Raw genomic sequence first — 72,089 nt, forward strand, 5'->3', positions numbered from 1 at the left:
GTAATTTCCAGGTTGACAAGGAGGTAGAGGGAAAGGTAATTATGATAGCAGGTAAACCCACACTTAAGAGAGCAAGGCCCTTTTTTCTGATTTATATATGCTGAAATTATTTATACTCAGTAGTGAAGCATTAGGAAACTAAAATAAAGAATAAATTTTCATAAAGACAGGCTCTGTGCAAAACAGTATTGCCACATAGAGTGAATAACAATATAAAGTGCTAACTAAATTTGAATCTCAGATAATGCATATTTTTATCTCTTTTTTTGAGGGGGCATCTCTCATATTTATTGATCAAATGCTTGTTAATAACAATAAAATTCTGTATAGGGGACTCAATGCACAATCATTAATCAACCCCAAGCCTAATTCTCAACAGTCTCCAATCTTCTGAAGCATAACGAACAAGTTCTTCCATAGTGATCAACCCACTGTTTAAAGTACAAATTTAATCTCCCGTATTTTGTGCAGTCACTTATCTGCAATTAGTGAGATAACGATTTTTCCAGATTGGGAAGATGTTAAACCCAACTTGGCCATAATTGGGTCTATCTTATGCCAATCAAATTTTACCGACCAATGAGAATAGCCTAGGACGAGAAACGAGCTGAAGGGGCATTTCTATCAGGCTCTTAACAGCCAAAAGGCAGTTCTGTCACTGGTAAGAGGGAAAGTAAAAATATTATAATTTATTGGTTTAATACAAAAATCCTTCCTCTCTTGGCAATAGTTGATGATATCGGGAGAAAGAACTGATACTTAATAAAGACTTAGAATGATTTTCACCACCTGCCTGATGTAAGTCCTAGTAGGTCGGCGAAAACGAAGCTGCTGATCCACACTTAAGTTTCTGAGGAGACCAACGGGTGTAAAGATTTTTTTTTTTTGGAGAGGGCATCTCTTATATTTATTGATAAAATGGTTGTTAACAACAATAACATTCTGTATAGGGGACTCAAAGCACAATCATTAATCAACCCCAAGCCTAATTTTCGTCAGTCTCCAATCTTCTGAAGCATAACGAACAAGTTCTTACATGGTGAACAAATTCTTACACGGTGAATAAGTTCTTACATGGTGAACAGTGCAAGGGGCAGTCATCACAGAAACTTTCGGTTGGTTTGATCACGCATCATGAACTATAAACAATCAGGTCAGATATGATTATTCGTTTGATTTTTATACTTGATTTATATGTGAATCCAGCATTTCTCCACTATTATTATTATTATTTTTTTTAATAAAATTCTGAAGTGGTAGGTAGCTGCAAGATAAAGGTAGAAAACATAATTTAGTGCTGTAAGAGGGCAAATGTAGATGATCAGGTCTGTGCCTATAGACTAAGTATCATTCCAAGCTAGACAAGGGCAACAAAACATCCACGGATGAAGAAGATTTCTCTCAAAACAGGGGGGGGTGAGGTTCTAAGCCTCACCTCTGTTGATCCCCATTTTCTCACCTGATGGCCCCCCTGTGACTGTGCCTGTCTTAGGTTGTTCCTCCCTTGAGGAATCTTACCCATCTCTGGCTAACCAGTCATCTTCCGGGCCGTACAGGGAAATGTAAAGTAGGTAAGTGAGAGAGAAGCAATATTCTTTAAAAAAGTTAGCTTTTTACTTCTTTGCAGATTTATGCCCTGTGGCTTTTATGCCCAGCACCTGTCTTGAGGTATCTTTACCACTTGGAAGAATTAATGATACTCGGTAATTTTCTATATGAGGCACGAATTCTACTAAAGGGTTGTAATTAGGAAGGAAGAATAAAAGCTATAGAAGCAGCAGATGGAAGAAAATATGGGAAGATTGATGATTTCTTTGACATATCTTCTTGTAGAGTAACATAAGCATGTATAGGTTTTAAACTACTAATTAAACTGTGTACACACATTAACATAATAGGAATACAGCTACATAACAAAAGAAGACCTACAATTACCAGCCATATTCAGTGAAACCAAGAAAACCAATTAGGCACCCTAGGCATTTGTGAAAACTTATCAATGATATGATGGATACTGTCTAACTGAATTTGAATAGTTTGAGAAAAATCAGACAAATTAAAACAACACATTCCTGGGAACTGTTCACATCCCATATGTTCTTTGAACAGTAGATTGTCTATAGTTGCACGATTTTGGAGCGTTGCAACTTGCACATCTCCTAATTCTTGGTTGAGGTCCAACAGTATAGATCCAGTCAAATTTGTTGTTTTACTGTATGCATAGGCCAGCTTAGATATCTCCTTCTTCATTCCAATGGCAAGTAGGAACCAGTGGGATGAATGCAGCTCCAAGTGCAACAGCACCAGGATCTTTGTTGAGGTTTTTGATGATCGTCTTCTGGAATGACTCTTCCAGAGGATGCTGAGGTTGGAAGTTCTTCTTTGTATCGTATCTTAATTCGTTTTCTGGGTAGCCAAATTAGGCTTTGATCCTCTGTATAAACACAAACAAACCTTTTGCCCACACGTTGATATGACCTTTATACCATTGTGAAGAACTTATTGGAGATTGTCACACAGGAACTGCTTTTTTTTTAGAGAAAGGAATATTATCAGAAAAATGTACTTCCATAGCTGATCATCTGACACCCTTTAAATGATCAAAATTAAGGATTTGTAAAGCATATATTAGTCGTTGATTTGCAGTTAGTTTTATCCTATCAGGGAGTAATCCCCTTTTTCTTTCTCTTTTTCTTTTCTTTTTCTTTTCTTTTTGCTATCATTAACCTACAATCACATGAAGAATATTATGTTTACTATGTTCTCCACTATACCAGGTCCCCCCCATGAACCCCATTACAGTCACTGTCCATCAGCATAGCAAAATGTTGTAGATTCACTACTTGTCTTCTCTGTGTTGTACAGCCCTCCCCTTTCTCCAACACCCCCCTTTATGCCTGCTAATTATAATAACCCCTTTCTTCTTCCACCCCGCTTATCCCTCCCTACCCAACCGTCCTCCCCAGTCCCTTTCCCTTTGGTACCTGTTTGACCATTCTTGGGTTCTGTGATTCTGCTGCTGTTTTGTTCCTTCACATTTCCTTTGTTCTTATACTGCACAGATGAGTAAAATCAAATGGTATTTCTCTTTCTCCACATGACTTATTTCACTGAGCATAATACCCTTTAGCTCCATCCAAGTTGTTGCAAATGGTAGGATTTGTTTTCTTGTTATGGCTGAATAATATTCCATTGTGCATATGTACCACATATTCTTTATTCATTCATCTACTGATGGACACTTAGGTTGCTTCCAATTCTTGGCTATTGTAAACAGTGCTGCGATAAACATAGGGGTGTATCTGTCTTTTTCAATCTTGAGTGCTGCATACTTAGGGTAAATTCCTAGGAGTGGAATTCCTGGGTCAAATGGTAAGTCTATTTTGAGCATTTTGAGGAACCTCCATACTGCTTTCCACAACGGTTGAACTAATTTACATTCCCACCAGCAGTAGGAGGGTTCCCCTTTCTCCACAACCTCGCCAAGATTTGTTGTTGTTTGTCTTTTGGATGGTATGCATTCTTACTCATGTAAGGTGATACCTCATTGTGGTTTAATTTGCATTTCTCTGATAATTAGCGATGTGGAGTATCTTTTCATGTGTCTGTTGGCCTTCTGAATTTCTTTTTTGGAGAACTGTCTGTTCAGTTCCTCTGCCCTTTTTAAAATTCGATTATTTACTTTTTGTTTGTTGAGGTGTGTGAGCTCTTTATAAATTTTGGATGTCATACCTTTATCGGATGTGTCATTTACAAATATATTCTCCCATACTGTAGGGTACCTTTTTGTTCTATTGATGGTGTCTTTTGCTGTGCAGAATCTTTTCAGCTTAATATAGGCCAACTTGGTCATTTTTGCTTTTGTTTTCCTTGCCCGGGGAGATATGTTCAAGAAGAGGTCACTCATGTTTATGTCTAAGAGATTTTTGCCTATGTTTTTTTCTAAGAGTTTTATGTTTTCATAACTTACATTCAGGTCTTTGATCCATTTCAAATTTACTTTTGTGTATGGGGTTAGATAATGGTCCAGTTTAATTCTCTTACATGTAGCTGTCCAGTTCTGCCAGCACCATCTGATGAAGAGACTGTCATTTCCCCATTGCATGTCCATGGCTCCTTTATCAAATATTAATTGACCATATATGTTTGGGTTAATGTCTGGAGTCTCTAATCTGTTCCACTGGTCTGTGGCTCTATTCCTGTGCCAGTACCAAATTGTCTTGTTTTCTATGGCTTTGTATTAGAGCTTGAAGTTGGGGAGTGAGATCCCTCCCCACTTTATTCTTCTTTCTCAGGATTGCTTTGACTATTCGGGGTCTTTGGTGTTTCCATATGAATTTTTGAACTATTTGTTCCAGTTCGTTGAGGAATGTTGCTGATAATTTTGTAGGGATTGCATGAAATGTGTATATTGCTTTGGGTAGGATGGCCATTTTGATGATATTAATTCTTCCTAGCCTCGAGCATGGGATGAAATTCCATTTGTTAGTGTCCCCTTTAATTTATTCTTAAGGGTGACTTGTAGTTTTCAGGGTATAGGTCTTTCACTTTTGTGTTTAGGTTTATTCCAAGGTATTTTACTCTTATTGATGCAATTGTGAATGGAATTGTTTTCCTGTTTTCTCTTTCTATTGGTTCATTGTTAGTGTATAGGAAAGCCACAGATTTCTGTGTGTTAATTTTGTGTCCTGCAACTTTGCTGTGTTCAGATATCAGTTCTAGTAGTTTTGCAGTGGAGTCTTTAGGGTTTTGTATGTACAATATCATGTCATCAGCAAATAGTGACAGTTTAACTTCTCCTTTACCAATCTGGATTCCTTGTATTTCTTTGTTTTGTCTGATTGCTGTGATTAGGACCCCCAGTACTATGTTAAATAACAGTGGGGAGAGTGGGCATACCTGTCTTGTTCCCGATCTCAGAGGAAAGTTTTTCACCTTTTTGCTGTTCAGTATGATGTCAGCGGTGGGTTTACCTTATATGGCCTTTATTATGTTTAGGTACTTGCCCTCTATACCCACTTTGCTGAGAGTTTTTATCATGAATAGATGTTGAATTTTGTTTAATGCTTTTTCAGCACCTATGGAGATGATCATGTGGTTTTTGTCCTTTTTGTTGATGTGGTGGATGATGTTGATGGATTTTCGAATGTTGTACCATTCTTGCTTCCCTCGGATGAATTCCTCTTGGACATGGTGTATGATCCTTTTGATATATTTTTGAATTCTGTTTGCTAGTATTTTGGGTATTTTTGCATCTACATTCATCAGGGATACTGGTCTGTAATTTTCTTTTTTGGTGGGGTCTCTGCATGATTTTGGTATTAGGGTGACATTGGCTTCATAGAATGAGTTTGGGCGTATTCCCTCCTCTTCTATTTTTTGTAAAACTTTAAAGAGAATGGGTATTATGTCTTTTCTGTATGTCTGATAAAATTCCATCTGGCCAGGGCGTTTTGATCTTGGGTTGTTTTTTGATTACCGTCTCAATTTCTTTGCTCATAATTGGTTTACCTTTTGGGTTTCTTCCTTGGTTAGTCTTGGAAGGTTGTATTTTTCTTCGAAGTTGTCCATTTATTCTAGGTTTTCCAGCTTTTTAGCATATACGTTTTCATAGTAGTCTTTAATAATTCTTTGCATTTCTGTGGAGTCTGTTGTGATTTTTCCGTTCTCTTTTCTGATTCTGTTGATGTGTATTGATTCTATTTTTGTTTTAATAAGTTTAGCTAGAGGCTTAATCTATTTTCTTTATTTTCTCAAAGAACCAGCTCTCGGTTTCAGTCATTTTTTCTATTGTTTTATTCTTCTCAATTTTGTTTATTTTTTTCTCTGATCTTTATTATATCCCTCCTGCTGACTTTAGCCCTCATTTGTTCTTCTTATTCCAGTTTCGATAATTGTGATGTTAGACTATTCATTTGGGATTGTTCTTCCTTCTTGACATATGCCTGGATCACTATATACTTTCCTCTTAATACTGCTTTTGCTGCGCCCCACAGAAGTTGGGGCTTTGTGTTGTTGTTGTCATTTGTTTCCATATATTCCTTGATCTCTATTTTAATTTGTTCGATAATTCATTGATTATTTAGGAGCATGTTGTTAAGCCTCCATGTGTTTGTGAGCCTTTTTGTTTTCATTGTAGAATTTATTTCTAGTTTTATACCTTTGTTGTCTGAAAAGTTGGTTTGTAGAATTTTAATATTTTGGAATTTACTGAGGCTCTTTTTGTGAGCTAGTATGTGGTCTATTCTGGAGAATATTCCATCTGCACTTGAGGATAATGTATATCCTGTTGCTTTTGCATGTAGAGTTCTATAGCTGTCTATTAGGTCTATCTGTTCTAGTGTGTTACTCAGTGCCTCCTTGTCCTTACTTATTTTCTGCCCAGTGGATCTATCCTTTGGGGTGAGTGGATTGTTGAAGTGTCCTAAAATGAATGCATTGCATTCTATTTCCCCCTTTTGTTCTGTTAGTATTTGTTTCACATATGCTGGTGGTCCTGTGTTGGGTGCATATATATTTAGAATGGTTATATTCTCTTGTTGGACTGAGCCCTTTATTATTATGTAATGTCCTTCTTTATCTCTTGTTACTTTCTTTGTTTTGAAGTCTATTTTGTCTTATACTAGTAGTGCAACCCCAGCTTTCTTCTCTCTGTTGTTTGCCTGAAACATGTTTTTACGTCCCTTGACTTTTAGTCTGTGCATGTCTTTCGGTTTGAGGTGAGTTTTTGTAAGCATTATATAGATGGCTCTTGCTTTTTTATCCATTCTATTACTCTGTGATTTGATTGGTACATTCAGTCCATTTACATTTAGGGTGACTATTGAAAGATATGTTCTTATTGCCATTGCAGGATTTAGATTCGTCGTTACCAAATTTTCAAGGTTAGCCTCTTTAGTACCTTACTGGTTAACTTAGCTTGCTTATTGAGCTGTTACATACGCTGTCTGCAGATTCTTTTCTTCTCTCTCTTCTTATTCCTCTTTCTCCATTCTTTATATGTTGGTTGTTTTATTCTATGCTCTTTCGTGTTTCCTTTAACTGCTTTTAGTGAGGAGTTGATTTTATTTTTTGCCTTTAGTTGGTATTTGGTTGGTCTGCTTTCTTTGCTGTGATTTTATTTTCTCTGGTGACACCTGTTTAGTCTTAGGAGTGCTCCCGTCTATAACAGTCCCTCTAAAATACCCTGTAGAGGTGGTTTGTGGGCGGCCAATTACCTCAACTTTTGCTTCTCTGGGAATTGTTAAATCCCTCCTTCATATTAAATGATAACCGTGCTGGATACAGTATTGTTGGTTCAAGGCCCTTCTGTTTCTTTGCATTAAATATATCATGCCATTCTCTTCTGGCCTGAAGGTTTCTGTTGAGAAGTCTGACGATAGCCTGATGGGTTTTCCTTTATAGGTGACCTTTTTCTCTCTAGCTGCCTTTAAAACTCTGTCATTGTCCTTGATCTTTGGCATTTTAATTATTATGTGTCTTGTTATTGTACCCCTTGGGTCTTTTCTGTTGGGATTACTGTGTATTTCCATGGTCTGTTTGATTATTTCCTCCCCCTGTTTGGGGAAGTTTTCAGCAATTATTTCTTCAAAGACACTTTCTATCTCTTTTTCTCTCCCTTCTTCTTCTGGTTCCCCTATAATACGGATATTGTTCCTTTTGGATTGGTCACACATTTCTCTTAATGTTGTTTCATTCCTGGAGATCCTTTTGTCTCTCTGTGTGTCAGCTTGTATTCATTACTGTTCTCTGGTTTCTATTCCATCAATAGCCTCTTGCATCTTATCCATCCTGCTTATAAATCCTTTCAGAGTTTGTTTCACTTCTGTAATCTCCTTCCAGACATCTGTGATCTCCCTTCAGACTTCATCCCTTAGCTCTTGTATATTTCTCTTCATCTCCGTCAGCATGTTTATGATTTTCATTTTGAATTCTTCAGGAAGACTGGTTAGGTCTGTCTCCTTCTCAGGTGTTGACTCTGTTATCTTGGTCTGCCTGAAATTTTGCCTTTTGATGGCGATAATGATATTTTGCAGAGCTGGCATGAGTGACGGCTAGAAGAACTTCCCTTCTTGTTGGTTTGTGGCCCTCCTCTACTGGGAGAACAGCGACCTCTAGTGGCTCGTGCTGGGCAGCGGCGTGGAGACTGGGTTTCTGATTCCTCCCCAGCTGCTATGGAATTTATCTCCCCTGTTCCTGTGGACATGGCGTGCTTCAGGCCGCTTCTCTGATATGGTGGAGTCGTGTTGGAGGGGGAGCGGCCAGGAGGCTCTTTATCTCCGTGACGTGCCTCAATGCTTCCTGCTGCCCGGAGGGTTAGTGTGCCCAAAGTTACCCAGATTCCCTGCTGCTGGACTAAGTGTCCCAGGATGATTCCTTCCGGCTGTTGGGTCACTGTCCCTATAAGACTTCCAAACAGCACTCACTTTTCTTTGTCCCCAGAGTGCCATCCTCAGGTACCCACTCACAGGTCGTACTGCCCTGTTTCCCTAGTATTCAGGACCCCACGCATGCACTGTGTCTGTGCTCTGGCCTCAATGGCTGGACCTGGGTGTTCAGCAGTCCTGGGATCCCTCCCCCTCCTTCTCCGTCTCCTCTTCTCCCGCCGGTAATTGGGGATTGGGGATCTCGGGTACCACCGGGCTAAGGCTTGTATCTTACCCCCTTCATGAGGCGCTGGGTTCTCGCAGGTGTGGATGTGGTCTGGATGTTGTCCTGTGTCCTCTGGTCTCTATTCTAGGAAGAGTTGTCTTTGTTATATTTTCATAAATCTATGTGGTTTTGGGAGATTTCCGCTGCTCTACTCACGCCGCAATCTTGGCTCCACCCCATAAAGCTTTTTGTAGAGGGTTACAGCAGTACACACAAAACCTGTTTGGGACATTCGTGGTTACGGTGAAATCTTGAGACAAATTTTTTTAAATTCACATAAGGTACACCTGGACAAGACAGACACCAAAGTCTGAGGAGAATTTCCCCAAAACTGAACCTAGAAGATGGGGAATTCATTACAGATAAAATTAAAACTCCTTGAGGCCAAAAAACTGCCTGTCTTGGTATATAAAATTAAAAGCACTTGAAGATGAAAAACTATATCAAGCAAGAAATATGTAATTAAAGTTTATTACCAGTAATAAATATTAATACATATCCTTCTGTTTTTGTTTTAGGTTTTTCAAATCAACATTTCGTATTTTTTCTTTGACTGGGTCAGTGGTTTTAATGTCCTTCAGTCACATAAACATATATTTTTCTTGGTTATTTGTGTTTACACTTACCTTTAAAACTAAGTTTCAGTAGGTGGGTAATTCAAATATTTTTCAAAAGTTCATATTCTATTTAATTTACTAGCTCTGCAGGTATTCCCCAAAGAGAAAAATAAATGTCACAAATGTGTGACTGGGTTTTTGCTTCTTTGTTTTCTTTTATTTACCTTTACTTTTTGTGTGGTTTCTTAGAAAAATTTCCCCAGAAAAATACTGATCTTAAGAATTTCTCGAAATCTCTAAAGTTAGCTTTTTAATGCCTGTAATAATTCCAGCAGGAAAAAATGAGACCAGGAAGCAAATTACTTTGTTCTACCCTGAATCTCTTTATATATAGGATGATTTTGTATACCCAAAACTCCTTGGCCAAGATTATATTCTTAAAAATATTTTTACACATATTGCTGTAAGTGGTGTCTGTGGGTGAATGATTGCCTTTACTGTTCCCATAAATGTAGAAAATTAAATCTCTATTTGTATAAGATGAAATATATGCATGAGTCACATTATAATGTTCATAATTGTTTGGTTTGTCTAAAGGTTTCCTTCACTTCAGTTAAAACACTTATAATTAAAATTCTCAACTGCAGATGTAAGTAAGCCTCTACAGCTGCTTGTGAGGTGTTTGCTTCTCTTTTTAACATCTATATAGTTAAGGTATTTGTGTTTCTTTTTAGATCATGAGATATTTTAATAACTTTCATATTTCTCCTGAGGCATTTTACTCTATACCATAATAAACAGAAGTGCAAATAACACGTCTCTGGCATGACCTTCAGAAGAACTGGGAGAAATTTGATTCCTTGACCCTGAAATAATGTCTTATTTTCTGTGCACAAGCTTGGCCTCAGTACAAACTCTGTGATTAGAGAGGCTTGGTCCCTGAAACAAGTATGCAATATAATATGGTTATGCAGCTAAATATATTTTGCCACAAAGAAGGAAAACAGTCAAAATTCCCATGAACAACTACAATACAGGCCTAATTTTATTAAAATTTAAGGTTAATTGTAAACTCAATAAGTAGAATAGATTTTTACTAAAAAAATTCTGAATTTTAAACCAGACTCCCTGAGATGAAAGAAATTTATCTTCTGCAATATAGCCTGGCTTTAAATAACTGGTGCTAGAATTGTACCTGCATTTCCTTTCTGCCCCCTAGAAACACACAGTTCTTATCAGTACAGAGCCTTCATCAACCCTGTTCATCTGGGGCTGTCTAAACCTTAACCCAATTATAAAAACTGCTTGCCCTTAGAGGGCACTCTTGAAAACTTTGATACTTTTAACCAAATAAGCTAAAAAGAAGGGAATTAGATACTCGTAACTCAAATATTTATCAGTTTATGTGTCTGTATGTTTTTATGAAAAGTACTGCTAATTGTAGTCATTACATCTCAATCTGTATGTTTGTGTGTCTAATTGTGTAAATGAAAGATTTTTCTACCTCCAGATGGTATTAATAAAAATTGACTTAAAGACAAGCACTTGTGAAAGTTGAGCATTCTAAAAGTTCCAGAAAACTCCAATAAAAATATAAAGAATTAATGCTAATTTAATTTGAACTGAAATGGACATGTACTTATGGTTATCAGCTGCCTGGTTACCTAAAGTCATTTAAGTTGATGTTACCTGTTAAATCTTTTAAGAAAAAATGTTTAGGATTGACTTTGTCTAGTGTTTGGTAAAAGTTTTGTGAGTGATCTAGCATAGTTGTTAAAAATGAGTAAACTAAATAAGTGTAGCAAGTGAACATCTTAATTGTGTGTTACAGTGTGTATACCTACAAACCACCTGAGAATCTTTGTAGTAATCTAAAACCTTAAACTATTGCTAAGTAGACATATTATATGCTTAGAGATTTTGCTATAAAGCACACACTTCCAGAAATTATGAAAGGTGACTATAAATTTGTTAATCTAAGTATGCTAGTGTAATAGTTTACAATAGCCACTTATCAGTGTTCACTGAAAATAAACGTTCCTAATGGTTTTAAGTTCTAAATAAAACTACTTAAAATAATAAAGAAAACATCTCTGCTTGCTAGAAAAGATGTGTGTTTTAATAAGAGAAGGTGTAAGGAATGGGAATTCATTTTGTTGTTGATAAAAGAAGGTAACTGTTCTAAAGTCCAGCTGTTTATTTTAAGGGGGAAACTCTGAATATGAAAAGAAAGTTGCAGAAAGTTTGTGAAAGAATTGACATAGTCATGCTGTGTGCAACTAAAGCAAATGAGTCTTGATATCAAGTACAAAGCAAAATTAGAATTTTGTTCTCAGTTAAAAAGACAAAGTTTTCTTAAACTGTTAGTCTGCTCTTAATGTTGAAAGATTGCAAAGAGCTTTCTAGGTGCTTTATGAAAGCAGTTTCCCATGCTTAAAGTCTCAATGAGTTGTCTGAGTATTTCAGAAAATTAGACCCTACTATTAAAAGGACCAAAAGCTAAGGTTTGCTAACAACTGTGTAGCCTTCTATACTTGCTTTTAAAATATTTTATTGTCATTCTGGTTAAGTAGATAAGTATTATTTCATAGTGACTTACTATTCTATTTAGACTATTTAGGCAAGTGCCTTAAAAACTTTCTGCCAGCTTCCCAAAATCAAATTCAAAAAAGGTGCTTTTACCTCTAATTAACCAATATTTTCCAGAGGGCCCCTGGAACATGTCAGAGGAATTTTTCCTCTACATCGGTGAAAATATTTGGCTAAATCGACTTACTTATCTGATATATATTTACCTGGAAAGCACTGTCAAAGATAATGAAGATAAACTTTGTTACTGAATGTTTTATGTTACAAAAATATCCAAATTTCGTATGTCAATCATCCTATAGTAAGCGTCCATCAGCATTTTAAGCATTTCCATTTGTAAGTCTTGTCACTGTTTGATTACTCCTAAACTAGTAAAGAACGAGACTCTAACAGAGCAAGTATTAGTTACATAAGATTAAGTAAGCTAAGGAAAATAATTTTATGACTTTATTTCAAATGATGCTGTCAAAGTGTTGTAAGTTTTTTCTCTTTAAGCTGACAACAATTTAGTAAATGACAATACCTTTAGAAGCAAAATTGAAACAATTGTATTTCTACATAATCCCTCCAGAATTTAAAAACTCTCGGTGAACATTTTTTTATTTTATGGCAGTATGTTTATTTGCATAAGCTGAATAAGAATCTACTTTCCTTGTAACAAGACCAACTAAAAACACTGGGTATATTACAAAGGCTTTGACTGGAATGTCACACCTGAGAGACACATGCTCAAACTCAGATATGAACACACAGCTGTAAGGAATTAAGGTTGACGTTCTAAAGCCAACAAAGCTCCTCGGAAGAACTGGCCTGGTACCTTGTTTACAGGGTTCCCAGCAGCCTTACCAGGTGAGTAAGTAAGGCCACTTCCTGGCAGGTGCAGGATCCTCAAAATGTCTTGGGGACCTCAAGAAGAGAGGATTTCATGAAAATCTACAGGTACTGCAGGCAAGACCTGATAGCAAGTGTCTCTGGCCCTGAGAGGCCTTTAAAAGTCCAATCTGAAATTCCTTACCAAAATTTCCAGCAGAGCACATTTAAAAGAGCATTTGTAATCAATTGCTCTTCTTGTACACTTAAGCAAATAATCAAGTCAAGTGTTAAGTATTTTCTTAATCTGGTTATTTCTAATAAAATTGAGGGTAATTTTGGAGAAAAGAGTTGTTTCACTAAAGCAGCCTTATTTATACTGAGTCCCAATATGAATCATTGGGACATAGACTAGATCTAGAGTATTTTAGTTTCCCCAAGATAACTGGCTATGATGTTCAATTACAGCTTCCCTATTTCTAATTCTCATATTCAGCCATGCATTCTTAAACTCCTTGTCTAGTCTGTTCTTCCAGAATGGAAAATTCAACTTCAGATGTTGCTACTAAACCTAATAACATGATCTGTTCTGTCTTGCCTAAGAAGCCATAAGACTGCAAATAGTGATGGAAATGGAATGCAGGATGGAAGTGCCCATTTTCCAAAGCCCTCTTGACTGACCACTGGTGGAGACCTAACTGCACCCCTTCTCAGAATGAAGCAGCTATTGTGATAGTTGCCCCCTTTCCTCTAGAAGAAGCTATGGTCTCCAGCTGCTGAGGGGTAATGAGACCGGATTCATGGGCTTACACAGAGTAGGGTGAGGGCCTCTGGAAAAAAACAAAAGCAAGATAATCCATGTGACATTTGCTTTGGCCTCCTACACTTATTTTACCCAGGTGCTGCTTTTCTTCCTCCAGCCCCAAACAAATAATTTGTTGCAACTTAAGTAATGTAGCTAGCAAGCCCAAAACAACAGAGTAAAAACAGGAAGGATTCTGTATTAAAACCCAATTAGTTAAAAAAGTTTCTTAGCCAGCATCACTCTAATACCAAAAGCAGGCAAAGACCCCATCAAAAAAGAAAATTACAGGCCAGTAACCCTGATGGACATAGATGCAAAAATAATTAACAAAATATTATCAAACTGAATTCAAAAATACATTAAAAAATCATCCAACATGATCAAGTGGAATTCATCCCAGGGATGCAAGGATGGTGCAACATTCGCAAATACAGCAACATCATCCACCACATTAACAATAGGACAAAAAACCACATGATCATCTCCATTGATGCTGAAAAAGCATTTGAAAAAATTCAATATCCACTCATGATAAAAACTCTCAATAAAATGGGTATACAGGGCAAGTATGTTGTCAACATAATAAAGGGCATAGATGACAAGCCCACAGCCAACATCATGCTTAATGGCAAGAAGCTAAAGCTTTTCAGCTAAGATCGGGAACAATACAGGGATGCCCACTCTCCCCACTGTTATTCAACATAGTACTGGAGGCCCTGGCTGTGGCAATCAGACAACACAAAAAATAAAAGGCATCCACTATGGTAAAGAGGAAGTCAAACTCTCCCTGTTTTCAGATGACATGATATTGTACATAAAAAACCCTAAAGACTCCTCTCCAAAACTACTAGAACTAATATCTGAACTCAGCAAAGTTGCAGGATACAAAATTAATACACACAAATCTGTGGCATTCCTATACACTAACAATGAACTAGCAGAAAGAGAAATCAGGAACACAATTCCATAAACAACTGGATTAAAAAGAATAAAATACCTGAAAACAAACCTGACCAAGGAAGTGAAAGACATCTATATCCTGAAAACTGCAAGACACTTTTAAGAGAAATTAAGGAGGACACTAACAAATGGAAATTCATTCCATGCTCTTGGCTAGGAAGAATTAATATTGTCAAAATGGTCATCCTGCCTAATGCCTTCTACAGATTCAATGCAAACACTATCAAAATACCAACAACATTCTTCAATGAACTGGAATAACTAGTTCTAAAATTCATATGGAACAAGAAAGGACCCTGAATAGCCAAATAATCCTGAGAATGAAGAATAAAGCAGGGGGGATCTCGCTTCCCCACTTCAAACTCTACTACAAAGCAACCGTACTCAAGACAATCTGGTACTGCACAAGAATAGACCCGTAGACCAGTGGAACACAATAGGGACTCCAGATATTAACCCAAACATATATGGTCAAATAATATACAATAAAGGAGCCACTGACATACAATGGGGAAATGACAGCCTCTTCAACAGCTGGTGTTGGCAAAACTGGACAGCTACATGTAAGAGAATGAAACTGGATCACTGTCTAACCCCATACACAAAAGGAAATTCAAACTGGATCAAAGGCCTGAATGTAAGTCATGAAACCATAAAACTACTTGAAAAAAACATAGGCAAAAATCTCTAGGACATAGACAGGAGTGATCCCTTCATGAACATATCTCCCTGGGCAAGGGAAACAAAAGTAAAAATGAACAAGTGGTATTATATCAAACTGAAAAGCTTCTGTACAGCAAAGGACACAATCAATAGGACAAAAAGGCATCCTACAGTATATATTCATATATACATATTCATAAATGACATATCCAATAACGGGTTGACATCCAAAATATATAAAGAGCTAACCCACCTCAACAAACAAAAAGCAAATAATCCAATTAAAAAATGGGTGCAGGATCTGAACAGACGATTCTCCAAAGAAGAAATTCAGATGGCCAACAGACACACGAAAAGATCCTCCACTTAGCTGGTCATCAGAGAAATGCAAATTAATACCACAATCCTGAGATATCACCTCACACCAGTAAGGATGGCTACCATCTAAAAGACAGCCAACAACAAATGTTGGCGAAGATGTGGAAAATGGGGAACACTCCTACCCTTCTTGTGGGAATGTAAATTAATTCAACCATTGTGGAAAGCAGTATGGAGGTTCCTCAAAAAACTCAAAGTGGAAATACCATTTGACCCAGGAATTCCAATCCTAGGAATTTACCCTACGAATGCAGCAGCCCAGCACTATTCATAAGAGCCAAGAAAAGGAAGCAACCTAAGTGTACATTAGTAGATGAATGGGTAAAGAAGATGTGGTACATATACACAATGGAATATTATTTAGCCATAAGAAGAAAACACATCCTACCATTTGCAAAAACATGGATGGAGCTAGAGGGTATTATACTCACTGAAATAAGCCAGGTGGAGAAAGACAAGTATCAAATGATTTCACTCATATGTGCAGTATAAGAACAAAGCAAAATCTTAAGGAGCAAAACAGCAGCAGAATCACAGAACTCAAGAATGGACTAACAGTTACCAAAGGGAAAGGGACTCGGGAGGAGGGGTAGGAAGGGAGGTATAATCGGGGGAAGAAAGGGGGCATTATTATTAGCATGTATAATGTTGGGGGTGCTGTACAACACAGAGAAGACTAGTAGTGGCTGTACAACATCTTGCTAGGCTGATGGACAGTGACTGCAATGGGCTATGTGGTGGGAGCTTGGTGATGGGGGGAGTCTAGTAAACATAATGTTTCTCATATGATTCGAGATTAATGATACCAAAACAAAAGTCATTACCATGTCCAATTTCATATACGTTTTATTCTATGTTATCATCTAGGAGTTTTACAGTTTTGCACTTAAAAAAAAAAAAAGAAACACAAGTTGCTTCGAGGAAATGGAGCAAGAAGAATATCTTGCCAAACAGAAGTGCAGGGGTAGCCTTTTCCCTTTTTGAACTAAAGTGTGTGAACTTTAGTGCACATTATCCATTGGGCAGGTAGAGTGAACGCTGTTGAAGTATTGGCTTTTATAGGCAATTGGTGTGCATGTGAACCGTGTGGTGTCACAAAAGTTAGGTGTACACTTTCCATCGAAGACTCTCTTAGAAATTTCCTCTAGTCACATTACTTTGCTCATTCATTTCAGTTCTTGGTCCTCACCTCATATTCAATCGTTTTTACATGAAGATATCAAATAGTACCATTTAACATTTGTTCATACATATTTCTGTTAAGCTCCATAAAAGGAGATTTCCAATAGTCAATGGTATTAGTTTTCATGGTCTGGTAAGTTAGCTCTTAGGAGGAAAGGCCCAGAGGCCATCTAGCTATTAGTAGACTGGGTTTGGAATTTCCCAGCAAACTCATTGTGCCTTCAAAAATTAAAGTCACTAGTGTTCAAATGCTCTTTCATTTGAAAGCAATGTGAAATGAATAAAAATAATCACCATTAACTGTTTGTTGCTGAACTAGCCTATGATGGGGCTAATTAAAGAGGCTGGACAAGAAAGGGGTTACAAATTACTTTTGCTGGGGCACTCTGGTGGAGATGAGTGTCTTGGAGGATAAACACTCAGTTTTTCACTGGGCTGTGAACTTAACTGGAGTGTATCAAGCTCAATTTATTAACCCAAAATTTGTACCCTGTAAGTTAACTGGGCAATATGGGGCCCGGACATCATAGCTCACTGCCAATTTCCATAAAGTCTATTTAGTTTGGTTGGTATTCTAAAGGAAAAAATTATGTGTGTGTATACACATACCTCAGAGATAACTGTTAAGTTCAGTTCCAGACCATTCAATAAAGTATCTCAGTAGAGTGAATCAAATGAATGTTTTGGTTTCCCAGTGCACATAAATGTTGTTCACACTACACTCTACTGTTAAGCCTGCAATGAAATTTATGTATAAAAATACAATGTACAGACTTAATTAAAATTACTTTATTGCTAAAAAATGCCAACCATCATCTGAGCTTTCAGAGAGTCATAATCACTGATCACAGATCATCATAACTAATATAATAACGAAAAAGATTGAAACGTTACAAGCATTACTAAAACCTGACACAGAGACACACTGTGAGTAAATGCTGTTGAAGAAACTGTGTAAGGTTGCCATAAACCTTCAATTTGTAAAAACGCATTATCTTCAAAGTGAAATAAAACGAGGTAAGCCTATATATACACTCCAACACACATACACATGTGACAGATAATATGTATTACACTGGCTTTGTTGTTCATACCGATGCTCAGTGAAACGTGTTCTGGAATCAACTGTCCCTCCTCAGGGAGGTCAACCAGAGGCAGAAGAAAGAACGAGGTCTCCTGTGCAGTTTAGACGTGAGCAGCCTCACTAACCGGAACGATGGACGGATCCGCTGCTCCACCGGCCTCTTTATGCCGATACACACATCCTGTTCCTCTGGGGGACGGCCTAGGTCCGGCGGGGGGGGGGTTGCGGAAGTACCCGGAACTGTTTGCAAGGTTCCGGCAGCCCGGCAGCTGAGAGCTCCTTCGGTTCCCTAAGCGCCCGTTTCTCCTGCTGTTTCGGAGAAAGAGCGGCAGTGATGGCTCCGGTGTCTGGTTCGCGCAGCCCGGAGCGGGAGGCCGCAGGCTTCGGGTGGGGAACGCCGCAGTTCGTTGAAGAGCCCCAAGCCCAATAAAGCCACCCGCTCCCTGCGGCGCCGCCGCTCGCGCTCGCGTTCTTGCTCTCGGTCGGGAGACCGGAATAGCCACAGCCAAGGCTCCCGAAACCAGTCCTGTCGCTCCCTCTCGCGGTCACGCTCTCGAGAGCGGCCCTCTGCGCCACCGGGCACCCCCTTCGCTTCTGCCTCCTCGTCCGCCTATTACGGCGGCTACTCGCGCCCCTACGGGGGCGACAAGCCGTGGCCTAGCCTTCTGGACAAGGAGAGGGAGGAGAGCCTGCGGCGGAAGTGAGTGACACGGGCGCACCTTCGCTGTGAGGAGCCCACCTGCCTTCGGAGTCCGCCTCGTCTTTCATCTTTCTAACTGTTGGCATTTCGTGCTCGCTGCCTGCCTGTGTCCATTTTCTTCCCTTCCTTCAGTCTACCCGCGACAACACCTTATTCGCCCTTTTCTTCCCTTAGACTTTCACCCACCCGAGGGCTGCATCATTCAGTGCCCTGGTCTCTCCCTCCTCTCTTGTCCCCCCCCCCCTTATTGTAGCAGACATGGCCGAGAGCCAGACCTACGGGAATTGAAGCGTTTGCTTGGTTTTGCCATAATTCGCGATCATGTTTTTATGCCCCACAAGTTCATGGAAAGGAGGAGCACTACTTAATTGATCATAAAATTAGCAGTGCCAGGCAACTTGTTGAATGATCAGACAGGTTTTAGATACCATGATATGTAAGTGGCAATATTTTTTTAGTGAGATGGGGAAGACTGAGATAAGGGGTTTAAATTGGAGGGTAGAAAAGCCTCTGAGAGAAGATGACTGAATGTAGAAAAACTGATCTTCTAAACTGTAGGTTAGCCTAAATTGAGAAAGGTCTTGTTGAGATCAGCCTTCATTGACAAAGACCTTGTCAGTCTTGACTATGAAAAGTGAGGTCAGGGTGTTCAGGTCTCCTATAAGGAGAGTGAGTACTGGAGTGGTAGAACGGATAAATTAAGAAGCAGAAAGGAAAAGGGTTATAACTTTCGCTGTGTAAGTGTTAATATCTAAAGCTTACATGAGTGTTAAATTATCAGGCACTGTAGTAAGTGCTTTTACATGTACTGTGTTTAAGAAAAAACAAGAAATATAAAAGTATTACAGGCATTGAGGGTCAGGTTAATGTCCAGTAGCTGGGAGATGTCTTCTTGAATCTTTTCCCTCCAGAAGTGGGAAGTAATAAGGCATAGTGATGAAGAGGAAAGGCTTCAGAATTAGATCGCCCAAGTTGATGGGAGAAGCAAAGTACGGTTGATAGCAGAACACATTTCACTGAGCATCAGTGCTTTACTAGGTAATAGTGTTAAGTTACTTAACCCCTGTGGGCTTAATTGCTTAACAACTTAAAAAGGGATAAAATTAGCACAAAGTCTCTCAGAGCTATGTGATGATTTAGGGCCTGGAACATAATAAATAGTCCTTAATTGTTAACTGTTAGGGTTTGGTGCATGGGGGCAGAAAAAGGAAAAAGAGGCCTGAGTTAAGTTTGGAGACAAAACTCTCCAAATAACATTTTTCAGGAAGTTACCCCCACACTGTGTCAATCACAAAGCAACCAGCTTCTTAAGGGACAATCCTCACCAAAGGATGTTCGGAACCTCTCACATGAAATTCGCATTTGTACATTTAATACATATAAGATAAATAATTTATCTAAGAGTACAGATAAAGCCAGGTGGCAGCAGGGATGAGACCTTGACTGCATACTCTTTCCTGCCTGTCAGGCATTCTTTCCCCGGTATGCATGTCCCAGTTTCAGGTTTTTAAGTGTGTCCCCTTATAGACTGTTTCCTCAAGGGGGTAACCTGAGTCTAACTGTGTGATTATACCACGTTTTCCCATGAATAAAGAAGTAAAAACTGGTTTATTCAATCAAACCAAAATAAATTACATTGACTTTGTAAAGGTGTTTTTTTAAAAAGAGTCACAAGCAGCTAAACTTTGTGGAATTGAGCCCTAGTTTTTTGTGTTTGTTTATTACGAGAGAGAGCAAAAATTAAGAGAAGAAATAAAAAATAAATGAGAAAAATTTCCCATGTCCTCCAAGAGCAGATAGAGAATATATTCCTTTTCTAAAAAGGAACTAGGGAAAACAGAGAAAACTAGCCTTGTATGCCACTGAGTACAATTTTTATTAAAAAGTTTGTTTCATTTTCAGTGCTCCTTTAATTTTCTACTTGTAATGCTTTATTTTTTAGCTATCTTCTTTAATTCCTGAGTTTCTTTGAATGGAATGTTTGACCAAATCACAAGAAGAGACTTCTCTTTGCTCTCAAGAATGTGTATAAGCAAATGAAGTTACTTCCAAATGTAAAACTGTTTTCTGTCACATATTGCAGAAGATGAAATGGGCAATTAGGAGCTCTGCCGTCTTTCAGCAGAAGGGACACACTTGACAGCCTCCTAGCCTCTTTGTAGTCTATACCATTTGATAATACTATCAAAACATCAAATTCTCTGAGTTTACATTTACACAAAGTTTTCATTAATTTAAAGTTTAAAATGTAAAGGGAAAATAGGACTTAACTGGACTTCTTTGAATTTGATGATATATTTAGTAAACAGAACTTAGGCCATGGAGTTATAATTTACACACCTATATTTCTAGGAGATTAAGTGAGAAAGAGGGGATTGGAGAATTGGGAGCTCCTGAAGTATGGGAACTTTCTCCAAAGAATCCAGAACCAGAGTAAGTGATTGAAAGCTTTTTGTAATAAATTCCACTTAGTGATGATAAATGATCTTTTCAATGTATTTTTAAATTCAGTTTTCTGATATTTCTTGTTGAGGATTTTTGCATCTATGTTCACAAGGGATACTGGTCTGTCACTTTTTTGTAGTGTCTTTGTCTGGTTTTGGTATTAAGTTGGTGTTGGCATCATAGGATGAATGTGGAAGCTTTCCTTCCTCAGTTTTTGCAATACTTTGAGGATAGGTATTAACTCTCTAATGTTTGGTAGAATTCTCCTATAAAGCCATCTGGTTCTTGAATTTGTTTCTTGGGAGTGTTTGATTACCAATTCAATTTTGTTACTAGTAATTGGTCTGTTCAGATTTTCTTTTTCAGACTTGGAAGATTGCATGTTTCTAGGATTTATCCATTCCTTCTTGACTGTCCAATTTGTTGGCATATAATTTTATAGTGATCTCTTATAAGCATTTGTACTTTTGTGGTGTCAGTTGTAACTTCTCTTCCTTCATTTCTGAATTTGAGTCCTCCTCTTTTCTTGATGAGCCTAACTAAAAGTTTACCCATTTTGTTTATCTTTTCAAAGAACCAGCTCTTCGTTTCATTAATTTTTTGGTGTTGTTTTCTTGTCTCTATTTCAATTATTTCTACTTTAATCTTTTTTTTTTTCTTCCCATTACTCACTTTGGGTCATCTTTTTCTTTCTAATTCAGTTAGGTGTAAGGTTAGATTATTTATTTGAGATTTTTCTTGTTTCTTTAGGTAGGACTATATTGCTATTCCCTCTTAGAACTGTTATTTTTGCATCCTCCAAAATTTTGAACCATTGTGTTTCTATCTTCATTATTCTACAAGTATTTTTAAATTTCCTGTGATTTTTCTTTGACCTATTGGTTGTTTAGTAACATGCTGTTTAACTTCCATCTGTTGGTTTTTTTTCCAATTTTTTCCTTGTAATTGATTTCTAGTTTCATATCATCATGGTCAGAAAATTTTCAGTCTTCCTAAGTTTATTTAAGTGATTTCTATTTTTTAAAATTTATTGAGACTGGTTTTGTGGCCTAACATGTGATTTGTCCTGGAGACTGTTCCATGTGCATTTGAAAAGAATGTGTGTTCTGCTGGTTTTGGATGTAATGTTCTGTATAGGTTAAGTTCATTTGGTCTAATGTGTTGTTCAAAGCCAGTGTTTCCGTACTGATTTTCTTTCTGGATGCTCTATCTATTGATGTAAATGGGGTATTAAAGTCCCCTACTATTACTGTATTACTGTCAAATTCACCCTTTATGCCTGTCAATATTTATATATTTAGCTAGCCCTATGTTGGATTCCTAGGTATTTACAGTTATTATAACCTCTTCTTAGATTATCCCCCTTATTGTTATGTAATGCCCTTCTTTGTCTATTGTTACAGTCTTTGTTTCAAAGTCTATTTTGTCTGATGTAAGTATTGCTACCCCGGCTTTGCACATTCAGATAGAAAGTTCTACCACTTAAGCACCTTCACATTTAGTCTGTTTGTGTCTTTAGGTTTGAAGTGAGTCTCTTGTAAGGAGCATATAGAGGGGTCTTGCTTTTTATCCATTCAGTCACCCAGTGTCTTTTGCTTGGAGCATGTAGCCCATTTACATTGGAAGTAATTACTTGTAGATGTGTACTAATTGTCATTTGATTCTTTGTTTTCTGGTTATTTTTGTAGTTCTTCTTTCTTGTTTTCTTCTCTTGCTCTCTTCCCTTGTGATTTCATGGCTTTCTTTAGTGTTATGTTTGTTTTCCTCCTCTTCATTTTTGTTTATTTATTATAGGTATTTGGTTTGTTTTTACCATGAGGTTCATATATAACATCATATGTATAGAGTTGTCTTTTATAAGGTGATGGTCACTTAAGTTCCAACACATTCTAAATGCACTACATATTTACTTTCCTCACCCCACCCATGTTTTCTGTATTTGGTGTCATATTTTACATCTTATTATTTTGTGTATCTCTTAAGTAATTACTGTAGATATAATTAACTTAACTACTTTTGTCTTTTCACCTTCATACTAGCTTTGTAGGTCGTTGGTCCACTATTTTTACTACATGTTTACCTTTGCCATTGTGATTTTCCTTTCATGATTTTTCTTTTTCTCGGTATGGCCTTTTCTTTTCCATTACATACGTCCCTTTAACATTTTTTAAAGGGCTGGTTTGGTGTTGATCAGCTCCTTTAGCTTTTGCTTTTCTGGGAAATTCCCTGTTTCTCCTTCAATACTGATTTAGAACCTTGCTGGGTAGAATAGTGTTGGTTGTAAATTTTTTTCAGTGCATCGAATGTATCATGCCACTACTTTCTGGCCTGTAAAGTTTCTGCTGAAAATTCAGCTCATTCAAGAAATAACAATTATTGTGAGGATGTAGAGAAATGGGAAACCTCCTACACTGCTGGTGGGACTATAAATTGGTGCAGCCATTGTGGAAAGCAGTATGGAGGTTCCTAAAAAGACTAAAAATAGAAATACCTTATGACTCAGTAATTCCACTTCTAGGAATTTACCTGAAAAATCACAATCTCTGATTCAAAAAGATATATGCGCCCCATGTTTGTTTCATGGATTCCAAATATGGATTCCAAATTTCATGGATTCCAAATAATCCAAATATGGATTATTTACAATAGCCAAGATATGGAATTAACCAAAGTGTCTGTCAATAGTTGAATGAATAAAGAAGATATGGTACATATATACAATGAAATATTACTCCAAGCATAAAAAAGAAAGAAATTATTCCATTTGCCACAACAAGGATGGAATTAGAGGGTATTATGCTAAGTGAAATAAGCCAGGCAGAAAAAGATGCCATATGATTTCACTTGTATGTGGACTCTAAAAACCAAACAAACAAAACAATCAACTCTGAGACACTGAGCAGCGACTTGTGGTTACCATGGGGGAAAGTTTGGGGTGGGCGGATGAAATATGTGGTGTGGGATAAAGAGGCCCAAAATCAGGGATGAAAGTGTAGCATAGAGAATACAGTCAATTCTGTAACATTTCTGTGTTGACAGATAGTAATCACACTAGTTGGGGAGAGGATTTAATAATGTGTATAACTGTTGAATCACTGTATTGTATGCTTGAAACCATTGTGATATTGTATATCAACTATACAACAAAGTACTTCAATTTTTTAAAAATTAGTTCATAGTATTTTGGGGTACACTTACATGTAACTAGTTGTTTTTCTCTTACTGCTTTTAAGATTCTCTGTCTTCAAATATTTACATGTTGTTGATTATAGTGTGTGGTGTGTGAATCACTTTTGGTTCATCTTATTTAGGACTCTCTTTGCTTCCTGGACTTGGATATCTCCTTCATCAAGTTTGGAAATCTTTTAGACATTATTTCTTCCAATCGGTTTTCTGTTTCTTTCATTCTTCTCCTGAAACTCTGATAATATGAATGTTAGTATGTTTGACATTCCACAGGTCCCTTAAGCTTAATATCCTCATTTATATTTTTTTGTCTTTTCCTGGTTCACTACTGTACCTTTCAGATCACTTCTGCATCATTTAATCTGCTGTTGATAACCCTATTACCCTCTTAATTTAAAAAATCTTTTTTATTGACATATAGTCAACATATTAGTTTCAGGTGTACAGAATAGTGATTTGACATTTATATACATTACAAAATGCTCACCATGGTAAGTGTTGTTACCTTCTGTCACCATAAAAATATATTACAATATTATTGGCTATATTCCCCATGATTTATTTATTTTTAACTGGAAATTTGTACTTCTTAATCCCCTTCATTTATTTCACTTTCCCCTTTCCCCACCCCTCTGACAGCCACCAGTTTGTTCTCTGTATGAGTCTGTTTCTAGGTTTGTTGTTTGCTTGTTTTTTAGATCCTGCATGTAAGAGAAATCATATGGTATTTGTGTTTCTGTGTCTGACTTATTCCACCTAGCATAATACCCTCTAGGTCCATCCATCATGTCACAGATAGCAAGATTTCATTCTTTTTTATGGCTGAGTTATATTCCTTTGTGTGCATGTACCACATCTTCATTCATTCATCTATCGATGGACACTTAGGTGGGTTCCATATCTTGTCCATTGTAAATCATGTTGCAATAACCATATAGGCTCATGTACATTTTCAAATTAATATTTTCATTTTCCTCAGGTAAATACAGAAGTGGAATTACTGGATTGTATGATATTGCTGTTTTTAATTTTTTGAGTAATCTCCATATTGTTTTTCACAGTGGCTACACCATTTTGCATTCCCACCAACAGTGCACAAGAGTTCCCTTTCTTCCGCATCCTTGCCAACAGTTGCTGTTTCCTGTCTTTTGGATAGTGGCCATTCTGACAGGTGTGAGGTGATAGCTCAGTGTAGTTTTGATTTGCATTTCCCTGATGACTACTGATGTGGAGCATCTTTTCATGTTTTGTTGGCCAACTAAATAGACAGATAAATGTGTATTCAGTTCCACCAATACATTGGATATTCACCCCTTAATGGATATATCAGTTGCAAATGTATTTTCCCATACAGCATTTATATGTGCTCTAATATAAATATCCTCTCTAATGTGTTTTCCATTTTAGTTACTTTTTAGCTCTGAATGTTTTTTTAAAATATTTTTTTATCTCTTCTTTAAAGTTCTCACTGTGTCCATCCATTCTCCTCCTGAGTTTGGTGAGCTTCTTTATGACCACTACTTTGAACTCTTTATCTGGTGGATTGCTTATCCTCTGTTTCATTCAGCTCTTTTTCTGATGTCTTTGGCTTACCTTCCTTTTGGAGTATACTGATTTCCTCATTTTGTCTGATTCTCTGTCTTTGTTTCTATGTATTAGGTAGATTAGGTATATTTCCTGGTCTTAAAGGAGTGGCTTAATGCAGAAGATGTTCTATGGGGCCTCCTAGTGCAGACCTCCATGATCACTTGAGTCAGGTAACACAGGGGAGTCCTCTGTGTCAGCTGCATACACCCTCCTGTTCTGCCTGGGTCACAACTGGTGTAGACATGCTGATGCACAGGGCTGTACCCTGGTCCACTGTCTGCTAGGCCTGACTGTGAGTGCTACAACATGCTGGGGTGTGGGGCTGGCATCTGGCCCATCTTCAGTTGCTGCAGCCCACTGGTGGGCAGGGTTGGCCTTCAGTGCAACTGGCCATGAGGCCCATCTGCAACAGCTACTGGCACTGGTGTGTGGAACAGGCCTCTGCTGTGTGGGTGGCTGTGAGGTCCAGCTGTGAATGTTGCAGGTGTTCTAGTGTGTAGGGATGATAGTCTGGGGTGGGAAAACTTAGCCACTTAGTGGCTGTACTGGTGCTGGCCAGGGTCATCCACCAGGTGTGGCTGGGTGAAGAGCTAATTGGGAGGAGTTCCAGGGCAGGCAGGTTAGTGAGACAAGTCTTCAGGGGAACACCAAGGACATGCAAGTGATTCCAGTCGATAGAGAGGTCATAAATGGCAGCACCAGGTCAGCCGGGTAGAATGGAATTGAAATAAAAATGGTGTCCATCGACATTTCCATCCCAAGGGAAAATTGCAATAGATCCCTGCCCTGCCTGCACATACACAAGATTAGTCAATAGGTCATGTTCATGTATAATCCAGGCACTTTTCAAAATGCTCCCTCTGCACTGAGACTCAGAGCAAGGGATATTGTATGCACACCATTTAAGATTGGACTCACAGTTTCTCTCTGCCCTCTGGGTATCACAGACATAAGTCCTATTGGTTTTCAAAGCCAGGTATTATTGGTGCTTATCTTCCCAGTGCAGGTCCACCAGGCTGTTTTGCTTGGACATCTTGTTTCTCAGAGAGGGTTTCTGTGGTCATGATATCCGTCCTCCTTGTGGGTCACATCCCCAGGGGTGTTCATTCTGACTAGACCATGTCTCTATTCCTCTTACCCATCTCACTGTGGCTTTTCTTTATGTCCTTAGTTGTGTAAGATCTGTTCTTCTAGTCTTCTGTTTTTTTTCTCAGCTATAATAGCTCTATACGTAGTTGAAAATTTTGGTGTGTCCATGGAGGGAAATAAGCTCACAATATTCCTGTTATGCCATGTGGATCCCCTCTCCTATACAACATTTTCTTCATTCATTCATCCACCAGTGGACTCTTATGTTGTTTCCATATCTTAGCTATAATAAATAATGCTGCTGTGAACATGGGGGTGCATATATCTTTTCAAGTTGGTGTTTTGTTTTCTTCAGATAAATACCTGGAAGTGGAATTGCTGGACTATATAGCAGTTGTATTTTTAATTTTTAAGGAACCTCCATACTGTATTACATAGCGGCTGTACCAATATACATTCCCACCAACAGTGCATGAGGGTTTCCCTTTCTCCACATTCTCACCAACACTTGTTATTTCTTGGGTGTTTGGTAATAGCTATTCTAACAGGTGTGAGATGTTATCTGCATTTCCCTCATAATTACTGAAAATAAGCATCTTTTCATGTACCTATTTGCCATCTATATACCTTCTTTGGGAAATTTTCTATGCAGGTCCTCTGCTCATTTTTTAATTGGATTGCCTGGGTTTTTCCTTTTGCTATTTTTTCTTATTGAAGTGTAGTTGATATACAATAGTACATTGGTTTCAGGCATAAAACATAGTGATTCAAAAACTAAATTCATTAGTAAATGCTCACTCTGATAAACAGTCACACAAAGATACTACACTATTATTGACTCTATTCCCTATCCTGTACATTTATCCTCATGATTGGTTTATTTTTGTTTTTTATTGCTGAATTGTATGAGTACTTTATATATTTTGGATATTAACCCCTTACCAAATAACATGATTTATAAATAGTTTCTCCCAATGTATATTCATTGTTGATGGTTGCCTTTGCTGTGAAGAAGTTTTTAGCTTGATACAGCCCCACTTGCTTATTTTTGCTTTCTTTGCTTATCTTTTGGTGTCAGATTTAAAATCATCTCCAAGACTATGTCAAGGAACTTCCATGGAAGAAAATAAGCTCAAGATATTCCTGTTTTGCCATGTTGATCCCCTCTCCTATACAACATTTTCTTCATTCATTCATCCACCAGTGGACACTTATGTTGTTTCCATATCTTAGCTATTGTAAATAATGCTGCTGTGAACATGGGGGTGCATATATCTTTTCAAGTGGTGTTTTCTTTTCTTCCGATCTGGAATACCTGGAAGTGGACCTATGTTTCCTTCTGGGAGTTTTATGGTTTTAGGTCTTAAATTCAACTCTTTAATCCATTTTAAATAATGTTTGTGTATGGTGTGAGATAGTGTTCCATTTTCATTCTTTTGCATATGGCTGTCCAATTTTCCCAGTACCATTTATTGAAAAGATTGTCTTTCCCGATTATATACTTTTGCCTCCTTTGTTGTAAACTAATTGACCGTATATGAGTAGGTTTATTTCTGAGCTCTCTGTTCTATTCCCAGAGGCATTTTTAAAAATGAATATTCCAATATGGTTTTGTTCAGAAGATTTTCCTATATCAAATTATCTGAAGGCTTAATGCTTTCTCTTTTTCCTAACTTTTTCTCTCTTTGGTGCTATTGATAAGCTTCTTCCTCCCTGTCTTCCATTTCTGTGTCATCTTTAGGTTGAGTTGATACATTGAGTTTACAAGTAAACTTGTCATTTGTGACGGGGTGATAAAGCATTATTATCTAAAGTTATTCTTATAGATGCCTTTGGAAACACTCATAGAATCTGCACTCGAAAAATTAAGAGTTCGAAGGAACCCTAAGAATAATTTCTAGGCAATTCCTGAATTGTTCCGGATGTGATCTTCAGAGGAAAAGATTATATGATATAGAAATTCCCTTTTAAATTATTGTACAATTTTAATAACGCCCATTTTCAGAATTTTTTGCAAGAGAATGATATCTTCTGCTGTAGTTTGTCAGGTGCTTCATGCTCTGGGGAGACAGACAGGTGCTGCTCTCCCGTGTGGCCTTTGCACACAGAGAATAGAGTTAGGAAGTCCTCCCACAGCCTTCTTGACTACAGTTCTTTGAGTTTCCTTATGGTTCATGACCTTCACCCGGTGGTTTCTTTTGAAAATACTAATCTCATGTGCTGCTTTCACTCAGTAAATAGCACTTTGTAAACTCTAAGGCATTATGTAATGTAAACGATTATTATGTGATTATGAAGGTGGTAGATCCTTGAACTGTACAATTGTTAATGCAGTCCAGTGTTTGCTTTTAATGTTTCTCAATCAATTTGTTCCTGAAAATTTTCAAGCCTATACTTTTATACTCCATGGTCTATATTTCATCACTTTTCTGATGCTTATAACTGTTTTCTTTAAATTCACCTCTGATGAACATACACCAGTAGAGGACGAAGGGCCAAAGAAACGTACCACTTGGTCTTCTACCTCAGAAGGTATTCTTTAAATACAGAGCTTTTTTTATTGAGGAGTTACAAAACACATTTATATATAGTTGAATATTGGACGTTGCTTTTATTCAAATTGCCTGTCATATATTCCTTTTCAGTATTTCAAATATTATAAAATTGGTACTCAGAAATTCCTCTTTAGAAGTAAGTTTTTTATTTCTGCTTTATGTAGAAGAAAAGAAGAAGAAGAAATCTAGTCATTCAAAAGAAAGGTCCAAGAAAATGAGAAAGAAAAACTCATCTAAAAGAAAACATAAGAAGTATTCTGATGATAGTAACAGTGACTCTGATTCTGAAACAGACTCCAGTGATAAGAAAGACAGCATCATTCTGCAAACCTAGCTTCCAACCAAGTTGTGGTTCTTAAAGCTTATTTTAGAGGAAGGTTTTAAAAACAACAATAAGGGACAAGAGTTTATGAACACTCACTCACTGTGCCAGCCACCCTGCTTAGTACTTGATATTCACTATTGCTGTTCAGTACACACAGTGGTAACTGTTGGATACATCTTAGAGATGGGAAATGGAGGCAATAGAGCAGTTTCCAAGTACCGCACTCAGGGACACACAGTTGGGATTCACACCTAAGCAGTATGGCTCCAGATTGGTTGTGTGTAATCGCACAAGGCATGTGGCATGGGAGCAAGTTGGGCTTGGGTTCTGAGACACGTGGTGCTGAACCAAACCATACAGGCTGTGTCTGCTCAGCAGAGCAGCTCTTCTGTGAAATTCTCACACTCAGTGGGCACCTTTGTGCAGTTTTCAAAAAGGCACATCGTAAAAGACCGCTTCCCAGCAGCTGATTGTGAAAGACACCTCCTGTAGGGTGGCACATCACAATAAGCCATCCTTTTGTGCCCTCTCCTGGCTGTTGCTGGACAGAGGGCGCCTCCACTGGGGACACATGACACAAAGGTGCTCCTTCCGCTGATGTCACCAGGGTTTCCTGGCCCCCCTTGTCACTTTCCTTCCTCTCTGCCGGAAGACTGAACTTCTGTAAAGCACAAATCCTAGCAGGTCAGTCCCCTACTTAAAGTCCCTCAGTAGCTCTCCATAGCCGTCAGGGTGAAGTTGGGTCCTGACCGATGCCTCAGTAATCACATAGACCTGGGTCTCTCTCTTGCATCATCCTGTAGCCTGAGAACTACTTTCTGTCTCCTCAGTATTCCATGGCCTTTCTCTTGATTCTGTTACTTGGCACAGAGAGTCTTATCTGCCCACGACACCAGACCCTCCCTCCATGTGGCTTGGCTTACTCATCTCAGCAATGGGTGTGCATTGCTTTTTTAAAAACCTGGTTTTTGAAAGAACTAGCTTAAGAATCACCTTCTCCTGGGCAACCATTCCTCAATCACCCTCCCCAAATCAGCCTGCTTTTGATACTCCTCTATATGCCCAGAGCACCCAAGGTTTAACATTTGTTAGCATTTTGACATATTTGTTTCAAATGTGAGTTTTTGTGGAGATACTGAAAGTAAATTACAAATATCACTGTACCATCCTAAATATTCCTGTATACACCTCTAGAACACAAGGACATTTCCTACTTAATCAAAATACTATTATCTCATACAGTAAAATTAATAACATCATCCTGTATCACCTAATACTTTGTGTGACTTTAATTCTGTGTCCCCAATGCCTAGCACATTTTGTGATGAGTAGCAATAAATGTTTGAATTAATTTCTATGTTTCAGCAAATCGGGCAACAGGATATTTATCTACTCAAAAGTTTTGGGGTTTTAGAATTTAATTTTTTTAAACTATACTGTGGTTTAATTTGCAGATGATGATGCAAAAAGGAGAGCAAAGAAAGCCAATAAAACAGAAAAGAAGAAATGCAAATTGTCAGTTTTTTCCTTCAATTTTTATTATGAAAAGTTCAAATATATATAAAGTTATGTAAGATATTAAGTAAAATAATATGATGATCCCCCATGTAACTATCACCCAACTTGATAATTATCACCTCACAGGAAGTCTCCAGTGACCCCATTATTTTGAAACCAATCCAAGATATCATTTCATCCGTAAACCAGCATGTTTCTCTAAAAGATAGATGTTAGTTTTGTAAAAAAAACTGTAACCACAATATTACTATCATGTCTGAAATATTTAACAGTAATTTGTCAGTTCTCAGTTTCTTGTCCAGTTTATTCAAATTGGGACCCAAAGTGCAATTGGTTGATATATCTTGTACATCTCTTTAGATCAATAGGTTCCCCTTTTTGTTCCTGCATTTTATTCATTGAAGAAATCAAATCATTTACCTTAGAATTTCCTACAGTATGAATTTTGCTGATCATAGTCTTATAGTGTACTTTTAACATGTTCTCTGGCTTCTATGTTTCCTATAGATTGATAGTTAGGTCTAGAGACTTGATGAGGTTCAGATGTAAATTTTTGGCAGGAGTACTTTTTAGCTGGTATTGCATACTTCTATCAGGAGGAAAATAATGTCTGGTTGTCTCTCTTTGTCATACTAACAGCCATTGATGGTCATTGCCTAAGTGGGATTGCAAAATATTGATAGTCTAATTCTGGCCTACATTCTTCATTTATTAGGTAGATAATTCTATAAGAGAAGCCTACCCTCAGCTATTTGGTTACCATGAAATTTAGTTTATATAACAAGGGCACAATAATGGCTTACTTCAATTTTTTTTTGTTTTATGACTTTTCAAAATAATGATTTGGTTTCACTTCCTTGATTATGAAAACAAATTTGATACGTATTTAAGCTATTACACTTTAAATTATTGATGCTCAAACTGGTAAAAGCTGTTTTTTAAACACTTTATTTCCATTATCTTTCCGTAACATGAAAATTGTATTTCATTTGTCTCTGAAGGGATCCTTTTTTATCTCACATTTTTTAATTTTGTTATCATTAACCTACAATTACACGACGAACATTATGTTTACTAAGCTCCCCCTTCACCAAGTCTCCCCCACAAACCCCATTACAGTCACTGTCCATCAGTGCAGCAAGATGCTGTAGAATCATAACTTGTCTTCTCAATGTTGTACAGCATTCCACATTTACCCCCTCCACATTATACATGCTAATAGTAATGCCCCCTTTCTTTTTACCCACCCTTATCCCTCCCTTCTCAACCTTCCTCCCCAGTCCCTTTCCCTTTGGTAACTGTTAGTCCACTCTTGGATCCTGTGATTCTGCTGCTGTTTGGTTCCTTCCGTTTTTCTTTGTTCTTATACTCCACATATGAGTGAAATCATTTCGTACTTGTCTTTCTCCGCCTGCCTTATTTCACTGAGCATAATACCCTCTAGCTCCATCCATGTTGTGGCAAATGGTAGGATTTGTTTTCTTCTTATGGCTGAATAATATTCCATTGTGTATATGTACCACATCTTCTTTATCCATTCATCTAATGACGGACACTTAGATTGCTTCCATTTCTTGGCTATTGTAAAGAGTGCTGCGATAAACATATGGGTGCATCTGTCTTTATCAAACTGGGCTGCTGCATTCTTAGGGTAAATTCCTAGAAGTGGAATTCCTGGGTCAAATGGTTTTTCTATTTTGAGCTTTTTGAGGAACCTCCATACTGCTTTCTATAATGGTTGAAATAATTTACATTCCCACCAGCAGTGTAGGAGGGTTCCCATTTCTGCACAACCTCACCAACATTTGTTGTTTGTCTTTTGGATGGTATCCATCCTTACTGGTGTGAAGTGATATCTCATTGTGGTTTTAATTTGCATTTCCCTGAAGACAAGCGATGTGGAACATCTTTTCATGTGTCTGTTGGCCATCTGAATTTCTCCTTTGGAGAACTGTCTGTTCAGATCCTGTGCCCATTTTTTCATTGGATTATTTACTTTTTGTTTGTTGAGGTGTGTGAGCTCTTTATATATTTTGGATGTCAACCCTTTATTGGATCTGTCATTTATGGATGTATTCTCCCATCCTGTAGTGTACCTTTTCGTTGTATTGGTGGTGTCCTCTGCTGTGCAGAAGCTTTTCAGATTGATAATGTTCCACTTGTTTATTTTTGCTTTTGCTTCCCTTGCCCGGGGAGATATGTTTGGGAAGAAGCCTCTCATGTTTATGTCCAAGAGATTTTTGCCTATGTTTTTTTCTAAGAGTTTTGTTTTCATTATTTACATTCACGTCTTTGATCCATTTTCAGTTTACATTTGTGTATGGTGTAGGACAGTGATCCAGTTTCATTCTCTTATGTGTAGCTGTCCAGTTTTGCCAGCACGATCTGTTGAAGAGACAGACATTTCCCCATTGTATGTCCATTGCTCCTTTATCGTATATTAGTTGACCATCTGTGTTTGGGTTAATGTTTGGAGTCTCTATTCTGTTCCACTGGTCTGTGGCTCTGTTCTTGTGCCAGTGCAAAATTGTCTTGATTACTATGGGTTTGTAGTAGAGCTTGAACTTGGGGAGTGAAATCTCCTCCCACTTTATTCTTCCTTCTCAGGACTGTTTTGGCTATTTGGTGTCTTTTGTTGTTCCATATGAATTTCGAACTATTTGTTCCTGTTCGTTGAAGAATGCTTTTGATAATTTGATAGGCATTGCTTCAAATCCATATATTGCTTTGGGCAGGATGGCCATTTTGACAATATTAATTCTTCCTAGCCAAGAGAATGCGGTGAGTTTCCATTTTTTAGTGTCCTCTTTAATTTCTCTTAAGAATGTCTTACACTTTTCTTGGTATAGGTCTTTCACTTCCTTGATTAGGTTTATTCCCAGGTATTTTGTTCTTTTTGATGCAACTGTGAATGGAATTGTTTTCCTGATTTCTCTTTCTAGTAGTTCATTGTTAGTCTGTAGGAAAGCCACAGATTTCTGTGTGTTAATTTTGTGTCCTGCAAATTTGCTGAATTCCGATATTAGTTCTCCTAGTTTTGGAGTGGAGTCTTTAGAGTTTTTTGTGTACAATATCATGTCATCTGAAAATAGTGACAGTTTAACTTCTTCTGTACCAATCTGGATGCCTTGTATTTCTTTGCTTTGTTGAATTGCCATGTCTGGGACCTTCAGTACTATGTTGAATTACAGTGAGGAGAGGGGCCATCCCTGTCTTGTACCAGATCTCAGAGGTAAAGCTTTCAGCTTCTCACTGTTCAGTATGATGTTGACTGTGGGTTTATCATATATGGCCTTTTTATGTTGAGATACTTGCCCTCAATGCCCATTTTGTTGAGAGTTTTTTTCAAGAATGGATGTTGAATTTTGTCAAATGCTTTTTCAGCATCTATGTAGATGATCATGTGCTATTTGTCCTTTTTCTTAATGTGATGGATGATGTTGTTGGATTTTCAAATGTAACATACTTGCATCCCTGGAATTTATCTCACTTGGTCATGGTGTATGATCCTTTTGATGTATTTTTGAAATCAGTTTGCTACTTTTTTGTTGAGTATTTTTGCATCTACGTTCATCAGGGATATTGGTCTGTAATTTTCTTTTGTTGTGGGGTCTTTGCCTGGTTTTGGCATTAGGGTGATGTTGGCTTCATAGAAGAGTTTGGGAAATTCCCAACGCTTCTGTTTTTTGGAAATCTTTAAGGAGAATGGGTATTATGTCTTCTCTGTATGTCTGATACATTTCTGAGGTAAATCCACCTGGCCCGAGGATTTTGTTCTTGGGTAGTTTTTTTGATTACTGATTCAGTTTCTCTGCTGGTAATTGGTTTGTTTAGATTTTCTGTTTCTTCCTTGGTCAGTCTTGGAAGATTGTATTTTTCTCGGAAGTTTTCCATTTCTTCTAGGTTTTCCAGCTCTTAACATATAGGTCTTCATAGTAGTCTCTAATAATTCTTTGTATTTCTGTGGAACGCACTGTGATTTTTCCGTTCTCGTTTCTGATCCTGTTGATGTGTGTTGACTCTCTTTTTCTCTTAATAAGTCTGGCTAGAGGCTTGTCTATTTTGTTTATATTCTCAAAGAACCAACTCTTGGTTTCATTGATTTTTTTCTATTGTTTTATTCTTCTCAGCTTTATTTATTTCTTCTCTGATCTTCATTATTTCCCTCCTTCTGCCGACTTTAGGCCTCATTTGTTCATTCCTGGAGATACTTTTATCTCTCTCTGCATCAGATTCTATGCATTCCTGTTCCCTGGTTTCTGTTCCATCTATGGCTTCTTGCCTCTCATCCGTTCTGCTTTTAAATCCTTACAGAGATTATTTTATTTCTGTAGTCTCCCTCCCTACTTTGTCCGTTAGCTCTTGCATTTTTCTCTTCAGCTCCTTCTGTATGGTTATGACCTTTATTTTGCATTCTTTTTCAGGGACATTGGTTAGGTCTATCTCTCCATGCTCCTTCTCAGCGGTTGTTCTTTTTCCAATTTTGATCATTGTGTTGTTAGACTATTCATTTTGGATTTTTCTTCCTTCTTTAAATATGCCTGGATTGCTATATACTTTGCTCTTACGACTGCTTTTGCTGCATCCCACACAAGTTGAGGCTTTCTGTTGTTGTTGTCATTTGTTTCCATATATTGCTTGATCTCTATTTTAATTTGTTCATTTATCCATTGATTATTTAGAAGCATGTTGTTAAGCCTCCATGTGTTTGTGAGCCTTTTTGCTCTCTTTGTACAATTTATTTCTAGTTTTATACCTTTGTAGTCTGTAAAGTTGGTTAGTAGGAGTTCAATCTTTTTTAATTTACTGTGGCTTCTTTTGTGGCTTAGTATGTGGTCTATTCTGAAGAATGTTCCATGTGCACTTGAGAAAAATGTGTATTCTCTTGCTTTTGGATGTAGAATTCTGTAGATGCCTTCTAGGTCCATCTGTTCTAGTGTGTTGTTCAGTGCCTCTGTATCCTTATTCATTTTCGGTCTGGTGGATCTATCCTTTGGAGTGAGTGGTATGTTGAAGACTCCTAAAATGTGTGCATTACATTCTGTTTCCTCCTTTAATTCTGTTAGTATTCGTTTCACATATGTTGGTGCTCCTGTGTTGGGTGTATATATATTTATAATGGTTACATCCTCTTGTTGGATGGAACCCTTTATCATTATGTAAAGTCCTTCTTTATCTCTTTTGCTTTCTTTGTTTTGAAGTCTATTTTGTCTGCAAATACTAGTACTGCAACACCTGCTTTTTTCTCCTGGTTGTTTGCATGAAACATCTTTTCCCATCCCTTGACTTTTAGTCTGTGCATGTCTTTAAGTTTGAGGTCAGACTCTGGTAAGCAGCATATAGAAGGGTCTTGCTTTTTTATCCATTCTATTACTCTGTGTCTTTTGATTGTTACATTCAGTCCATTTGCATTTAGGGTGATTATTGAAAGATATGTACTTATTGCCATTGCAGGCTTTAGATTCATAGCTACCAAAGTTTCAAGGGTAGCTTCTTTAGTATTTTACTAACTTAACTCGCTTAATGAGCTCTTATAAACACTGTCTGATGGTTCGTTGTTTCTCTCCCTTCCTATTCCTCCTCCTCCATTCTTTATATGTTGGGTGTTTTATTCTGTTCTCTTTTGTGTTTCCTTTGACTGCTTTTGTGTGTAGTTCATTTTATTTTTTGCCTTTATTTAGTATTTGGTTGTTCTGCTTTCTTTGCTGTGATTTTATTTTCTCTGTTGACATCTGTTTACCCTTCAGAGTGCTCCAATCTAGAGAAGTCCCTCTAAAGTACCCTACAGAGGTGGTTTGTGGGAGGCAAATTCTCTCACCTTTTGCCTGTCTGGGAATTGTTTAATCCCTCCTTCATACTTAAATGATAATCCTGCTGGACATAGTATTCTTGGTTCAAGGCCCTTCTGTTTCATTGCATTAAACATATCATGCCATTCTCCTCTGGCCCATAAGGTTTCTGTTGAGAAGTCTGATGATAGCCTGATGGGTTTCCCTTTGTAGATGACCTTTTACCTCTCTCTCGCTGCCTTTAATACTCCGTCCTTGTCCTTGATCTTTGCCATTTTAATTATTATGTGTCTTGGTGTTGTCCTCCTTGTTTTCCTTCTGTTGGGAGTTCTCTGTACTTCTGTGGTCTGAGCGACTATTTCTTCCCCCAGTTTGGGGACATTCTCAGCAATTATTTCTTCAAAGACACTTTCCATCCCTTTCCCTCTCTCTTCTTCTTCTGGTACCCCTATAATGCGGATATTGTTCCTTTAGGATTGGTCACCCAGTTCTCTTAATATTGTTTCATTCCTGGAGATCCTTTTATCTCTCTCTGCGTCAGCTTCTATGCGTTCCTGTTCTCCGGTTTCTATTCCATCAATGGCCTCTTGCATCTTAGCCGTTCTGCTTTTAAATCCTTCCAGAGATTGTTTCATTTCTGTAGTTTCCCTTTCTACTTTGTCCGTTAGCTGTTGGATTTTTCTCTGCAGCCCCATCAGCATGGTATGACCTTTATTTTGAATTCTTTTTCAGGGAGATTGGTTAGTTCTATCTCTCTGCGCTCCTTTTCAGGGGTTGTCTCTGTGATTCTAGTCTGGATCAAATTATTCTGCCTTTTCATGGCGATAGAGGTAGTTGTGTGGAGCTGTCGCGTGTGTCGGCTGGGAGAACATCCCTTCTTGCTAGTTTGTGGCCTTCCTCTCCTGGGAGAATGGCGACCCCCAGCGGCCTCTGCTGGGCAGCTGCATGCAGATAGGGTCTCTGATTCCTGCCTGGCCACTGTAGATCTCCGCAAGGTTGCTGTGGGTGTGGCCGCTCTCAGGCTGCTGCTCCGCTGCGGCAGAGACCCCCTCTTGGAGGGGGAATAGGCGGGAGGCTGTTTATCGCCATGAGGGACCTCAGAGCTGTGCTGCCGCCCGGGTGGTTAGGGTGCCTGGAGTTCCCTGAGATTCCCAGCTGCTGGGCTAAGTGTCCTGGGATGCTTCCGTCCAGCTGTGGGTACCCTGTTCCTTTAAGACTTTGAAAAACTACTTGCTTTTCTTTTGTCCCAGGGGCACTGGCTGCAGGGAGGCACTCACAGGTTACTGTCCTGTTTCCCTAATATCCAGCAACCCACGCACTGTGTGTCTGTGCTTCTTGTGCGGATGACTAGGGCTGGTTATTTAGCAGTCCTGAGCTTCCTCTCCCTCCCCACACTGATTCCTCTCCGCCCACTGGGAGCTGGGGTGACGGGCGCTTGTGTACGGACAAGCCATACCTTGTACCTTACCCCCTTCATGAGGTGCTGGGTCCTTGCAGGTGTATATGTATCCTTTCTGTTATCCTGGATCTTCTGGTCTCTCTTTTAGGGATTGTTGTATTTGTTGTATTTTCAAAAATTTATATGGTTTTGGGAGATTTCCACTGCTCTGCTCACGCTGCCATCTTGGCTCTGCTCCCCTGTAGGAATCTTTTTAATAGGGAAACATGATTTAGTTAAATAAGTTAGAAAAAAATTAATAAAAATCCTTTAACAAGTTTGAATAAGATGAGAATTTAAATCATTTTAATCAGACTTTTCATTGCCTTGACAAAATGAGATGGCCTTTAACATGGGAATATTAAATCAATTTGTGTCAAATTATAATCATTACAGGAAGAAATTCAAGAAAAAGAAGTCAAAGAAGAGCAGAAAGATTCCAGTGATTCAAGCTCTAAAGCTTCTCAAGAAGAGTTTCTGGGGTACCCCTGGAATGATTGATTAAGTAGGTTGCTTCTGATAGACCCAGATTCAAAACCCAGGAAGCATACTAACCGAGTAGTCAAAGTGTGAGTATGTTTCTGAACGTCCTTCAAGCAGAGCCTGAAGGACTCTCAGATTTAGTTGGCCCAGAGGCTCCAAAAACACTTGTCTCTCAAGATGATAAACTTCTGAAGTAAGTAACAGTATATTTATAATATCTAAAGTACCTTCCCAAAAGTATGGCCCTAACTTACCTTTCTAAGCTTATCTCCTTCTACTCCTTTGTTTATACCCCAGGTTCCAACTGAGAAGAACTGAAACTTCCCTGTATTTACTGTTCACTTTCCGACTTTGTGCCTTGTTCACCTTATTTCTTCTCCCAACATGCCTTACCTTCTATTCCCAGCCCTGGTTTCTTTACTGCCTCCAATCTCGCCCTGTTAAAATCCTTACCTTCCGTCAAAGCCCTTTTCAAAAGGACGGGGCATGTGCAGATTCCCAGTACCTTTCCTCCATAGGTAGGTATGATTCCTATCCCTCTTTAATCCTGTAGTCTTCACAGCATTTTCTATTTCTTTTGTGCAGTGTATTGTATATCCTATTTTGTGTTGCTATTAATATCCTTATTAATATGTAAATTCCACAAGAGCAGATATTACTTTTATATTACAGGCTTTGAGTTTAATAGGTATTCAAGAAGTAGTCAGTGAATTAAATGAAGGGATGGTAGTTTTTAAAGTCCCATTGAATGAACATTAATACTTGTTATTATATAGCATTGTTATTGGTTATAAGTCTAAAAGGTATGCAAATTTGAGATACATTTTTTCTTTTTTTATTGAAGTATAGTTGATGGAGAAATTTATGTTGGTTTCAAGTATACAGCACAGTACTTCAGGAATTACACACATTATTAAATCCTCACCCCAATGAGTGCAGTTACTATCTGTCAACATAGGAAGATGTTACAGAATCATTGACTATATTCTCCATGCTGCACTTCCATCCCCATGACCTATTTATATTATGATTGAGATTTTTGTACCCCTTTATCTCTCTCACCCTCCCCACTCACCCACCCCAACCCTTCCACCATGGTAACTACCAGTCACTTAGCTCTGTGTCTCTGAGTCTACAGCTGTTTTGTACATTCTGTTTTGTACTGTATTTAGATACCATGAATAAGTCATATGGTATTTGTCTCTCTGCCTGGCTTATTTGTCAATGTTGTCACAAATGGTCCGGTTTCTTTATTTTTTTAAGACTGAATAATGTTACATTGTCTATATGTATCACATCTTCTTTATTCATTCATCTGTTGATGGACACTTTGGTTGCTTCCAGAGATATATTATTTCTTTACTTTTTTTTAATAGAAAAGGAATTCACTAGAGGCAGAAGCCATAAACTCAAGGTCTATGGGGATAAGTTGATGGTTATAAATCTGTACTCAATACCATAGTTCTTTTGTTCTTCCAAAGTATGTCTGTATTTCTGGATAGTTATTTAGGACACAGTGCAATGTTCACTAACTCAAGAAAAGTAATACTGGGTTTCTCAGCATGCTGCCACTCAGCAACAGTTATTCCTACTGTTTTGTGAGAGAAGGTGTTTTTTTTGTGCTTTCTTTAGAAGATCACCTTTTTGTAATGGACCATTTTTGAATTCAGAATTACTTTGTAGCTATGATCATGCGCTGCTACCTGGTGAAGGTACAGCTATGACTGAATATGTAAAAGCTGGAAACATACCCCACAAAGAGGTGAAATTAGCTTGACAAGTGAAGAAATTGCATCATTTGAGCACTCAGGCTATGTAATGAGTGGCAGCAGGTATGTTCTTTCCACTGAGGTCTGTTTCCATGATTAGATATTTTCCTCTTTCTTAGTTCCAGAATTATGTTTTGGTGATTGATTTTCATTAAGTGACTTTTCCAAATGAAAAGTAGAACATAAATATTAGTTTAGTATTAGTTTTATTGTTACAAATGTGGTTGCCTAAAATTCCAAATATGTATGTACCTCTGCCTCAAACTCAGTTGTATCTCCAGCTTCAAAGAATCCATCTTTCCAGTGTCCTTTCCTAGTTTGTCTTTTAGTTTAGACAGTTTATCCTCTGAGGATATAGTTAAATTCAGGTATTTATCACTGCCCTATGAGGAATGTGGCATTCTGGTAGTTAGGAAAGCATTTTCATAAGTCAGTGTTCCTGTTTTCTGAGCTTTTCTCCAGTTCTCTGTGGAGTCAGAGAATGTGGACCCTGTAGTTCTCTGTGAACACTGAGATTTGAGAGCAGAAAATGGTAATGACAGACATCAGATTCAGCATGGGAAAATGAATATAAAGTTATGGAAGATAAAGAAAAGTACCAGGAGGAAAAGGAATAATGAACTGATAGGGCATCAGGACCAAAACAAAACTGAATTTTGGATTTTTTTAACTTTTATGGGCTTTTAAAGTAGGTGCATATTTTTAAATGACGTTGGAGGCAAAAGTGTGCGGAACCCCTGGAGCACCTCCAGAATCTTGGAATTCTGAGGATCAACATTTGAAAATGTTATATCTGAGTTGTAGCACAGTAGGATAAGAAAAATAAATTAGAGGCATAAGAATTGGAAAGGAGGATGTAACTCATTTTTTGTGAATATGATTTTTTACATAGAAAAATGATTTTACATAAAAAATATGAATTTTTTCATAGACACATACTAAAGAATCTTCAGATGAATTATAAATAATAGAAGGGAGTAACAAATGGTTGGATGTAAGGTTATCCAGCACAAAAATCAGCTGCATTTTTGTGTACCAGGACACAACTAGAAAACGTATTAAGTAAAAAGGAAACATTTATATTAAGTTCAGAGAATATGAAGGATTTAGGAATAAACCTTAAGAAAACACATCCAATGCCTCTGTAGGGAAAACTATAAAGCACTTTTAAGAGACATTAAAGAAGACCTAAATGAATGGAGAGGTACCTTGTCCCAGGATAGGAAGGCAACATTGTAAGTTTTTTCCAAGTTTATCTGTTCATTCAGTGCAGTTCTAATCAAAATCACAGAGTTTTTCATGAAACTTAATAAGATGGCTCTGAAATTGATGTGTCAGACGAGAGAGCCGAAAAGAATGGCCAGGTCACTTCTGAAGAAGAATAGGAAGATGAGATTTGCCCTACCAGACGTGAGGATCTATTATGAAACATGGCACTTTAGAAAGCATGGAGGGAACAAACGAGTTGTTCAGTGGGATGAAGTAAAGAGCCCAGAGGCAGAGCCATACATGTATGGACATCGTTTTATGAAAGAGATGGCATGTCAGATCAGTGGGGAAAGAAAGGTATATTCAGTAAATGGAGGAGGAAAAATGGTTATCCATATGGAAAGCGAAGTAGAACCCTCACCAAAATCATACAGCTTAAGGACTTAAATGTCAAAACAACTTTAACCCTCCTTGTATAAAATATGAGCAGATATCTATTATATCTTAGGGTGGGAAAGCATTTCTTAAGGAAAACAATAAACATATACTAATCAAAATAAAATGACAAGTTCCAAGCTAGGATAACGTCTTGCAGTACACACAACTGATAAAGAGTTAGTACTGAGAATCTTTAAAGAATACCTGTAAATAACTCAAAAGAAGAATGAGAGAAAGACACAAGCAGGCATTTGATAGAAGAAGAAATATATGTGGCCTACACATATACAAAAATTACTCACTATCATGGGAACTGAAGATCAAAAGTGTACTGATGTACCATTTTACACCCATTTGATAGACAAAAATTCAAACAATGCCAAGCATTTGAGAGGATGTGGGTCTACAGGATTTCTTAAATATTGCTAATAGTGATATAAATTGGTACAGTCATTTTAGAAAACAGTCTGAGATTGTCTTGGGAACTTGAGCATTCATATGCTTTCTGACCCAGCAACTCTATACCTAGAAACCCAGGAGAAAATCTTTCCCATGTACTAGGAGATGTGAGCATAGATGTTTATTTCAGCATCATTCACGTAGCACTTCTTTCAAATAAACAGCCCTGCTCACTGTACCCTGAGCAACCTAAGTGCATTGTCATCTCTTTGACTGTCCATCCTGCCACTCCCCAAGCTTCACACTAACTTAAAATGATTTTCCCCTCTTGCCCTTTCTTGGTTTTCTCTACTTTCCGAGACATAGCTAAAGCTTAATTTTGAACTGGTTTTGTGGGATTGAGTTACATACACAGTTGACCCTTGAACAATGCAGGAGTTGGGGTACCAATCCCCATGCAGTCCAAATTATATAACTTTTGACTCCCTACAAACTTTATGAGTAGCCTGCTGTTGTCCAGAAGCCTTACAGATAACATAAACACGTATTTTATATGTTATATGTATTATATACTGTTGTATGCTTAGAATAAAATCAGCTAAAGGAACAACAGTGTTTTTTCAAATTGTTACAAATCTACAAAAAACTTCTAAGTATATTTATTGAAAATAATCTGCATATAGGTGGACCCTCAAATCCATGTTGTTCAAGAGTCAACTGTGCATTAAAGAGGCAAGTTTTCATGAAATTTTCCCTCCAAACCAGTAGGCCTTTTGAAAGTAATGTAACGGTTTCCCTCTGCCTCTGCCCTTATACTTCCGTATTTGACCCTTGTGTTAAATCTCTATTTTCTGAGATACTACTGGATTCTAAGGAAGTTAAATTCATCCATAAAACTCACTAGAGACTCAACGATAGATTTAGACTTGGTTCATTTGGTTATATGATAAGTTAGAACCTTGAAGAATTTTGAGTTGATCATCAACTTAAATCTTTTCATCTGTCCTACTATTAATTCCACAAAGGCAAATGCTACATATCATATAGAAAGTTTAATAATTTTCCCGTTTCTGATTGTTCTACAGGAAACAACAGAAATAGACTTATGCCTGTAGTATCTGAAATTTAATACATTCCTGATGTTGACAGAGCCTCAGAAATCATTATTTGAATACTAGAAATGAATCAAAGGATGCATCAGCTGATAAAACAAGTGATCTTTTAAAAATTGAACCCATAAACCGTTCCTATTTGTCAGCTTTCAAAATAGAACACCCTTTGTTAAAAAATGATTAGTGTGGAAGTACCATGAGAAGAATTCCTGAGAAATTAAGCCAAAAATAAAATTATCTCCAGGCATCGCCAAATGGAGGCTGTGCAACTGCAGAAAGAAAACCAGATCAATCATGCTGATGAGAAGAGAGCCCTGGCATCCTTTAACCAAGAAGAGAGGTGAAAGAGAGAAAATGAGATCCTGGCCAGTGTTTGAGAGATGGTATACAAAAAAAATTAAAGGGAAAGATGACAAATAAGTATTTCCTAATTGTTCAGCAGACATTTTTAACAACAAGAGAGAAAGTATAGGATACACACACACGCAAATATATACACAAAAAGATTACTATGATTTGAAATATTTCAGTGCTACTGTGCCTTCTATTTAATTCCTTCAGTCCTTCAGTTAGAAGCTGATCATTGGTAGAACTTTAGCATGTTCCTTGGGTTATTTTGGATTGTCCATAATAACTTTCTGGTTTAAATATCGAGATTATGAATGGAATCATACCGGGGGAGGTGAAATTGAGAGAAAGTGTCAGTGAGAGAGAAACTTTACTCTCACACCATGGGACAGTACTACTATTAGCTCCATGTGATTCCCCACCCTCACCCCCACCCCAAATGCACTCATGGGAAATTATTATTCATGTACATTGAATATGTTACAAATGGACTTGTAGAAACTCACAGGGGGCCACTTTTGTTAACAGAATGAATGCATTGCTGAAAAAGGCAAATCTGGAATTTGGAAATTGACTTGTATAATACCATATATAGTCTGCTCTGGAAATTATGTATATTGGATTTAGTCCGTACCTCCACCCCCAAACCAATAAACAAACGAAAAAGCAGACTAACCCATAGACTTATTGAGTTGAAAATGTGAACATTAGTTATTAAAATTCTTAATAGGTTACTTAAAAATGGTTTTCAAATATAAACTATTGGGACTACTGTTGTTCCAATGTAAGTACCTTATTTCCATCTAAGCTGTGCTTAGGTCACTATTTGAATACTGGAAATGATTGACAGTGAACTTTGATCACGTTTTGTAAGGATAAAGCTACAGTGATGTTGAACATATTTTAAGTCTGTCTGTTATGTAATAAGCACATTTCATTTTAAACATTATTAAACCTTTCAGTTTATTTTTTGTATCTGACATTCGGTTTAATCTTTTGCTTTCTATAGTACCCCCACACTTTATCACTTTTTTATGGCTGCTATTGACTTAAATTTGGGAGAAAGGAAAAATTCTGAAACTAGGAAGTTGTGGTCTGTTTCCATCCTTTGTTCAACTTCAGTTGGTAGATAACAAGTATGTTAAGGGAAGAGGACAGTGGAAGTTTTGGCTGTTTGTGTTAAGATTGTTTAGAGTTGTCTTATTACTTTGGGCCTAGGATAAATTTAAATAACCTGAGTGATGGGGAAATTTGGACACCGCTGTTACAAAATACCCTCCTTTTGTAATAGTTCAGTGTGGTTTTTTTCAAAGTTTTAAAATACAGCAGTCATATTTCTAAGTATAGGTCAAAAGTTTTACTGTTTGACAAATGCTCTAGGAAAATGTCTACCTTTAATCCAGTTGGCATGTAATAACACTTAGGACCCCTGAATTTGAAGTTATTTCTGTTTATCATTGTTGCTGCCTAACCTAATAAATCTCTCATTTCCAAAAGTTAGGAGAAAACTAGGCCCCAAATTTGTGAATCGTAATCTATCTAGTTCCCTGTGTAATAAAACCTAAATTTATAAACCCTACTTAAAAATTTTGCTCTCGAAGAACATAGTTTTTGGTAATGATTCCTGGAGACTGTAAGAGTTTGTTCTCTTACTTTAAATCAGCAAGGTAGTTTATATGCAGTAACTTCATGAAATATGAATATTGTGTATTTTCAGTGGATTCTCCTAAGTCTTCCACAGAGGAGATGCTTGTTGAGTGAATGAAAACATATTATTTCAGAACTTTAACCTTTCTTTCATCAGGTTTTGTTCAGCAAAGATCAGTCAAAGAATAACTTTGGGACCACATTCTTTGGGAAAGAGGAAGGAAGAGTAAAAGGGCTAACAGTATTTTCAGTTAGGAGAGTTACTGCTTGAAACTGTTCAGGCATCTGAGCCAGAAGTCAAATTAGGAGGGCTGTTGTATTTGAAATGTTTTTTGTTCTCCAAATAGACTTATCTTGTTTTCTACCCCCTCACCTGTTGCTTTAATAATATTTTTCCTACTTTTATATTTACCGTACAAATTTAATGGTTAGAAAAAACAAAGAATAATTACCCAGTCTTACCACAACAACTGTCTTTAGGATTCTGTGTTCCCTTCCAGTGCTAGTCTTCATAAATACATATTCTGAGATGCCTGCAAGTAACTGCTTGTAATATAATCTTGTCTTTGGTGTTTTAAAACTTTGCAGCCAGGCAAGGCAGCCTCAGAGGGATGGTAGGAACAAGTGACGATCTGTGCGAAGATGGAAAGAAGACAAAAATAAGTAAGGGTGGCGATTGAACCTTCCCAGTTTCATTGCCTCCAATCCTCAAGTCACCTTGCTGCCATCACAGTGTGCTGCTATGGGGTGAGGCAGCATGGCCCACTTCAGGTTCAGAATGTATTGAACAGTGAGGCTGAGCTTGCAATAAGTGGAAGGGGTCTGTGAGTAGGGAAACCCTTCAGACTGGTTGTATTAAGAGCTATAGAAATGTTGCCATTTTCCTTTCCCCAGCTATTCCTGTAAAGAGACGTGTCTGGGCTGGAGAATTAGGCTCAAATGGGAGAACAAGCAGCCAAGTACCATTTCAGTTTGGTCTGAGACGTAAATTTTAGTAACTGTGTAAACTCAGTTTCTGTTCTCTAAGGCTGAGTGATGATCAGTGATGGCGAAAACCTTTTAGAAGACAGAAAACAACTTACTGGTTACTCTGCTAATGTGATAGACGTTGCCAAATGCACAGTGAATGAATACAAAAAAACAGCTGGTTAATGTGCCACCAGTTGTATTATTCAATAAACATTCTGTGGTTTGATGTATTGTATTGAATTTTTAATACATCTGATTAGAAATGCAATCCTAAAACATTCTCTAAGAATCAGACACAATTGCATTAGAAGTCAATTGACTCCAATAGAATATTTTTGGACTTAGTAATGTTCTTCATCCATATTCCTTGAAAGTGAGTCATTCCTGGTCTCCAGAGGAAGAAAAACAAACACAGCAAAAGTTTTAAAAGTAAAACATAATATTGAGCCAGGCATTAATTCCCTATTTACTCTGTTACATTCTCTGTGAGCAGTAAGTCTTTTAGGGGTCAGAGGTGAAAGTTGTCTCAATATCTTAGGCTCAGTCGTGAAAAGGATTAGTGAGCATTTCTGTAAAGATTTTAAGATAGCTGCTCTGCAAATAAAAGGGATTATTATATAAGCTGATGCCATATGATTGTGAAGTTTCCCATAGAAACAGCATATGTGACTCATTTTTGCCCCACCCTGCTCCAAACAGCCAATCCTCAAGTTTCTAACCGTCAACAAAGGAGACATGAAAAAAATGCAGAATCCTTTCAACCATCCTAACGGGGAAGGTGGTCCAAAGAAGAGAGGTGACCGTGATGGGAGTTATCTCTGGCTGTAGGCCTGCTAGATTCCTGGAGTTTGATGACCATTTTCCAGCCACCTTTTTAAAATAAGTCTCCAAATGTCCATTACCTGTGAACTAATGAATAGTCCTCAAAGATGTAAGAGACTTCAATGGGTATATCCTATGAGAGAAAAGGACAACTGGCAACCTAGATCATACCGACTCGTAACTACCTCCATGCCTATACTTAGCAAACATACGTTTACTCTTACATTTCTGCAATTCGTTTTCCTTATAAATTAGTAGTCTCTAGATGGTAGTTCTTTGTCACTTCAAACTTCTGTTTCTGAAAATATCCTTTTGGCAACAGACACCTTAAAAGTCTTCACAAAATTAGAAACAAGTCAGGAGAGGCTTGTGCTCCTTGTTAATAGGAGTATAAGTTAGTCATTTACCTTCTTCCCGTGTTGCAGTTTGCTCAACTAACAGTGACTTCTTTATCTCTTAGGAATGGCATAAGAATGAAATAATATAGATGAACAAGGTTCAAAAACACTTATAAAGAAGCATCAAGTGTAAGTTGTAACATTATCTCGGTGGTCCCCACCCATTCCCCCTTCAAAATTATACTTGCTGTTGTGAGCAAGAGCCCTTCTCCTAAGCCCTGTCTCTGTATGGTCTCTGGTCATGGTCTTGCTTACCTCCACCAACCTTACTTACTGATTTCTAACCCTGCCAGTTAGCAAGACAGATGATGACAGGATATGTGATCAGGAGAAGTGAGAGCTCCACATATTTTACCTCTTTGTATTCCAGGCTCCAAACTCTGAATAGATAAGTTTCTACTAGGATGGGATGAATAAAGGGTGTAGTTGGCTCACTATGTGATCATATATAAATAAGGCCTTAGATTCAGGCAAAGCCTCAAATAACTTCTGTGAAAGAATATAAAGAACAGAGGGGAAATAAGATTTTTATGTCTGCTGTGTTCAAGGCATTATGCTTGGTACTGGCCCTGCTCCTCTGAGGACCCTGACGCAGGACTCATAGATGTTATTTTGTTTCCTTTCATATCAGCTATCAACGTACTTCATAATTTGGTCTATCTAGTAGCTACATTGGTCATTGCCTCAAGTATTTCTTGAGTGCCTGTTTGCTAGGCCTTGTTTTACAGCAAGACAAAAATTCTTGCCTTTGTGGTGCTTAGTTTCTGGTTGAGGGAATGGACAGTAACAAGATAAAAATTATATTGAATACTGGAAGGTGATACAATGTTATGTAGAAAAACATGGGGTGAGAACAGAAAGTGTGATCTACGAGGTGTGGGACCAGGCCATGCACATACCTAGGGAGGTGTTCCAGTCAGCGGGAACAGCAAGTGCAAAGGCTCTGAGGCAGGACTATACCTGGATTATTACAGAGTAGCAAGATCAGAGTGGCTGGAGCAAAGTAAGTGAGGGAAGGGAGGGGGAGTGGGAAAGCGGGAATAACAAAGGCCAAATCACAGAAGGCCTTGTAGTTCTCACTACTCAAAGCTTAGTCAGTGGACCGGCAGCATCAGCATTGCCTCGGAGCTTCTTAGTAATGCAGAGGCTCAAGGCTCAGCCCAGACCTGCTGAAACAGAAACTTCCTTTTAACAAGATCACCAAGTAATGTGCATGCACTCTGAAGTTTGGGAAACATGTTGGAACGTGTTAAACAGAGGAGTGACATAAATTCATTTTATAAGGCTTACTCTGGCTTCCTACTGTATTGAAAAGACACGTGATGAGGGCAAAGAAAGGTGGAGGCAGAAAGATGGGTTAGAAGGCTACTGGAATAATATTGGTGAGAGATGTTGGTGTTTTCGACCATGGTGGTAGAAGTGGAATGGAAATAAATTGTTAGATTCAGGACCTATTTTTGAAGGTAAGGCCAGCAGGATTTCCTAATGGATTGAATGAGGGATGTGAGAGAGTCAAGGATGTTGCCAAGGACTTTAGCCATCAGCTGAGGTGAGAAAGATGCAGGTAGGCCAGGTTTGGAAGGGACAATCAGAAGTTCAGTTTTGGATACAGGAAGTGAGATGTTTGTCAAACATCCAAGCTCAGAGAGCTGTGCTGGAGATGCAAACTTGTGGATCATAACCTCAAGGTGGCATTTCAAGTCAGGAGACTAGATAAGATCATCAAGGAAGTAAGAGTCATCCTTGGAGGAGTCATCAAGGAAGGAGGAGGTGGTCCAAGGCCCGAGTGTTGGGACATTCCAACATGAAGAGGTTAATAGGAGGAGGAGGAGAAATGAGTAGAGACTGAAAAGCAATGGTGAGTCAGAAGGAAAACCGGGAGAGTATGTTGCTCTACAAGCAAAATGGAATGTGTCGTGGAGGAGTGAGTAATCAGCTATGGCAAGTGCTGCAGATAAGCCAAGCAAGATGAGGAGAGGAATATGACTGAAGTCTTACAAAGAAGGGGTCATCAGTTGCCTCAGCAGAAGTCTCCATTCTCACTGGAGGCTCACCAAAGGGGAGAGCGCAGGAAAGGAGCACATCCTGGTTTGCTTTCGAAGACCTTGATGGTGAGGAAGGCAGCAGCACCAACTTGTGTCATGGGTCTTGGAGCGGTTGGAATGCTCCAACATACACAGTAGATGTAGTGGAAGCTGTGAATCAAATATTTCCTCTCTATAACTTCTGTGTACTGCACCCAGTTGTCTTGAGGCTGCCAAGTCTGTTTCGTAGAAAAAAGAAAGTATACAGAGAAACCAAGGCAGACTTACATTCATATCCTCAAGATAAAGGCAGTGCACAACAGCAGGAGTTACAGCCTTGCTTCTGGAGTCCATTTCTAACATTTTTTATTGGGATTCAAACGGAGGGACATCCTAATTATTTCCACAAATGAAGGAGATAAAAGGTGGAGCTAAAATGAAATTAGTAATGCAGACATGACTAAATATTGGGCTTTGAATGCAGAGGTGCGCACTCAGGTGCATATGTGTACATACACACCGCACACACACTGACCTTTTGGACCCTTACTTGGGAGGCAAGGGAGACCTACTGGTGTGACTAGAAAGTCATAAGGCTGATTTCACCAGCTGTTTTTGAAAATCAGACTCACTATATTGAAGCCATAGGTGGCTGATCAAATAAGTTCGGAAAAGGAGTGAGTCAGGCAATACATCACCTAGATCCCTCACACCTGTGTCTCCACCCTGGAGAAACCTACCCTTGTAAGGCACAATCTTGCTAGCATCTGGGTCTCACAGAAGTCATAATGCAGCACTGCTTTTTAGCACACGGCTTGAATACTGTAGGTACTCAACAAGTTCAGTTCAACTGAACCCCCTTGGGCTGGATATTGGAGCACAGGAAGTATCCAAATCAAATAATATCCGAAGAGATGACGGCAACACGCGTAGAGCAGTGGAAATCTCCTCCCAAAACCATATATATTTTTGAAAATACAATAAATAGAGCTCTTCCCAATAGAGAGACCAGAAGACATAGGACAACAGCCAAGCTACATCCACACCTGCAAGTACCCCTCACCTTGCAAAGGGGGTATGATACAAGCCATAGCCCAGCGGGACCCAAGAGCCCCTCACCCCATCTCCTGGTGGAAGGAGAGGAGTCAGAGCTGTGAGGGAGAGGGAGCCCAGGACTGCTAAACACCCAGCCCTAGCCATGCACACTGGGGTGCAGACACAGAGTGCATGCATGGGGTGTTGGAAACTAGGGAAACAGGACAGTAAGACCTGTGAGTGGGTCCCCACAGCTGGCAACCCTGGGACAAAAAGAAGTGAGTGCTCCTATAAAGTCTTGAAAGGACAGTGACCCCACAGCTGGACAGAACTTTCCCGGGAGACTTAGCCTAGTAGGAATCTCGGCAACCTCCAGGTGCTCTAATTCCCTGGGTAGCAGTGCAGCTCAGAGGCCCCTAATGGAGATAAACAGCCTCTCAGCCGTTTCCCCTCCAATGTGGCTCCACCATATCGGAGCAGCTGCCTGAGTCAGGCCACACCCATAGCAACCACAGAGCTTAACTCCATAGCTACCCGACAAGAATTAGAAGCCCCATATGCACACAGCTACACAGCACAAGCCGCTAGAGGTCGCTGTTCTCCCTGGAAAGAAGGCCACAAACCAGCAAAAGGGATGTTCTCCCAGCCGTCACACACGCCAGCTACACAAACTATCTCTATCGCCATGAAAGGGAGAAGAATTTGATACAGACCAAGATCACAGAGCCAACCCCTGAAAAGGAGATAGACCTAACCAGTCTTCCTGAAAAGAATTCAAAATAAAGGCCATAACCATGCTGACAGAGCTGCAGAGAAATATACAAGAGCTAAGGGATGATGTGTGGAAGGAGGTTACAGAAATGAAACAATGTCTGGAAGGATTTATAAGCAGAATGGATAAGATGCAAGAGGTCATTGACGGAATAGAAACCAGAGAATAGGAAAGCATACAAGCTGATGCAGAGAGAGATAAAAGGATCTCCAGGAATGAAACAATATTAAGAGAACTATGTGACCAATGTAAAAGGAAAAATATCCGCATTATAGGGGTACCAGAAGAAGAAGAAGAGAGAGAAAGGGATAGAAAGTATCTTTGAAGAAATAATTGCTGAAAACTTTCCCAAACTGGGGTGGGGTGGAGTGGAAATTACAATCAGATCATGGAAGTACACAGAACTCCCAACAGAATGGACCCAAGGAGGACAACACCAAGACACATAGTGATTAAAATGGCAAAGATCAAGGACAATGACAAACTTAAAGACTGCTAGAGAGAGGAAAATAGTCACCTACAATGGAAAACCCATCAGGCTATCATCAGACTTAACAGAAACCCTACAGGCCAGAGGAGAATGGCATGATATATTTAATGCAATGAAACAGAAGGGCCTTGAACCAAGGATGCTGTATCCAGCATGAATATCATTTAAATATGAAGGAGGGATTAAACAATTTCCTGAAAAGCAAAAGTTGAGGGACTTTGCCTCCCAAAAACTGCCTCTACAGAGTATTTTACAGGGACTGTTCTAGATGGGAGCACTCCTAAGGCTAAATAGATGTCACCAGAGAAAATAAAATCACAGCAAAGAAAGCAGACCAACCAAATATTAACCAAAGGCAAAAAATATATTCAACTATGCACAAAGCAGTTAAAGGAAACACAAGATCACAGAATAAAACACCCAACGTACAAAGAATGGAGGGGGAGCGAATAAGAAGGGTGAGAAATAAAGAATCACCAGACAGTGTTTAGAAAAGCTCAATAAGTGAGTTAAGTTAGACAGTAAGATACTAAAGAAGGTAACCTTAAGCCTTTGATAACCACGAATCTAAAGCCTCAACTGCAATAAGTACATATATTTCAATAGTCACCCTAAATGTAAATGGACTGAATGCACCAATCAAAAGACACAGAGTAATAGAATGGATTAAAAAAAAGCAAGACTCAACTATATGCTGCTTACAAGACACTCACCTCAAACCCAAAGACATACACTGATTAAAAGTCAAGGGATGGAAAGAGATATTTCATGGAAACAACAGCGAAAAAAAAGCAGGTGTTGCAGTACTAGTATCAGACAAATTAGACTTCAAACAAAGAAAGTAACAAGAGATAAAGAAGGACATTATATAATGATAAAGGGCTCAGTCCATCAAGAGGATATAACCATTATAAATATATATGCACCCAACACAAGAACACCAGCATATGTGAAACAAACACTAAAATGCATTCACTTTAGAAAACTTCAGCATGCCACTCACTCCAAATAATAGATCCACTGGACAGAAAATAGGTAAAGACGCAGAGGCACTGAACAACATACTTGAAAAGATGGACCTAAAAGACATCTAGAGAACTCTACATCCAAAAGCAACAGGATACACATTCTTCTCAAGTGTGCATGGAACATTCTCCAGAGTATACCACATTCCTGGGCACAAAAAGAGCCTCAGTAAATTCCAAAAGACTGAAATTCTACCAGCCAACTTTTCAGACTACAAAGGTATAAAACTAGAAATAACTTGTACAAAGAAAGCAGAAAGCTGACAAACACATGGAGGCTGAACAACATGCTCCTTAATAATCAATGGATCAATGAACAAATTAAATACAGATAAAAGAATATATGGAAACAGATGACAACAATAACACAAAGCCCCAACTTCTGTGAGACTCAGCGAAAGCAGTCTTAAGGGGAAAGTATATAGCAATCCAGGCATAGTTAAAGAAGGAATAACAATCCCAAATGAATAGTCTAATGTCACAATTATCGAAATTGGAAAAAGAACAAATGATGCCTCAAGTCAGCAGAACTATGGACATAACAAAGTTCAGAGAAGAAATCAACAAAATTGAAAAGAGTAAAATGATAGAAAAAAATCAATGAAACGAAGAACTTTTTCTTTGAGATAATAAACAAAATAGATAAGCCTATAGCCAAACTTATTAAGAGAAATGTAAAATCAGCACACACCAACAGAATCACAAATGAGAATGAAAAAATCACAAAGACTCCAGAAAAATACAAAGAATTATTAAATACTACTAAGAAAACCTATATGCTAACAAGCTGTAAAACCTAGAAGAAATGGACATCTTCCTAGAAAAATAAAACAATACAAGACTGACCAAGGAAGAAACACAATAGTTAAACAAACCAATTATGAGCAAAGAAATTGTAGTAGTAATCAAAAAACGACCCAAGAACAAAACCCCCAGGCCAGATGGATTTACCTTGGAAATTTATCAGACATACAGAGAAGACATAATACCCATTCTCCTTAAGGTTTTCCAAAAAATAGAAGAGGAGGGAATACTCCCAAACTCATTCTATGAAGCCAACATCACCCTAATAACAAAACCAGGCAAAGACCCCACCAAAAAAGAAAATTACAGACCAATATCCCTGATGAATGTAGAAGCAAAAATACTCAAAAAATATTAGCAAACTGAATTCAAAAATATATCAAAAGGATCATACACCACGACCAAGTGGGATTCATCTCAGCTATGCAAGGATGGTACAATATTTGAAAATCCATTAGCATCATCCACCACATAAACAAAAAGAAGGAAAAAAAACACATGATAATCTCCATAGATTTCTAGAAAGCATTTGACAAAATTCAACATCCATTCATGATAAAACCTTTCGACAAAATGGGTATACAGGGCAAGTAACTCAATAAAGGCCACATATGATAAACCCACAGCCAACATCATAGTGAACAGTATAAAGGTGAAAGCTTCTCCTCTGAGATCAGGAAAAAGACAGGGATGCCCACTCTCCCCACTGTTATTCAACATAGTACTGGAAGTCCTAACCAGGGCAATTAGACAAAACAAAAAAATACAAGGAATCCAAATTGTTAAAGAAGAAGTTAAACTGTCACTATTTGCAGATGACATGATATTGTAATAAAAAACACTAAAGACTCCACTCCAAAACTACTAGAACTGATATCACAACACAGTAAAGTTGCAGGATACAAAATTAACACACAGTAATCTGTGGCTTTCCTATACACTAACAATGAACTAATAGAGAAATCGGGGAAACAATTCCATTCACAATTGCATCAAAAAGAATAAAATACTTAAGAATAAACCTTACGAAGGAAGTGAAAGTACTATCCCCTGAAAACTATAAACACCCTTAAGAGAAATAAAATGGGACACTAACAAATGGAGACTCATCCCATGCTCTTGACTAGGAAGAATTAATATCATCAAAATGGCCATCTTGCCAAAGCAATATACAGATTTGATGAAATCCCTATCAAATTACCAACAACATTCTTCAATGAACTGGAACAAATAGTTCAAAAATTCATACGGGACCACCAAAGACCCCGAATAGCCAAAGCAATCCTGAGAAGGAAGAGTAAAGTGGGGGGATCTTGCTCCCCAACTACTACAAAGCCACAGTAATCAAAACAGTTTGGTACTTGCAACAAGAACAGAGCCACAGACCAGTGGAACAGAATAGAGACCCCAGATATTAACCCAAACATATATGGTCAATTAATATATGATAAAGGAGCCATGGACATACAATGGGGAAATGACAGTCTCTTCAAAAGATGGTGCTGGCAAAACTGGACAGCTACATGTAAGAGAATGAAACTGGATCACTGTCTATCCCCGTACACGAAAGTCAATTTGAAATGGATCAAAGACCTGGATGTAAGTCATGAAACCATAAAACTCTTAAAAAAAACCATAAGCAAACATCTCTTGGACATAACATGAGCAACTTCTTCATGAACGTATCTCCCTGGGCAAGGGAAACAAAAGCAAAAATGAACAAGTAGGACTATATCAAGCTGAAAAGCTTCTCTACAGCAAAAGACACCATCAATAGAACAAAAAGATACCCTACAGTGTGGGAGAATATATTCATAAATGACAGATCTGATAAAGTCTTGACATCCAAAATATATAAAGAGATCACCCACATCAACAATCAAAAAGCAAATAATCCAATTAAAATATGGGTAGAGGATATGAATGGACAGTTCTCTAAAGAAGAAATTCAGATAGCCTACAGACACATGAGAAGATGCTCCACATTGCTAGTTATCAGAATAATGGAAATTATACCCACAATGAGATATCACCTGACACCAGTAAGGATCACCACCATCCAAAAGACAAACAACAACAAATGTTGGTGAGGTTGTGGAGAAAGGGGAACCCTCCTACACTTCTGGTGGGAATGTAAATTAGTTCAACCATTGTGGAAAGAAGTATGTAGGTTCCTCAAAAGCTCATAATAGAAATTATGAGCTCAGGATATTGGTCCTTAATTTTCTCTTTTGGTGGGGTCTTTGCCTGGTTTTGTTATTAGGGTAATGTTGGCTTCATAGAATGAGTTTGGGAGTATTCCCTCCTCTTTTATTTTTTGGAAAACCTTAAGGAGAATGGGTATTATGTCTTCTCTGTATGTCTGATAAATTTCCGAGGTAAATCCATCTGGCCTGGGGGTTTTGTTCTTGGGTAGTTTTTTGATTACCACTTCATTTGACCCAGGAATTCCACTTCTAGGAATTTATCCTAAGAGTGCAGCATCCCAGTTTGAAAAAGATGCACCCCTATGTTTATCACAGCACTCTTTACAATAGCCAAGAAATGGAAGCAACCTAAGTGTCCATCAGTAGATGAATGGATAAAGAAGATGTGGTACATATACACAATGGAATATTATTCAGCCATAACAAAAAAAACAAGTCCTACCATTTGGAACAACATGGATGGAGCTAGAGGGTATTATGCTCAGTGAAATAAGCCAGGTGGAGAAAGACAAGTACCAAATGATTTCGTTCATTTGTGTAGTATAAGAACAAAGAAAAACTAAGGAACAAAACAGCAGCAGAATCACAGAACCCAAGAAGGGACTAATGGTTGACAAAGGAAAAGAGATTGGGCAGGATGGGTGGGAAGGGAGGGACAAGGGCAGGGAAAAAGAAAGGGGGCCTTACGATTAGCATGTACAATGTTGGGGTGGCATAGGGAGAGATGTGCAACAGAGAGAAGACAAGTATTGAGTCTACAGCATCTTACTACACTGATGGACAGCGACTATGTTTGGATTAATGGGGGGTACTCGGTGAAGGGGGGAGTCTAGTAACCATATGTTCTTCATGCAATTTAAATCAATGATAATAAAGTGAATTAAAACAATTAACACAGAAATCTGTGGCTTCCCTATACATTAATAATGAACCAATAGAAAGAGAAATCAGGAAAATAATTCCATTCACAATTGCACCAAAAAGAATATAATACCTAGGAATAAACCTAACTATAGAAGTGAAAGGCCTATACACTGAAAACTATAAGACACTCTTAAGAGAAATTAAAGAGGGCACTAACAAATGGAAACTCATCCCATGCTTTTGACTAGGAAGAATTAATATCTTCAAAATTGCCATCCTGCCTAAAGCAATATACAGATTTGATGCAATCCCTATCAAATTACCAACAGCATTCTTCAATGAATTGGAACAAATAGTTCAAAAATTCATATAGAAATTCCAAAGACCTAGAATAGCCAAAGCAATCCTGAGAAAGAACAATAAAGTGGTGGGGGACCTCACTCCCCAACTTCAAGCTCTACTACAAAGCCATAGTAATCAAGACAATTTGGTACTGGCACAAGAACAGAGCCATAGACCAGTTGAGCATATTAGAGACTCCAGACATTAATCTAAACATCAATGGTCAATTAATATATGATAAAGGAGCCATGGACATACAATGGGGAAATGACAGTCTCTTCAAAAGATGGTGCTGGCAAAACTGGACAGCTACATGTAAGAAAATGAAACTGCATAAGGCTGTCTAATCCCATACACAAGAGTAAATTCAAAATGGATAAAATACCTGAATATAAATCATAAAACCATAAAACTCTTAGAAAAAAACATAGGCAGAAATCTCTTGGAAATAAAGATGAGTGACTTCTTCATGAACATATATCCCTGGGCAAGGAAAACAAAAGCAAAAATGAACAAGTGGGACTATATCAAGCCAAAAAGCTTCTCTACAGCAAAGGACACCATCAATAGAACAAAAAGATACCCTAAGTGTGGGAGAATATATTCATAAATGACATATCTAATAAAGTCTTGACGTCCAAAATATATAAAGAGCTCACCCACCTCAACAAACAAAAAGCAAAGAATCCAATTAAAAAATGGGCAGAGGATCTGAACAGACAGTTCTCCAAAGAAGAAATTCAGATGGACAACAGACACATGAAAAGATGCTCCACATTGCTAGTTATTAGAGAAATGCAAATTAAAACCACAATGAGATATCACCTCATACCAGTAAGGATTGATACCATCCAAAAGACAAACAACAACAAATGTTGGTGAGGTTGTAGAGAAATGGGAACCCTTCTACACTGCTGGTGGGAATGTAAATTAGTTCAACTATTATGGAAAGCAGTATGGAGGTTCCTCAAAATGCTGAAAATAGAAGTACCATTTGACCCAGGAATTCCACTTCTAGGAATGTACCCTAAGAATGCAGGAGCCCAGTTTGAAAAAGACAGACGCACCCCTATGTTTATTGCAGCACTATTTACAATAGCCAAGAAATGGAAGCAACCTAAGTGTCCATCAGTAGATGAATGGATAAAGAATATGTGGTACATATACACAATGGAATATTATTCAGTCTTAAGAAGAAAACAAATCCTACCATTTGCAACAGTATGGATGGAGCTAGAGGGTATTATGTTCAGTGAAATAAGCCAGGCAGAGATAGACAAATACCAAATGATTTCACTCGTATGTGGAATATAATAAGAACAAAGTAAAACCGAAGGAACAAAACAGCAGCAGAATCACAGAACCCAAGAAGGGACTAAGAGTTACCAGAGGGAAAGGAACACGGGAGAATGGGAGGGTAGGGATGGATAAGGGCAGAGAAGAAGAAAGGAGATACTATGATTAGCATGTATAATGTGGGGAGTGGGGGACAGGGGAGGGCTGTGCAACACAGAGAAGACAAGTAGTGATTCTACAATATCTCACTACGCTGATGGACAATGACTCTAATGAGGTTTGTGGGGGAATGAGGTGAAGAGGAGAGTCTAGTAAACATAATGTTCTTCATACAATTGTCCATTAAAAGTAACAAAATTAAAATTAAAAGAAATATCTGGAAGATGAAGTTTCACATATGGAAGTAGGATTGTCTTAACAATTCCAGTGATATGAAGAAGGAGAGTGCGAGGAGATGGTAAAAAGTTTTCTGGCCCTCTTAAAAACAAAGATTGGTCTTCTGCCTCAGCTTACTCTATTTCACACAACACCCAGTTGGCTGTTTCAGTCAGCCAGAGTAGAGCACCAGACTCAAGATTCCTTGAGATCAGGGACTACGGCTTATGTAAATCATTATTCCTTTTAATGATGGAGTCTGATAGTCAGACCCTTGAGGCCCATTGGAGCATGTCTTTCTTACATCCTTTCTATATGACTCAGCATATTTTTTCAGCTCTAGTGTTTAATCTGTCACACAATCACAGATTTTGTAGCATTGGAATGGTCCCTAGAGATCATATAATGAAGGCCCTTACTTTGCAGATGAGGATATTAGGGCCTAGCATGGGAAGGGACAGTCCAAAACAACAGCTGGGACTGGGACCCAGGGCTCCCAAGCATCTAGTTAGAGGCTCTCTCACCACCCCCACAGAATTCTCAATTCCAAGATTTTCATCCTCTCAACTTGGTGTCTTAGTGAAATGTTTTTTCCCCATTTAACTAAGGCAGCCTTAGATACATTAAACTCAACAATCTCCATCAGGCCTATATTCCCATTTTTACCACTGTGCAGGCAGCCAACTTATGTAGCTTCAGTGAATGTGTCTTAGTCCTTGTGTTTTGTAATTTTTTACGTAACATTGCTTCATACACTCACTTCCAGGAAACAGTATCTCATTGTGCTACTCTACCATTGATGGCTTAGGCAATTACCTATTATTGAACACTCAAAATCAACAGGTGCCTGGAATTATATGCACAAAACTGTTGTCAATTGTAAGTGACCTTTGAGGGTGTAGAACTGGGTACTGTGGTGGTGGCAGGGGAACTTTCATTTTGTAGTTTGTGTATTTTTGCTCACTGGGTTTTTTTTTTAAATATGATTTCTTATATTTATTATAAAAATAATTTTAACTTTGTTAGGCATTGGGGATTTTCTGATTTTTTCCTCATAAAGACCTTATTGTTTATTCTTGTTACCAGGTTTCATTCCTAAGGAGAACAAACCAATTATTTTGCCCCCCTGGCAAATGTATAAATGTGCCCATTTCCTCCCCAGAAACACATAAGTCTTCTTCCTACTATGGTAGAAAAAGTGTATAAGACAAACCTATGATCACAACTTAATTTTGCTGCTTAATCAGAAAGACTTTGGACAAATTGTCAAACCCCTCTGAACCTCAAGATTCCTCATCTACAAAACTGGTATGCTGATGTACCTACACAGACATTTCTTGTAAAGATTAAATGAGATAATGCATGTAAAATGCTTAGCAGTGCTTGGCACATCACAATGCTTTGTAAATTGTAACTCCTAATTTGCTATCCCCTGGTGTATGGTGGACTTTGGGAAATCTGCAATAAGCTCAAAAAAACTTTTTATCAGAAATGCCTAGCACCTAGATGGCAGACTTCACTTCAAGGGCTTGCTTCATTATTAGGGCTAGGAATGAGGTGATTTTATGTGAGGAGTTATGGTTATATAGTGAGCTTTTAGCTTATCAGTCACCTACTTTCTAATCACCTCTGTCCTCAAGAACAGCCCTCCAAAAGAAGATAAGCTTTTCATCTGTGAAGACAGAGTGGTATGGAGAGAATACATCTGTTCATGTACTTAACACATTTATAGAGAATCTCTGTGTATACCTGACCTTTCTAGGGACTGGAAACAGAGAAATGAAAAAAAAAGTCTTTGCGTCATGGACCATATGATCTAGTCATGGAAGAAAGGCAATAGTGTCAGTAAGTAAAATCTAATATCTTAGGTAGAGCTAAGTGCTAAGGGATAAAAAAATCAAGGGAAGGAGAGAGGGTTGCAGTTTTAGGTGAGGTGACCAGGAAAGGCCTTAATGAACAGATGGCACATTTAAAAATGTATATTTATTTTTAATTGAACTGTAGTGAAATATATATATTAGTTTTAGGTACACAACAGTGATTTGATGTTTATATACATTGCTAAATGCTTACTACAATAAGTGTACTTACCATCTGTCACCATACAAAGGTATTACAGTATTAGTGGCTACACTCCCTCTGCTGTACTTTTCATATCTATGACATTTATTTTTTAACAGGATATTTGTACTTCTTAATCCCCTTCACCTATTTCACCTATTCCCCCAATCCTTTCCCCTCTGGCAACTACCAGTTCCCTATATTTATGAGTCTGTTTCTGTGTTTGTTATTTTTGCTTTTTAGGTTCCACATGAAAGTGAAATCACATGCTATTGTCTTTCTCTAACTTACTTTACTTAGCATAATATCCTGTAGGTACATACATGCTGTTGCAAATGGCAAAATGTCATTCTTTTTATGGCTGAATAATATTCATGTGTATGTTTGTTTCTGTGTGAGTGTATGTACAAATATATCTTCCTTATCCGTTTAACAGTGGACACTCAGGTTGCTTCCATATCTTTGTTATTGTAAATAATGTTGCAGTAAACATACAGGGTTCATATACATTTTCAAATTAGTATTCTTATTTTCCTTGGGTAAATAACCAGAAGCAGAATTGCTGGGTTGTATGATATTTCTGTTTTTAATTTTTTGAGGAACTTTTCATAGTAACTGCACCAATTTACATTCCCACCAGCAGTACACAAGAATTCCTGTGACGTCCTTAAGGTCCATTAAACTATTCTCATTTTTTTCTTTGCAGCTTGAATGAGCTCCTCTATCCTGTCTTCTAGATCATTTATCTGTTCTTCTGTACCTCTAATCTGTTATTTATTCCCTCTCATGTATTTTTAATTTAATTACTGTATTCTTCAGCTCTGATTCTTCCCTATGTTTTCTTTTGTTGGAAGTTCTGAGTTCTTCCAACTTGGTAAGAATCTTTATGACAATTATTTTAAACTTTTTATCTGGTAGATTCTTTATCTCCATTTAGTTCTTTTTCTGAGGTTTAGTCTTCTGTATTTTGGAATACAGTCCTCTGTCCCTTAATTTTGCCTGACTCTCTGTGTTTGTTTTTATTCATCAGGTTAGTCAGCTGCATCTCCTGGTCTTGAAAGTAGTGGCTTTTTGTAGAAGGCATCCTGTGGGACCCCGTAACACAATCATGCCTGGTCACCAGAATCAAGCAGTCCACAAGTGTCCCCTGTGTGGGCTGCCCATGCCATCCTATTGTGACTGAGCCACAATCGCTGCAGGTGCATAGGTGGGCAGGATTGGGCCCAGGTGCCACTGGCTGAAAGACCCGGCTACAGGGTGGGAGCTTGTAGAGAAAATGAAGGTTCCTATGACCAAGATTCTCACCTGACCCTGGTTGCCTTGCTCAGTGCACATGTGTGGGCAATACATTATTAATAACTATATAAAGAGCTCTGCCCAGTGCTCTGAGCTGCATGGCTGCAGGAGAGCAGAGGCTGGAGAGGTTGCAGCACTGAGGACAGAGACTGAGACAGCTGTGGGTGGTAGAGAGGCCCACTCTCTGAGTGGATGGGATTCTAGTGATTGACCTACCACCACGGGAATAAAGTTGGGTATAAACCCTTTCACCCCAGGAATGTTCCACTGTCATTTTTTCAGCCCACTGAATCCATAGTGAACTTGTTCAGGGCTGAAACCCACTGGTGAGACAATTGGTGATGTTGGCAGGATTCACTGCAGACCAAAGAATGAAACAGGCTGCCCTCATGGGAAGAGTGCTTTAGCGGGCTGAATCTATGGATGGGGAGACATTTGAGTGTCTCCCAAAGGACATACAGTCTGACGTAGCTTGCCTCCTAGAGGACAGGGTCCCACGCCAAGACTCGGGAGAGTTGGAGGTGACACCTGAGGCAGTAGAGTTTTGGCCCTCAGCAAAATAGGGAATTCCTTAAACAGTGCCCAGGAGGCAGCGGAAACTGGATTGGCCTTTTTTTCACACTGTTAGGAAAGGCCATAAGGGAGAAAGATATCCTCCTGCAAGAAGCATGAGAAGAGGCAGCACAAGAACATGAGCTGTGAGGTGCTGTAGAGGAGGTAAGAAAATTGTTGATAACTGAAATGGCCTCACTACAGGGGGCTATGGAAATGGTAAAGGAGGTCATGGCAGCACAAGAAGTAGCAGCATGAGAGTGTGAATGGCTGTGGGAGAGATGAAGGATATAGTGGAGCCTTCAGGACCAGAAATGAAGGAGGAGCCGAGGTTTTACAAACAGGTGGGGGCATCAGCCCCTCCCCTGTTGAAAGTGCCAACCCGGTTAGAGCTGGTGGAGAACCCTCCCCTCCACTGGTTGTAGAAAAGCAAATAAAGATGCAGCAGCCATGGGTTCCTCCAGGAGAGGTGCAGCACCCTCCGCAGGTCATGGAGCACTGTATGCTCTTCCACTCCACTCAGGCTGAGTTGGTGTATTTGGGCTTCCACTTTAGGGAGAAGTCCTCTGAGTCGGTATCAGCTTGGCTCCTGCATCTACAGGATGTAGTTGTTGATGGAATTAGTCTGCCGGGTTTAGAAACGGGAAAACTGGCTTCCCTGATGACTTACGCTGCCTTGAGGCAACAATTGCAAAATGTACTTTAGACACTAGAAAATCGCTCCTACCTTGATTGAATTATGGCCACTTGTCACAATGTACGGCCCAATTACGCTGATTTGCCTTCCTTTCCCTCTAAATGGCAGATGTATGCTGAGCTCCACAGGTGTTTGTGGAGGTAGGCATGAAAGATGCCGTTTATAGTCCAGAGAATTATGGCCCAGATGAGTACACTTTTACTGTGGGGATGAGAAATGTGGTGCTTCAGATGGCACCCACATCCTTGTTTGGGTCCCTAGTACCCTTTCTTGCCCCTCACTTATGGAGACCCATAAGTGAGATTTCCCTTACAGTAGTAGCAGAGCAGACTGGGGAGAGGCCAAAGCAGTGAGAGCATGGAAAGAAATACGGTCCACTACTCGGAGAAAGAATTTAAAGAGCCCATGAAGGTCACAAGGACCCAGATGTGCATTGATTTAATAGAGGCAGGTGCAGACAGAAATTAGAAGGGAAGTCAAATAAACTCTTACTAGAACTGTGACAGCAACTGAAGCTGGAGCACAGTTTTCAGCAGTTGACTGAAGTGAGGGCCAAGAAATGGAAGCCAGAGACAAAGCAACAAGACTGGCTTCTGTGTCTGCTGGAGAGCTTGGTGAGCTCCCTAGGGGTTGTAGAAGGTGGGTATTGTAAGGGTCACCCATGGTCCTTTTGGTTAACTTTGAGTAGAACTGGTTTGAATACAGCTGGAAGACCACTTGATGGCAATGGATCTCCTCAGGCTTCAGGGTTTTTACAATTTATTTTATCTGTATCATAATTTTTCTTATTTGTATATTGCCATAGCCTCTGTTTTTATTGTGGAATTTGGTTGCAATGTTCCAGCTCTCTCACACAGGGACTATTGCAGAAGATTGAGGGTGCATAAATTGAGAGGCGAGAATCCTGGAGTGGTGGAGTGTAGAGAAAATGAAAGTTCCTATGGGCAACCTGTATTCTCACCCACACCTGGTCAGCTTGCTCACTGCACACATGTGGGATATATTCTATTATTGACTCTAAAGAGCTCTGCCCAGTGCTCTGGGCTGCACAGCTGCAGGAGAGCAGAGGCTGGAGTGGTGGCAGCACTGAGGACAGAGACTGAGATGACTGGGGGCTCAGAGAGGCCTGGAGGCAGAGACCAGCTTGTTGCATGCAGACTTGCTCTGAGGTGGATGGGATTCTAGTGACTGACCTTCCACCATGGGAATAAAGTTGGGTATAAACCCTTTCACCCCAAGAATGTTCCAGTATCATTTTTTTGTCTCACCAAATAAAGAGTGAACTTTCCTGGGGCTGAAACCCATTGGCAGGACAGAGCTGCTCTAAAAGGGTGCCTTCTGGGGCAGGGTAGGTGCACAGGGGAACCCTGGGCCAAGGTGAGCAGTACTAGCAAGGTACTGGAGAGCGTCAGAACTTGCATTCCACCAGCCTCAAGCCAGATAGGGAGAAGGAGGGAAAGAAAAATGGTACACACCCAAAAATGAGTCAGTGTATTTCCTTCACATATAGCCCAGTTTCTTTTCAAATTGCTGCCTCTGAGCTAGGTCTCAGAGAGTGATACTGTATGCTGGCTCTTTAAGAGCAGAGATGGTTTCTATAACCCTGTAGCTCTCCTAAAGTTAAGCCTCACTGATTTTCAAAGCTCCCTAGGTTAAGCCCTGCTGATTTTCAAGGCCAGACATTATGGGGGCTCATCTCCTGGTACAGATCCCCAAGAGGGGAATGCCCCATGTGGGGCTTGAAGCCCTCCCTCCTCAAGGAGGACCTCCATGCATATAATACGCCTCCTTGTGGGTCACCATGCCAGGGGTTTTATTCCTAACTATTCTTTACCCCTCCTACCCGTCTCAATGTGACTTTATCTTTGTCTTTAGTAATGGAACAGCTGTTCTGCTAGTCTTCAGGTCGTTCTCAGAGTGAATGAGCAGGTGGCATCTTAACAAAGATATGAAGAGAGGTAAGTCCTGAGCCATGAGAAAAGATCTCATGGGAGAGGGTTCCAGGCAGACAGAATCACAAGAACAAAGGCCTTGCCCTGGCAGCTGAACAGCAAGAAGGCAAGTGTGGCTGGAGTGAGGAAGGTGAAAGGGGAGAAAGTAGCAGCAGGTCATGGAGTCTAAGCTGTAAGTTAGGAGAGAGAACGGGACTCAGACCATGTCCAGCCTTGTAGGCCAGTGTCAGGACTTAACTTTTGCCTTTTAGTCAGAATAACCAGTGAGATTTTCAGGGGAAATTTTTCCTGTCATTCTGTGTCCCATTCCAATCTGATTCACAAACCCTGTGTGCAGCGGGCAGGGGCTTTTGCCCAACCTCAAACTAGAGGTTTGCTCTAGTATACATGCTCCAGAGCAAGACAGCCCAAAAGTAATGAGTACTTTGCACTACTCACTTCACTAGAGACCCCTTGTAATGGGAATGGTGAGTTGTGCAGTGTGTTTGTGTGTGAGTAGTGCAAAGTACTCATAGAGGGTGTGAAACCAGAAATCGGTGACTTTTCCTCTTTCCCAATGACTTGGGCTTCCTAGAGTGTAGGGTCCTTAGGGCTTTGAGGGGCTAGCCGGAAAACAGTCAGCAGGAAACTTCTCCAGGGGTCAGGAGTTTGCCTCTGCCAATTTCAACTGGTCTCTCTTCTGAGAAAATATAATGAGTAGGGATTTCAAATTATACTTCTTCCCCCACCTTGCCTGTTTTGCAAAGCCACCCAGAGCCTTTTCACCAAAGTTGCCAGGATAAGCCACACAGATGTGTCAAAGCCAGGCACAGGAGGAAAAGGAAAAGGAATTCATAGGCATTTACATCTTCATGTGTGGGCAGTTCCTTCCAAAGCTGAAAAAAGAGTTTTGATCCATCCACATCCCCTCTGTTTATATGCCAGTGATGGACAGCTCCTGTTTTGGGAGAGCGGCATCCTACTTAGACAACTAGGTCCCTGTGTAGAGTACCAGCATGGAAAATTTGCTTAACTGGGAATATCAGATTTTCCTAGAGAGATGGACAAACACTGGAAAATATGACTGTGCTTTTCACCTTCAAAGACTATTAGAGTTTGATTTTGGAACCCAGGTGAGGGCAGTGTTACTTATTCTCATCCCCTTTGATATTGTCTCCTAGGGTTTCTGGACTTCAAACTTTTCACCTAACAAGAGCCTTTTTAATTGTTCTTCCCCCTTGTATGCCAAGCTGGAGTTAGTCAACTAACATTACAAAATGAACTCTTCCATTTGTTCACAGCCTCTTTTTTCTGTGAATTCACTGTGTGTGATCCAGTTGATGGTTTTGATAGGGTTTTCAGCTGCAAACAGGTGTGAATTTGTTAGTTGCCTGGTCATGAGGCATTCATTATATTAGGCAATCCTCTAGGTGCCCAAACAGGATTCCTAACTTCTACAGACTTAACAGCATCAGTGACGGCCCTGTTAACTGAAGCCAGAGCTGTTTCCGTCAGGTTGCTGTAGTCGTCTGTGGCTGTCATCTGGCTTGTAGGACTTTTATCCACATCTATTTTCATCTGAGTTTTGACACTTTAGTCACATCCATTTTCTTCTGCCTGGAAAATAATTCAGGAAGTTATCTTTTGTGTGCATGTGTGTGTATGCACTCGTATAAGTACAGACAATCTATGGAGGAATCACAAGACACAGGAAATGGTTGTTCCATCTATGGACGGGCTTAAGTGTTGGGGTAGGAGTGAGGCCTCACTGTTTTCCCATTGTGCCTGGCCTCTGAGGTCTACTTTTCCTCACTTCTTAGATTTTCAGATTCTTAAACCATAAAGACTTAAATAAAGGTGTAGTATAATGATTCCTAACTTCTTTGGAGTTCTAACATTATTGATTTCTAGTTGAGTCTTTATAATAGAACCTCAATCCCTGATTTAGGTGAGGGCACACAGCTCTTGAAAAGTGAAGTGAATTAAAATCTTTAGAGGCAATACAGCATAGGAGGGGTTGGGTTTTCATTTTTTTCTCTTGGATTTTCTAGTATATAATTGTATCATCTGCCAGAGACTCATTTTTTTTACCATCTTCTTTCCTGAAATATATATTTCATAAGTATTAATTTAGGTTAACACTTCCAGAAAAATGTCAAGTAAAAGTAGAGATAATGAGCATCCTTTTGTGCCTGACTTCAATGGGCATGTTTTCTGGTGTTAACACCATTCAGAATGATGCTGGTTGATGGCTTGAGATTGATCTCATCAAGAAAATAATTATTTGCTCCTAGTTTAGTAAGATGTTTATCACAAGTGATAGCTAAAAATTTCCCAATGCCTTTAACATCTGTTGAGATTGTGAAAATTAGTTATCAGAGCTATAAGCAAAGGTACATCCCAGAGCTAGGAGTTTTGTATATTTTCCATCTTATTGCTTGAGTCTTGAATTCTCTTATTTTCGTTGCTTAAGTCCCTTATGTCACTTGTGGCAGAGTTAAAAACTGCTCACAGATACTCCTTGCATTGGAGTGTTGCAGGAAAGTGGATCTCTCTCCAAAGGGAGCTTCTTCTTTTTCTCTAAGTAGCAGTTGTGGGCTATTCAGTGGGCTCATTTTAGTGAACTCCGCACCACCCTATGAGACCTCGCTTGCCCTTCCAGATCCACTCTGCCACACCTTCCCTGCTCTCTGCCCTGGAGGACTGACCTGACCAGACCACAGCAGTGGTCTCTTCAGTGCCTTCTGGCTTCCAGGAGGTTCCACACAATGGGAAGATCTAGCTGAAGGGAGGACAGTGAGGGCAAGGTATATATTCCCCAGGGGCTCTGTGCTTGAGGTCCCTGTGGCTGGCTGAATGGAGGGTGCCCCCACCTCTCCCAGGGAAGCTTCTCACAACTTCTCAGGCTGGTAAGGGCAGCCATTCTCTCCCCTCAGCCCTGTGGCCCAGTACTAACCCCAGGGAGCCGCACCTGTTTCCCTATTGTCTTCCCACACCTTTGTAAACATTCTCTCCACTTAACCCTTCCCTACCTGTCCTACCTCAGTGGGCCAGCAGTTTCCTGCTGGGACTCTCAGTCACATAAAGAGGGCCTCTTGTTACTATGTGAAATGAGGAAGCCAAGCTCACACCAACTGTCTGCCTCCGCAGTCCATACTCTTAACTACCCTGCCCTCCTCCCTCTAAGACTCACAAAGTGTTGTGGGGCCCTGTCTCATGTTTCCTTCTGTAGTCCAGAGTGTGCTCACTTTGTTTCTGTGAGCCTCTTTCAATGAAACAGTCACCCTTGTTTCCTTTCTTGATGTCACTGTGGGTTACCAGGTGTGGCAGGTGCTGCACAAGGCAATACGGGTCCCTGTGGCCATCAGTCCAGGAATGGTTTGAACAGCCTTTAAACATTCAGTAATAATGCTGATTACTCATATTAGCATGAAGCTCAGTTTGCATCTGCCTCATTTTCCTGTTGCTGCAAGCAGGGGTGGTCAGGGTCATTTGCTGGGGGAAAACCTTATCTTCCCAAGCTGCCCATCCCAGAATGAGAAGACTGAAAGGTGGGGGATGAGGGAGTCTGATATCCCTAAGCCCTGCAGCACTGGCTCTCCCCAGGCTGATGGCTTTGCCAATTTCACTGAAATGATTTGCTATAAGTTCTGTTGTTAAAGACAATAGCAGAGCTTTTTGGTAAATTGGTAAATTCACTAGTCTCTGGTGAGTTAACCATACAGCAACTTGATACTTCAAAGACTGGCCTGTTTGTTGACTTGGTCAGTCAGTGACTTGGCATTCAGCAAATTGCCTCTTAGTAAATTGCCTGGGAGCCAAATCTTTGACCTTCAATACCAAGGAAATGAAGTGGGGCCTTCACCCATGGAAGGACCTCCTTAAGGTCTCCCTGGGGAGCCCTGTGCTCCAAGAGGAAAGGGAAGGTGCAGAGAAGGGCTCTGGAAGCAGCTCATATCTTGACCTCACACATCTGTGGCTACAAATCATTCTTCAGTGTCCTTCCTACTGACCTCTCATTCTTTTTGTCCTTTCTGTTCCTAATGAGAAGTTATATGGGCATAATGGGTGAAAAGGGTCAGGGTGTGGTCAAGTTTGGATTCTGGGTGATGCCTGGGGAGAACCAGTGCAGAGCCTTTCTGTGAAGCCCTCCAACCATTATCAATATCCGATACCTGTGTGAGCATATCCTTGTTTGGAACCATAGTAGCCTGGGAAGCCTCAGAAAGAGCCTCTCTTCAGCTTTTCCCCAGGATTCCCAGACTGAATGTTGACAAGTGCTGTCATGGCAACACCCATTTCAGCCGATGGGAAGCAAAGCCCAAATGTTTTTGCCTCTTTTGTTAGTGAAGGAGTGGACAGTCAGTCCCAGCAACCACCTGACCCCCAAAGTAGAGCCATGCTGTGGTATCCACACCCAGTTTCTTCCTAGCAAGAGGTAAGCTTGCAGGGCCCTGCCAGAGGAATAGCAGTGATGAGCCCCGTGGCTGGAACACACTAGGTCCTTATCAATGTCAAGTCGCTGTGTAAGGGGCCCTTTCTGAGGAGCACGTGTGAAATTCATTCTGCCCAACAGTCCATGGGGTGGGTATTCTTATTTTCATTACAGGTGAACAAAGTGAGGCACAGTGAATGTTAAATAAGTGTCCTAAAACTCAAAATCAGAGCCATCCAGCTTCACTGATGGGGCTTCTCATTCATTTATTCCCAAATTTTGAGGTTAGGACCTGCCTTGTGTGCTTGTTTTCAAAAATGCGCTTATATTACACTAGTTATCAGTATAGACCCAGGAACAATTTACTTAGCATAAGGAGATTCCTTGTGTATAAAATGGGGATAATAGTGCCTACAGAATAGGGATTTTTATGAGAATCAAATAAATTCATGAAAGACATAACAATGCCTGGTCTATCATAAGCTCTCTTTATAATGGTTAGGTTTTCATTCTCATATTGTTATTAATAGGAGTATTATAAAATGTTTTTTAAGAGGTGAAATCAAAAGTTGTTGGCCCTATGTTAGGATCTAGTTTTAATTTATAATTCTATTAAGCCACAAATCCCTAATCTCAGAACCCCTGCCTGTACCCACCTTGCTTTGCATATAGAGTGGTTGGCTTCTCACCCAAAGACAGTGGGTCTCAGTCCCAATCAAGAGAGGAAGGTGATTTGCTAAGTGTCCTCTTTATCCAGAATGAAATGCTGAACTCCCTGCCTAAAAGACATCCCATGCATAGAGAGCCTGCTCCTGAGGTGACTCAGTGAGCCTGGGCCAGGAGGGAAAAGGGTGGAAGGTAGTGCAACATGGTCAGAGAAACTCAGACTCCAACCACAGGCAGAGGGTTTTCAGGCCCAGCTCTGCCATGTACTGGCTCTGTGACTGTAGGCAGGTGATTGTACCTGTCTAGCTCCATGTGTAGAATGGGAATCTTAAAAGGAGTTACTTCTTAAGGTTGATAATAGGTGAAATGAAGTGATTCATATAGAGCACTCAAAACAAGGACAGGCACACTTGTAAGTGCTCAATACACAATAATTACCACCGTCAGGATGAAGAGACTAACCACAACAGACAGAATCAAAAGTAGAAGAGTGAGTATTTGCAATAGCCAAGATATGGAAGCAACCTAAGTGCCCATAAATAGATGAATGGATAAAGAGGATGTGGTACATATACCCAATGGAATATTATTCAGCCTTAGAAAAGAAAGAAGTCCTGCTATGTGTGATAGTGGATGTAGGGATATTATAGTAAGTGAAATAAACCAGGTGGAGAAAGACAAGTACCAGATGATTTCACTTATTTGTGAAAAACAGAAGGAACAAAACAGCTGTAGACTCAGACACTAAAAAGGGACTTTTGGTTACCAAAGAGGAGGGGTTGGAGTGAGTTGCGGGGAGAGGGTGAAGGAGATAAAGGGGCACAATCACAATAAAAGTTAGTCACCGAGACAGTAACACAGCATGGAGAATATAGTTAGTGATTCTGTAAATCTTACTACGTTGATAGTGACTGCACTAGAGGGGGTAAGGTTTTAGTAATATGGGTAACTGTTGAGCCACTGTGTTGTGTATTTGAAACCAACATAAGATTGCATATCAACCATACTTTAATGAAAAAAACTAAAGGAGTCAGAAAGAGCCATGACTTCCCCAAAGCTGGGAGTCTTTGCCTGGGACAAATTCCAGGGGAGCAGGTGTGTCTAGAGCTCTCACTGTTTAGGCCCAATGCCCAGCAGCAAAGCCAGGACTTCTGTGGTCACTGTCATTGGTGAGTCTTCAGGTTCCATATCTACAATACTGTTGATGATGACTGGACTCCTAGTCACTGGTCTGACTCCCACACAGCCCATCAGACCAACTGCTGTGAACCTTCTGGCACCAGAGCATGCTCCCATCCACACCCTGCTCTC

At 39.1% G+C, this 72,089-nt stretch overlaps 1 pseudogene; it reads left to right on the plus strand.

The window, feature by feature from the left end:
- Window positions 1–18,014: 18,014 nt before the first annotated feature.
- Window positions 18,015–44,142, plus strand: LOC130682102 (NF-kappa-B-activating protein-like; annotated as a pseudogene).
- Window positions 44,143–72,089: the final 27,947 nt, after the last annotated feature.

Source organism: Manis pentadactyla, chromosome Y, assembly GCF_030020395.1.
Source record: "Manis pentadactyla isolate mManPen7 chromosome Y, mManPen7.hap1, whole genome shotgun sequence".
Lineage (NCBI taxonomy): Eukaryota > Metazoa > Chordata > Mammalia > Pholidota > Manidae > Manis > Manis pentadactyla.